The following is a 72,089-nucleotide window of genomic DNA, read 5'->3' as shown; positions in this document are numbered from 1 at the left end:
TTTCACATTGCAAAATGTATGACCATAAATACACTGAGAGAGGGGGGGTGAATAATGTTAATAGAAAATCATGATTTAAAACAAGTCATACAGAGGAAGAGAGAGAACAAAAGCACACACTAACACAAGTAGTTTTACTTGGTTCAGAGTTTTTGTTGACTTCTACTCCAAAGTCTGCATGTGAGAGTGCTTTCGATGAGCAATCACTATCAATTCAAAATAGATTTACAAAGTTAAATACAATAGATGAAATGTAAACGTTACCGACAAACGGAAAAGAAATATGAAAAAGTCTTCATTCTTCGAACTTCGGAGCAACCTTTCGGTGTTGTCAGAGCCTTTTCGAAGCAGTCTTTCAGTATTGTCAGAGCCTTTTCGGAGCAACACGCGTATATGAAAGTCGTAGCAAATATTGTTCTGAAGCTGCTGATCGAAGGTTGCTTTTATAGGCTCATCCGGGCGCCTGGATCCCCCCCCCCCAAGGTGCCTAGACTGTGCTGACATGACGAGCTCTTGTCAAAACTTTATCTGCTAAGTTTATCCTCCTCCAGGCACCCAGACCCCCTCTGGGCGCCTGAACCATTGACGTGAGCTCGGCCAGTCAACGTGCTCCAACTCAGCTTCTGGATAAATTTTTTAGACCAGGCAACTGAACCAAATCCAGGCACCCAGATTACCCAGGTGCCTGGCCAGACACCCTGGCAAGCAAAGCTGGTTCGAGCGCCTAGACCAACTCTAGGTGCTTGAAGTCTAGGCGCCTAGATCCCTTTCGAGCGCTAGGACAACCCTTTTTCAACCTTCTCTTTCCTGCAAACAAAAAGTTAATCTAGGCATAAAAATTACTCTACAAAACAGAGTTAGCATAATAAGATAGTAGAATTAATTAGATCATGTCTCCCCAAAACCAGGATTTAGTCAAGGTCTCAACTTAAGTTTCCAAAATGAACCTAAGCTAGACCGACGCCTACTGTTCGCTCAATCGGGGACACGTCTTTACTGAGTCACTCTCCTCCAATGACTTACCTCCACTTACCTACCAAACATCTGATCCTTCAGACCTATTTGGACTTTCTCTAGCCTTGCTTAGTATCTAACCAAGCTGATCTACTAAAACTTGTCTGCAATACTGATTTAGCACAATAGATATAAAATGGTAAAGAAAAATAGTGTTAGCATTATTAATAATTTACTGATCCGATAGACCGTGCGCGGTCGATCGGAAACCAATCGATCACATATTACCTAGGGTTATCTCCTCCTAAGGTTACCCAACTTCACTCATTAGAACTTTCATTACCTAGCTTCACTCACAAGGACTTCCACTACCTATCTTCACTCACTAGGGTCCGACTTCACTCACAAGAACTTCCACTACCTAGGTTCACTCACTAGAACCTGACTTCACTCACCAAGACTTTCATTACCTATTTTCACTCACTAGGGTCTGACTTCACTCACTAGTCTTCCCCTTGCCTAACCTCCAATTATGATTAGTCACTCAGTAGACTTCTCACCTACCTATCCTTCGGTTAGGACTTACTCTTGCTAGTCATCTAGTCCTGACTAGACTTCAAATATCAAGTCCTGTTTAGATCAATCCTTGGTCAAATTGACCAAACTTAGGTACATTATCAAATATTGAAACCCTAAAGGTTGATTGCACCAATAATCTCTCCCTTTTTGATATTTGACAATTTTCTTAAATTATACTTGGATCTTTAAGGGTTAATTCTCAAAGTTTGAGAGATTCAAAAAGTTTCAGAGACTAAAAACATTTTTAGGAGATTAGAAATATTCTTAACTTTTCTAACTTAAAATCACTCTCCCCCTTTAACACACATCAAAAATATATAAACTTAAGGTTATTCTCCATTAGGTTTTGCACCAACAATAATATTTGAAAGACATAATTAAGTGTTTCAAAAAATATAATTTTTAAAACATAATTTTCAGAGTAATTGTTAAAGGAGACTTCCAAAATAATTTTTTCAAAGTAGTGTTGCAGACTAATTTTTAAAGTTGATTTTCAAGGCAACTTTTTAAGTAACTTTTGACAATTAATTTCTATTTTTTTAAAAAAAAAAACTTTTCTAGTATTTTTCAACGACATGTTGCACATAATTTTTAAACATAAAATTTTCTAAGAATTTTATAAAATATTTTTCAAGATGTTTTCAAAGTAATATTCCAAATAATTTTAAGAACTAGAGTTTTACAAAAGAGCATTTCCTAAAAGATTTTCAATGCAATTTTTAAATTTTTTTAAACGGAGTTTCAAAATTTTGAAAAACTAATTTTTGAAAGAATTATATTTAATCAGGACTTTCCCTCAAATTGACACCCTTAGGAATCCTTGTTAACTTAGGAATCATTGTAAACTGCAAGGAAAACTTCCTATGTGTCTAGGGGGTTAATCCAAATCAAAAGAATACTTAAACTATCTTCAGAATATTTTCAAAAAGATATTTCAAAATAATTTCAAGTTTTTATCTAAAGTATTTTTCAAATATTTTTGTTAAAGAAATTTTTACAAGGATTTTGAAAAAAACTATGTTGAAACTATTTTATCAAAAGTTTGAAATTATCAAAATATTTTTCAAAGTATATGATTAACTTTGCCTTTCAAATATATCTCCCCCTTAACTTAACACTTTCTTAGAAAATCCTTATTAACCACTTATGTGTCTAGGGGTCTTTAAGTTTATAATTGACCTTAAAGGATCTAGACACTAAGTGTTGGTCAATAATTATTTTAAAGAGTGTATACTTTTGAAACCTATGCAAGTAATTGTAGTCATAACTTAATTTTTTTTCCTAGTATCTCAATTATTCTAAATTTTTAAATATGATAATCTTATGTGTTTAGAGAGATATTTAACATGTATTATCTAAGGTGGACATAACTTTAGTTTTAATTTATTTTGGATTAAAAATTATAACTTAAATAATCTAAAATTAATCATGAATTAAGTTTGATTAATTAAAGTCTTGAATGATTAATCATGGATTACTTAGTTATTCTGAGTTTTGAAATAGAATTTTAGATTAATCTCGAGATGTATTTAAGTTTAAGATTGTTTTTATATCAAGTGATCTAGTTGAATTAATTCTAGAGTAAATGAACTGATCAGATGTTAATGTATTAAGTTAAGATTGAGTTAATAGTTGAATTCCTGATTAACTTATTAATTAGGATTAGCTATAATTTGTTGGTGCGGGAAGCATCCGACGATCGAACCTGAGTTTTGATAATGGCAAAAGATTCAAAGTTAAGGGTTGTTGTAATCTAACATGGTTGAATGAGTATTTCAGGAAAGTCCTAGCTGCGGTTAGGCAAAGGGAAAAACCCTAGGGGGTGGTAACCCTAGGTCATAGGGGGTGGTAACCCTATGCGGAAAGTCTTGGCAGGTCGATGGCTTCAGGCAAAAGTCCTAGGGGGTGGTAACCCTAGGTGGAAAGTCCTGGTGTCGCGAACCAGGTGAAAGTCTGGACTAGCCGGGAAGCGGATGTCCAGCAGAAAGTCCGGAAGCATCGAGTGCTGAGCAAAAGTCCAGTCGATCTGGAGGATCGACTGACAACAGGTAAATCTCCTGAGTGGAGTAGGTGAGGACGCGTTCCCCGTAGAGGGAACAGTAGGCGTCGGGTCGACCTAGGATTTCCGGTTGGAAATCCGAAGTCAGACTCGGACAGTCCGAAGACTGTCAATTCTTCTTTACGATGTTTTGTCTTATTCTAACACTGTCTTGCAGGGAATTTTGCTCGGACTAACCTTTGTTTGCAGGTGAGGAACCTGCTGGAAAAAGGCTGTCCGGGCGCCCAGGATGGATCCGGGCGCCCGGAGGTCCGGGCGCCCAGAACAGGTCCGGACGCCCGGAACAGGTCCGGGCGCCCGGGACCAAAGTTTATCCCCTGCGCGAAGTTGACACGTGGAGCATCCTGGTTGGTTGGCCACGTCACACTCCAGGCGCCCGGAAGGGATCCAGGCGCCCGAAACCTCATATAAAAGAAGGGTCGAGGTGCAGCACAAAGTACAACGACAATCTAAGTAATCTCCCTGCGACAAGCTGCTAACGACTCGATCCAGAAAGTGCTGCAACGACACCCCGACAACCCGGAGCTTCGATTTAGTCTTTTGTTGTCGGTATAATCTGTTTACTGCTTTAAATTATAGTTAATCTGTAATAGTTTTATCGTGCTTATAGTTGTTGCCCACGGAAAGCGATCAAGGATCACGGGCCTTCGAGTAGGAGTCGCTTTAGGCTCCGAACGAAGTAAATCTTCCTGTCTCTCTGTGTTGTTATTTCTTTATTTTTATTCCGCTGCTCTTTACTCGTTCGAATCGAAAGAAATAGCCACGAACGCTATTCACCCCCCTCTAGCGTGGTCTCGATCCAACAATTGGTATCAGAGCGGGGTCGTTTTGAATTGGTGCAATCACCTTTCAAAACAAATTTTTCTTTCGATTTTATATTTTTTGGAGTCAATTAGAATTTAGCCTTAAAGCTTTATTCTAATTCTTTTATCGAATCGGCTTTTGCCCAAAGTTGGTGCAACACCACTCGAGCTCGTTATTATTACTATTCTTTATTCTCGCACTACTAATCCAAGACGTAGTCTTGGAACATATATTTTTTTTATTTTGTTGCATATTACAAATGGCTCAACAAGAGGGGTTCAGTACTGTTCGTCCCCCACTATTCTCCGGAGATGATTTCGGTTATTGGAAGGGAAGAATGGAGACGTATCTGAAGATTCAGTTCGAAACATGGATGATCATTAAGACGGGACTTCAGCTACCTTCCGATGACGACGGCAAACCAACCCCCTGCGAGAAGTGGGACGCCTCTCTAATCAAAAAGGTGGAAGCCGACGCCAAAGCTACCTGCACCCTCCAGTGCGGCCTTACCAAAGAAGAACTCAACAGAGTCGGCCCGTTCTCTTCCGCAAAGGAGCTCTGGGAAAAGTTAGTCGAACTCCACGAAGGCACTAACGACACCAAGGTAAGTAAAAGAGATCTTTTACTTAATAAATTATATAATCTAAAGATGCAGGAAGGCGAGACGGTAAGTTCTCTACATGCGAGAATCCAAGACATCATCAATTCTCTTCACGGAATCGGACAGAAGATAGAGAATCGGGACGTCATAAGGTATGTTTTAAACTCATTTCCAAGGAACACATTGTGGGCATCAATGGTAGATGCCTACAAAGTTTCCAAGGACTTGTCTTCAATAAAATTAGACGAATTATTTTGTGAATTTGAACTTCATGAGCAGATTAATGCACAGCCAACCGAGAAAGGTATTGCGTTGGTTGCAGGTACAAGTCGAACACGGGAACCGAGATCACGACGAAGAACGGAATCGGAGTCGGAGGTTGAACCAGACTCAGACGATGAAGACATTGAAATTACAACCGAGCTGGTAAACCTCGTGAAGAAGCTCTACAAAACGAAGGGCTTCAACAAAAGAGATCTAAAAAAGGCAGTAAAAACGAAGGAAGGTTCACAGAACTCAAAGATGAAGTTTGAAGTTACATGCTACGGCTGCAACCAAAAAGGGCACATCAAATCCAACTGCCCTAACCTGAAGGAAGTCAAAAAGCAAAGAAGGAAAAAGGTCCTTAAGGCAACATGGGACGAATCTTCATCGGAGGACGACGACGACGAGCTCGAACAGACGAGTCTACTCGCATTAATGGCCCGGGACCAAATCGTCGAATCCGGAAGCGAGAGCGAGTCCGAGGCGGAGTCCGAGCAAAGCCACGGATCCGTATCAGTTTCCGAAGGACCAGACCCCGCTGTAAGTATCTCCCGGTTAAACATTTTAGTTAGTTATTTATTGCGCAAATTAGCTAAGTCAAACCTGAAAATGAAGTCACTTCTAAAGGAAGTATCTGTCCTTAAAGAAGTGACCTTACCTGACCAGAGTCAGACTGAATTTCCAACTCAAGTTCATAAACTTGAGGAAGAAAATTCAAGTCTAAAAAATCAGGTTAAAGATTTAAAAACTACTTTAGAACGGTTTTCTTTGGGCTCCAAGAACTTGGACTTAATTCTTGGGACACAAAGGGTCATTTACAATAGAACTGAGCTAGGATATAAAAGTAAATATAAATCTTACTTATCCTTAATAAACAAACAAAGTAGTAACACAGCCCAAGCATGGGTCCCCAAGTCCAAATTGATCAATCAAGTTGGACTTGGTCAATACTGGGTCCCGAAAGATCAAATACATTACCTCGATAGACCATATCGAGACCGTGATCCAGGGGGAGCAAAGAGAAAAACGATATTTCGAAATTAAATTATAAATTCAAAAATGAAATTCAAAATTCGAAATTAAACTATAAATTCAAAAATTCAATTCAAAATTCGAAATTAAATTATAAATTCAAAAATTAAATCAAAAATTCGAAATTAAATTATAAATTCAAAAATGAAATTCAAAATTCGAAATTAAACTATAAATTCAAAATTCGAAATTAAATTATAAATTCAAAAATTAAATCAAAAATTCGAAATTAAATTATAAATTCAAAAATTCAATTCAAAATTCGAAATTAAACTATAAATTCAAAAATGAAATTTAAAATTCGAAATTAAATTATAAATTCAAAAATTAAATCAAAAATTCGAAATTAAATTATAAATTCAAAAATGAAATTTAAAATTCAAAATTTAATTATAAATTCAAAAATTAAATTATAAATTCAAAAATTAAATTATAAATTCAAAAATTCGAAATTAAATTATAAATTCAAAAATTAAATTACTAATTCAAAAATGAAATTCAAAATTCGAAATTCAAATTCAAAATTCAAAATTTAAAATTATAAATTCAAAAATTAAATCAAATTAAAAGAAAGGCTCCAGATTATCTGGCACCTCCGAACTTAATATACCCGATAAGGGTAACCAAGAGTAGACCACCCGGTAGGGTAATTAAGGTTAGGTAAAATGGGCTAGGTTTAACTTGACCCACGGTACTGGTAAAATTTTTTGGATGATAGTACGTTAGGGAAGCTTGGGCATCGCATGTCTAGGAAGATATGGATTCGACCTGGTGCATTTGGCCAAGTGGAACTGACCGAAGCTACCCTTAAATGGATCCTAACTAGTTAGACCAAGGATTAGTATTAAGTTCAGTGGGTAGGACTATTTGGAAAACCTCGAAGGCATGGTTACTTTAATGAGCTCCTTGTGACTCACCATAGCCCAGAAGTTTATCCAAAGAATGCTTACTTGTTGAACCCAAAGCTAAACCTGAATCTAACACAAAGTTAAGCCAGACCTCTGAATTCAACAATAAATCATCTCACATCAATTATAGGATTCTCTGATTGACAATTTAGATCAGGTGAGATGACTAAGCAAACTAAATTTTAAATCTTACTTAAAGTTAAGTTAAACATCCTTCAAAATCAAATTAATTCAAATATCTCCAACCTAAACAGTGTTAATCAAGTTAAATTAATAATAATAATAATTAAAAAAAAAATTTAAAACACTTTTCTAAACAATTGCAACAATATGACCAATTATTGTTAACTTAGCCTGGGTAAGATAAAATTCTAAGGAGTCCACTTCAGTCAAACTATCTTTTTATCCATTAACAAGAAACTAATTCATTCACTTTATGTGTAGGAGTTGGATCAATGGATGTTGGATAGTGGATGCTCCAGACATATGACTGGAGATAAATTGAAGTTTTCAAAGCTCAAACTAAAAAATTTAGGATCAGTTGCATTCGGCAACAATGGTCAACTTAAAGTAATCGGAAGAGGTAATATCGAACTCAGCTCCGATTTTATTATTAGAAAAGTTCTGTTAGTTGAAATTTTCAATTTCAACTTACTAAGTATAAGCCAATTGTGTGATAGCGGATACTTAGTCACTTTTGACAAAGCTAGATGTTTAGTCAAAAATATTGAAAATCCTGAAATCACACTTAAGGGACTTAGGAAAAATAATATGTACTCAATCAATCTACCCACATCCTCAATAAAGTGTTTAATAACACAGGAAGAGGAAACTGACTTGTGGCACAGAAGACTGGGTCACACTCACACTAGACTCATTTCAAAAATGAGTCATAATGGTCTAGTTAGAGGTTTGCCCAAAATAAAATTCATTGAAAACTCAATCTGTAATGCTTGTCAACAAGGAAAACAAACTAAGTCAACACACAAATCAACAAATCTAGAAAGAACCAACTCGTTACTTGAGCTCCTTCACCTTGACCTATTTGATTCACATGGAGCCAAGTCACTAAGCAAGAACCAGTATTGCTTAGTAATAATTGATGACTACTCTAGGTTTACATGGGTAAGATTCCTAAAAACAAAAGATGAAACCTATGAAATATTTAGTAATTTTTGCAAACTAATAGAAAATGAAAAAGATACTAAAATTAAAAGAATAAGAAGTGATCACGGGGGAGAATTTGAAAATCATAGATTTACTCAATTTTGTAAAATAAATGGATACCTACATGAATTTTCATGTCCTAGAACCCCTCAGCAAAATGGTCTAGTGGAACGTAAAAATAGAACACTACAAGAAGCCGCTAGAACTATGTTAAATGAATATAATTTAAATCACCAATTTTGGGTTGAAGCAATAAATACTGCAAATCATATTCAAAACAGAATTTTAATCAACAAATTTCACAAGAAAACCCCTTATGAACTATATTATCATAAAATTCCTAACTTAAACTATTTAAAAATATTTGGGTGTAAAGTTCACATTTTAAATACTAAAGATTATTTAGGAAAATTCACACCCAAATCTAACCCAGGAATATTTTTAGGATACTCCTCAAATAGTAGAGCCTATAGAGTCTACAATCAAAACACCCTAAAAGTTGAAGAAACAACTAATATAATATTTGATGAAGAAAATAATCTACCAAATATAAATGTGAATGTTGAACCAAGAAATATAGAAGATGATGAAATTCAACCAAACCTTAATAAACCAGAGGAACCAGCCCCTGACCCAATTATAAGACCAACTAGGGCCAGTACTTCTCATCCACCTGACCAAATTTTGGGTGATCCAAACCTAGGAGTCAGAACTAGATCTTCCTATAGAATCCATAGTCAGATTGCCCTAATTTCTAAAATCGAACCTAAAACAATAGAAGAAGCACTACCCGACCCGGACTGGATCATAGCTATGCAGGAGGAATTAGCCCAATTTGAAAGAAACCAAGTCTGGGACCTTGTACCTAAACCCATAGATAAATCAATAATAGACACCAAATGGGTTTTTAGAAATAAGTTGGATGATCAGGGTGATATCATAAGAAACAAAGCCAGACTAGTAGCCAAAGGGTTTAGTCAAGTTGAAGGATTAGACTATGATGAAACCTATGCACCGGTAGCTAGACTCGAATCCATTCGAATGCTATTAGCCTATGCAGCAAATAAAGGGTTTAAATTATACCAAATGGATGTTAAGTCAGCCTTTTTAAATGGTCTCATCAAAGAAGAGGTCTATGTAAGCCAACCCCCAGGATTTGAAGACTTAAACAATCCTACTCACGTATTTAAGTTAAAAAAAAGCCTTGTATGGACTTAAACAAGCCCCTAGGGCATGGTATGAACGGTTGTCCGATCACTTAATTTCCAAAGGCTTCAACCAAGGTCAAATAGATCCAACTCTATTCGTAAAAACTGTAGAAAAAGACATCTTCATAGCCCAAATCTATGTTGATGATATAATTTTTGGATCTACTAACTCTAAATTTCTAAAAGAATTTGTTAAATTAATGGAAAGTGAATTTGAAATGAGTATGGTTGGTGAACTTAATTTTTTTCTTAGGCTTACAAATAAAACAAACTAAAGATGGAATTTACATTTATCAAACTAAATATGCTGAGTTAATTAAAAAATTCTGCATGGAAAATTCAAAGATAATAAACACTCCAATGGCAACCAACATCAATATTGACTCTGACCCAGTAGGAAAACCAGTAGACCCAAAATATTATAGAAGTGTAATAGGTAGTTTATTGTACCTAACTGCAAGCCGGCCTGATATATTGTTTGCTGTAGGTATGTGCGCAAGATACCAATCCTGTGCAAAAGAGTCACACTTAACCTATGTTAAAAGAATACTTAGGTACATTAAAGGTACTCTAAATATAGGACTCTGGTATCCTAGAACTTGCACTCTTGACCTTCATGGCTATTCTGACTCAGATTACGCTGGATGCAAGTTAGATAGAAAAAGCACAAGTGGCAGTTGTCAATTTCTAGGGCAATGCCTTGTAAGTTGGTCAAGTAGAAAGCAACATTGTGTTGCTTTATCTACCACTGAAGCTGAATATATAGCCTTAGGTGAATGCGCATCTCAATTGTTATGGATGATGCATACTCTTAAAGACTATCAGCTAGATTATCATAAAACAAAATTTTCAATTGATAATATAAGCTCAATAAATCTAACAAAAAACTCAATTCATCACTCAAGGACTAAACATATAGAGGTGAAGCATCATTTTGTAAGGGATCATGTAGCTAAGGGTGATATTATACTCAACTATGTTGAGTCAAAATCAAACCTAGCTGACATTTTCACAAAACCCTTACCCGAACTTGAGTTCAACTCACTTAGAAGACAAATAGGTATGTGTTGGGTAGAATAGATACTATAACTTTATATTCTTTACTTGTTTTTTTTAACTTCTAGGCAAAATTGATTTTCCAAAATCCCCACTTTGCTAGACTTTCAAAAGTTGGATTTAGCCTAGGATTTACCCTTAGAAAACATGTTCCCCCAGGACTCAGCCAGAGCATCTCACAAACACCTAGGTTTACCTTGATTGTGTTTGTAAAACATAGAACGGTGTGAGATGCATAGGGTACAGCCTGGACTCAAGAATGCTTATTTCTGTGCATCAATATGAGTCTGGGCATTAAATACATAATTAACAGTAATCAAATCAAGTCTTCCAGCCTTAGTCAAATCTAACTGGATCAATTGACTTGACTTGACTAACCAGGTGAACACTGTTGCCCTCTAGGCAATCAACAAGTAGCTAAATGGTTAGACAGTTGGTGGAGGCAATATTAAAGTTTAAGCATGTTTGTACTTAAGGGCTCTGATACCTGATCAAAACCAAATCTTGACTCATGCTTGGACTTTAGAACACTGAAACCTTACTAAAACTAAATTAAGGTTATCTCTTCTCCTTTGCCTTAAGTATTCCTGAAATTTATCTCAAAAACATTCCTTAAGCAGTTTTATCAAAATTTTCTCCAAACTTAACTTTCAAATATCTTCTTCTTTGAAAATTTTTTTTAAACCCTTTTGAAAATTCATTAAGTTGTTAAAGCTTTAAAAATTATTTTTCCTTGCAAATTTATTTGAAAATCTCTGAAGTTGAAACTTGTATTTTGAAAATTTTTCTATGAAAATTTTGGAAACCAATGTTTTTCTATAGACTCTATAGACTCAAAAAGAGCTCATGTTTTTCTATGTCTATTCAAACAAAATAAATTCTAAGGTGTTGTCCTTCACTTTCCTTGCCTAAGTTAAAATGTTTTTAATTCTGTCTTGAAAAATTAAGTTTTTCAAAACTAGCTCATTTTTGATATATGGCAAAGGGGGAGAGTAGAGAAATTCAAAGTAGAGAAACTCAAAAGAAAAAGGAAACCCTGTATTAAGGGGGAGCTTCACAAAAAGTTTACAAAAATTTTAAGTGTTAGCTTAAGTTAGGCGTTCATTTGAATTTATATACTTAAGCTTGCTTAATATACTTATGCATTTGTTTTTTTACTTAACTTTGAATTTGGGTTGTCATAATCAAAAAGGGGGAGATTGTTGGTGCGGGAAGCATCCGACGATCGAACCTAAGTTTTGATAATGGCAAAAGATTCAAAGTTAAGGGTTGTTGTAATCTAACATGGTTGAATGAGTATTTCAGGAAAGTCCTAGCTGCGGTTAGGCAAAGGGAAAAACCCTAGGGGGTGGTAACCCTAGGTCATAGGGGGTGGTAACCCTATGCGGAAAGTCTTGGCAGGTCGATGGCTTCAGCCAAAAGTCCTAGGGGGTGGTAACCCTAGGTGGAAAGTCCTGGTGTCGCGAACCAAGTGAAAGTCTGGACTAGCCGGGAAGCGGATGTCCAGCAGAAAGTCCGGAAGCATCGAGTGCTGAGCAAAAGTCCAGTCGATCTGGAGAATCGACTGGCAACAGGTAAATCTCCTGAGTGGAGTAGGTGAGGACGCGTTCCCCGTAGAGGGAACAGTAGGAGTCGGGTCGACCTAGGATTTCCGGTTGGAAATCCGAAGTCAGACTCGGACAGTCCGAAGACTGTCAATTCTTCTTTACGATGTTTTGTCTTATTCTAACACTGTGTGAGGATTTTGCTGGACTAACCTGTTCGGGAGCCCGGGATGGATCCGGGCGCCCGGGACCAAAGTTTATCCCCTGCGCGAAGTTGACACGTGGAGCATCCTGGTTGGTTGGCCACGTCACACTCCAGGCGCCCGGAAGGGATCCAGGCGCCCGGAACCTCATATAAAAGAAGGGTCGAGGTGCAGCACAAAGTACAACGACAATCTAAGTAATCTCCCTGCGACAAGCTGCTAACGACTCGATCTAGAAAGTGCTGCAACGACACCCCGACAACCCGGAGCTTCGATTTAGTCTTTTGTTGTCGGTATAATCTGTTTACTGCTTTAAATTATAGTTAGTCTGTAATAGTTTTATCGTGCTTATAGTTGTTGCCCACGGAAAGCGATCAAGGATCGCGGGCCTTCGAGTAGGAGTCGCTTTAGGCTCCGAACGAAGTAAATCTTCCTGTCTCTCTGTGTTTGTTATTTCTTTATTCCGCTGCGCTTTTACTCGTTTGTTTTACGAATCGAAAGAAATAGTCACGAACGCTATTCACCCCCCCCCCCCTCTAGCGTGGTCTCGATCCAACATAATTTAATTTATTTTTAATTTAATATATTTAATTTACCTTTAATCACCTCACCCAGTCTAAGTTTTCAGACAAAGTGATCCTAGAGTTTTGTGTGATGAGTTAAGTTGAATTTCAGAGTTTAGTTTAGCTTGTGTTAAGTTAAGTTTAGCTTTGGATTCAACAAGCAGATATTCTTTCAATAAACTTTTAAGCTATAGTGAGTCATCTAGACATCATTTGAGTAATCACGCATTCAAAATTTTTCTAAATAGTTTTGCCCACTAAACTTAATACAAAACTTTAATCTAACCAACTAGGATTAGTAAGTGGTAGCTTCAGTTAGTTCCATTAAGTCAAATGCATTAGGTCGAAGTCATATCTTCCTAGACATGCATAGACATAGCTTCCCTAACCTACTATCATCCAAAACTTCTTCAGTATTATTTATCAAGTTAAACTTTTATCCCTATTTAACCTAGTCCTAATTACCCAGCTAGGTAAATTATTATATTCGAGGTGCCAACTAATTTTGAGTCTCCTCCTAAATTATTGAACTTTAGGTTTAGGTTTTAGGTTTATGTAGTTCGAATTTTAAATTTGATTTAGACTTGTAACCCAAGTCTAAATTTTATATGTCAATAAAACTTTCAATAATTTTTTCTAGTTGACCGAGTTTCTCTTGCAAAAGTTTATTTTATTTTTCTAATTTTCTAAAACTTGAGGATAAAATTTTAAACTTTGAAAGATTATTAAATGATTTTGAATTAACTTGATTAGTCAAATTAATTAATTTATTTTAATGAGCATGCATATTTAATTTCTGGGGAGAATCTAAATTTGAATAGTAGTGATTATTCAAGTTACTAACATAAGTAGAAAAAAATAAAATTTTATGTATTACAAACTTACTAACCTTTACTCTCCTTGGATCCTTGGGTCTTTTTTTTTTACATTGATATTTGTAATGACCCCATCTTTTGACACTCTAAGCATTGGATATACTCCTTCCCTTTTTGAAATTTTGATGTCAACTTCTCCTTTACCTCCAGTTATATGGTTTGAGTCATATAGGTAAGGCACTTACTTTTGTAATACCCTCTTTCACTGCATTTAAAACATATTATATGATCTTTAAATTTTGAATTTACAAATTTACCTTTTGAATTCTCATTAGGATTCTCCTACTTGTCCAATGTCATCTTAGATTCAGATTCTAACTTTTGTTCTGATTATGATTCAGATCCTTCTACCTCCTCCTTTTCCATTAATGCCATGAAGATGGTTTGTGTAAAATATCGAAAAAAGGACGAATAACCTTAAGAAAATTTTTAGAAATTTTCTAGGTATTTTCGGAGGCTCGTATGACAAATTTAAGAGAATGCATATATAGGCTTGGGAAAAGTATGTTTGGAATACCCAAAAGTGAGAGTTGATTGAGGAATTGAACCTAGGGTTTAATTAAAATACTTAAATTTATAACTTTTTATTTCTTTTTTTTTCCTCTCCGCCCGATTCTTCCCCTCTCGCCCGATACCGCCTCTCCCTCACGCGGCGTGGAGCATCGACCGCCTTCTCCTCTTCCCCAACTTGGCGCCACCTCACGATGCTTCTTCTCCTTGCGTACAAAAGCCAGTGGCCAAGGAGGAGTCGGGCAATGTTGTTCTCGATTCCCTTCTCTCCTGATTCCTCTCCATCTTCCTTGCGTCTTCCTCACCATCAACAGTCACAGCCTGAGCGAGAGTGCCCTAGGTGTCGCCCTCTCTCATTCCTCATGTTGTGCACCCCTATTGGATCGTTGCCGCCTGATCGCGCCAGTAGCCACCGCCGATCCGTGCCCTAATGGTGAGTGGATGCTCTTGATTGGATCATCTTTCTCACCGTCGCATTTTTGGTCGCTATCCGTGCCCTAGGTCCATCACCGATGCATTTCCCTCTTCGGGTTGCTGCCTCATGTGAGCAAATCTCCGGCCAAGAAAGGGGATCTTAGCCCTAGACTCGATCTCCTGTACCTCTATGCACCGCAGCTCCGTCTTTGGACGCAGCACTTCAGTTGATTCATCTTCTCCTCTTGATTTCATCATCGCTGTGCATTAGCTCTGTCGCAGATCTCCCCTGTCGTGGATTGACATCAATTTGGTCGGAAAGGAAGCTGCGGATCTAGATTTTTTTTTTGTTGCTCCATCTCAAGCGAGTAGGTAGGTGTTCTACCCTAGCTGTTGATCTGGATATTAAGTCTGGTTATGGTGTTGACGTGAGGTCATTGTCTGAAGGCAGTGGCATTTCTTGTTTCTAGCAGCAGCTCTAGCTTTGTTTCCAACAACAACCTCATGATAGCATTCTGTTTTCTTCACTGAGCAGCTGTAGTTCTGAATTGAGGTAAGAATCGTATAGAAGAGGATTAATACCAAATTTAAATCCATTGTTTTGGTTGTTGTATGAGATCGATTCCAATCTTGAAAATTTGAAGTGTTAATTGTGAGCAAAGGATTGGTTCATTTCTGGATGTTGAGTTTAGGTTGATTTATGTATAGACTTAAATCTAATTGAATAGTGGAATGGTTAGAGTTAATGGAGCTAACCCTAATTGATCGATGGATTTGATTTAGTTGGGAATTTGATTTAACTAATTAATTTATATGTAATTAGCTAAATCTGTATATCATGTATTACAGGACTTTGATTCGAGATGACGTCTCAGCGTGGGATCTATTTCGGATACGATCTCCATTTTTGAGGTGGGTACCTTTGACTTATCTTTTTGATATTGTCATTCTGATATTCTTAGTGAGTTATAACTAGTAGTAATAATTATGCTTATATCTGCTTAGTATGTCACTACTTGATACCGTAGTTTACCATATTGTTATTGTTGGATCGTGATGTTTCGATAGAGGGGGGGTGAATATCGATTACGAAAATTCTTTGAAAAGAGTTAAGCGCAGCGGAAAAAGTAAGCAATGCTAACACAGATCAATTTTACTTGGTTCGGAGCCTGTGTCGACTCCTACTCCAAGGCTCACACTCGTTGAGTGCTTTCGGTGGGCAATCACTAGTAATTCGAAAATTATTACAAACTAAGTACAGAAAATGTTAATGAAAATAAAAGCAATACCGACAAAGGAATAAATCAAAAAGGAAAAAGTGCATTGTCAGAGCTTCGTTAGCGTCGCAGGAGCGCAGAGCAGTAGAGCAAGCAGTAGAAGATCTTCTTGTCAGTTGTTGTTTTGAGCTCTACCCCTGACCCTCCTTTTATATGAGGCTCGGGGCACCCCGGATCCCTTCCGGGCGCCCTCGTGAGATGTGGCAGGTCCAACCAGCGAGCTCCACGTGGCGACGACGCGATAGGATAAAAATTGCCTCCTGGGCGCTCGGATCCCTTCTGGGCGCCCGGACCACCTTTCTCCAGAACAGGTCCTTCTCCTGCAAGACAAGGTTAGTCCGAGGAAAATATAATGAATTTCCTGCAAAACAAAGTGTTAGCACAGTTTAACATAAAAAGTGTGACTTAGATTCCGTCTTTCCGAGACCGGAATCTAGTCACGATCTCGACTTAGATATCCGAAATGGATCTAAGCCGGATTGACGTCTATTGTTTCCTTTCCGGGAACACGCCCTCACAGTCACTCCCTTCCAGTGACTTACCTTTACTTACCTGTCAGACGTCCGATCAGCCCTTCGACCTGTCTGGACTTCTCGCCAGCTATCCGGTCAACCCGTCGACCTAGCTGGACTTCTCGCCAAGCGTCCGGTCAGCCCGTCGACCCGCTTGGACTTCTCGCCAGCTATCTGGTCAGCCCGTCGACCTAGCTGGACTTCTCGCCAAGCATCCGGTCAGCCCGTCGACCCGCTTGGACTTCGTGCTAGACATCCGGTCAACCCGTCGACCTGTCTAGACTTAGCCTGCACACTCGATCAGAGTGTTAGATAACGACAAACCTAACTTAACCTAATTTGTCATTCATCAAAACCTGAGTTGGACCGTTAGTGCTAACCGCACCAACAGTTATCTGTTATGCATTTATGCTTATGTCCTCTTGATTATTGCATTTTGTACTTATGTAGTGACATACAATGCATTATCGGATACAGGTCTAGATACTAGATTTACTTGTGACATGTGTACCTAGTTTACTACCTGGCATGTGTATCTAGGTTTATTACTTGGCATGTGTGCCTAGATCATTGATATGGACTTGATTTTCCTTTTGGTACACATTATGAGGAGGTTGGTATTTTCAGGATTATATGCTTAGTGTCATGCACCATTTTGCATGATTGCATGTTGAGCGATTGTCAGCTTCATTGTTGTTGAACACATTGCTAGTTACATGATCTGCACACACAACCACTCATGGTTTAGTGGTTTATCAGACAGGGTGTGTGGCAGTTTTGCTTTATCAGGCTCCGCTCGTCCGCTCATGGGTAGTGTTGACTGTAGCGTGGTAGCAGGCAGGGATCCCTCTTCTTGACTATGACACAAGGAGATGAGAGCTTTGGCTCTCCCACTCTGTTTGGGGTAGGAGAATAGGTGTACTCCGACAGCATCCTGTCTACTTGGTCACTTAAGAGTAGTGATGGCAGAATGCACAGTTATCACAACACTACCTACTCAACCTCACCATCGTGTGTGAGGTGGCTGACTGGCGTCAGGGGTGACCAGGATATTTGCATCATATGCATGGATTGCATTTATTGTTGCATTATGGATACTGCATTTTTGTGGTTGCATATGATTGATATGAATACATGAGACGTGATGTGTTTGGTCTGACAACCCTTATATCCAGATAGGAGATCCTGGTGAGTACATCTTCTTTGCTTGTTCAATTTTTCGCATTTCCTGTTTTTGATCAGGAGACTGCACTCCATGATTATTACTGTTAGATATATCTTATTATGCATGTCAGCTTGATACCCGCTGAGTTCATTGAACTCACCCCGTTGCTTTATATTTCTATTTCAGGATGAAGCTGTCAGGGGATTCCAGTCGCTAGTCCCTCACCTCGTGTAAATGTGGTTTTCTACTTTCAGACTTGGTTTTCCTTGTTTTGTAATCTACATACTTGTGATGTGTAGATATTGTACTCGTGGATTTTATATCGAGTTTTGGGTCTACTACCCTTGTTTTCCACTGTGATGGTTTTCCGTTGTGGGTTGGGTTTTCCTCGAGTAGTGGAGTAGATTGTATAATAAACTGTGTGTTGTGATGTGTTGTGTAGTCAACCGGAGACTGATTTATTATAAACTGCATGGATTGTTTGTTTTATATTATTGTATATGTTCCAGCCGTGTTGGCCGAGGATTGTGAGGGGCCCTGAGGGCTATGTAGTCAAGTTTCAGATTGTCACCCGTACAAGGGAGATGCTGCCGAAATTTCCTCTAGCAACGACTCCCCTAAGGTGTGACAGTTTGGTCTGATTCTTGTAAGTCTGATTTTGAGGATGATTTCAAGGATTCAGACGTAGATCCAAGCTTGGTTTGACTTGATCTTCTAGTTGTGACAGATCCTCATGAAGTTCGTTCAGCCAGGTCCAAAAGTCGTAAGCTCCGATTCTGCACACAATTTTATTAGGCAATAATTCTAAAATAAAGTTTATTACCTTTTAGTTTGTTTCTGAATTTTGAGTGGATCTTTTCACCGTTATTCCATAGTCGAAGTCGCCCATCATGATAAAACACTCTATCTGATGCTTCCATATTTTGAAGTAATTAGTTTCGTATGATGGAGGTTTGTTCCATATTTTGAAGTAATTAGTTTCGTATGATGGAGGTTTGTGAACACTTTGTTCTTCACCTTGAGCCATTGATGTGAGAAGATCTTGCAAGAAAGATATAGATAAGAAACAATTTTCAAAACTTTGTCTAGAGATTAGTAGTGCAGGAGAACAAAGGAAAAAAAAATACCTTGAGTGGTGTTGTACCAACTTCGAGCAAGAATCACGGCAAAGGAAAATTTATTTGAAAGGGTAATCGTACCAATTCAAATATAATAAAAAAAATCTCAAAACAAAAAAGAAAAGGAAAAAAGCCCTCTTACTTGATTGGTGGTTACACCAATTCAGAGCAAACCTTGCTCTGATACCATTTATAGGACCGTAAATACGATAGGGGGTGAATAGCATCAATAGAAAATCGCGATTTAAAACAAGTCACATAACGGAAAAAAGAGAGAACAAAAGCATATGCTAACACAAGTAGTTTTTATTTTGTTCGGAATCTTTGTCGACTCCTACTCTAAGGTCGGCAAGTGAGAGTGCTTTTGATGGACAATCACTATCAATTCGAAATGGATTTACAAAGTTAAGTACAATAGCTGAAATATAAACGTTACCGACAAACAGAAAAGAAAAATAAAGAAGTCTTCGTTCTTCGAACTTCAGAGCAGCCTTTCAGTATCGTCGAAGCCTTTTCGGAGTAGCGCGTGAATATGAAAGACATAGTGTCACACCCTAAAGGTAAGGTTGTCCGACGAAAATCAGACAACACCGCCCCTGTAAAAGTGATAATTAAAACCTGTATACAATGTCACAAGGCTACTCACAAGATATCAACAACCCACATGGCTGAAAACAATATAATACAACCCACACGGCTAGAAACAAACATAGAGGAATATAAGAATAATACACAGCCTACACGGTTGGTACAAATACAAATCATGCAAGATATTACACTGACTACATGCTAGCATGACTTTCACAACCACAATACATAACCAAAATAAGGTAGCCATAAGACTAAAATCCAAAAGCAAGACGAATCACTACACGCAAATCTCAAAAATAAAGTAAGAATAGAACAATACAAAATAACTAGGAAAATGGATCTCAGATGTGACGTGAGACTGACAGCCATGATTCTCTAAGCAACTTTTCAAATATGTACTTGTTACCTAGCGAAAGAAAAATCAGTAAAAGGGATCATGAGTTCAAATAACTCAACGGGTTATAGGCAAATAGTGCATGGATAAATATGTAAGGCGACCAAAGATATACAGCATCAATAAGGAAATAAGAACATGATCATATATGACATACTAAACACACATACTAGTACCGGTCTAACACACATAATATAACGATCAGTAAATCACTAAAGATCAACAATAGACCTGCTCATAACCCCTGGACAACATATATAACAGTATATCTATGTATGATAAATGCACATGTATGAATCATGACAAGATTTCAAATATATGCAACAAGGGGATGTGGAAGTAAGTGCATACTTTGGTGAAGAAAGGATGTAAGGAAAAATACAGGCCGACTAAAAAATGGTCCTTGAATAGAATGATGTAACCGGCTGGAAGGGTGTGTGGACAGTCATGGTACGAAGAGATGATGATGTGATGGTCAGAGGGAATATGGTAGTTGAGATGCATCTGATCCACCTTTGCGCTTTTGAAATCAGAGGCCGTGGAGGTGTACCAGATGTCGTGAACAACGTTCGAAGGAGCAAAGGCCATAGGAAAAAGGCAAAGAATGAACGAAGGAAAGAAAGAAAAGTTAAAGTAACTTGCGAGCAAAGGGTTTGAGCAAGTGCCAACAACAGTGAATTGGAAATAGAGGGGAAGAAGATAAATAGAAGAACACAAGAACAACAAAATTGCATCAAACCGTGAACCTTAAAAACCCTACTAAGGGTTCTTGAGAGTCGTCCGATCAAGGTACGAAAGAAAGAGATTTGATTTAGACCATTGAATTTGAATAGTCAGGTGTCACATCACAATCGTCGCCTGTCATGTTAAACATTCTTTTAACGGGCGTTCAACATGTGGCAGCTAACTATAGGCAGCATTTATGAGGGATGGGAGGCAATAAGTAGACTTATGATAAAAAGGTGTGCTCATCATGTTCAACATTAATGATAAGCGGTGTGCCCTGTTTCCAAGGTGCTACAGTGATGTCAGCTCAAGCCGAACGATGATTCAGAGAACGAATGTTCGGTCAAGAAACAAAGGGCTCTAAAAGCATCTGAGTGAACGTCCGTTCGAAGGACGAGGGACACAAATAACACAAGTGTCTAGTCAGTCAGACCTACAACCTCCTTCGAATAGCTTGTAGGTCAAGTCAAGGGGGCTAGCTGACATGACAATCAGAGTCAAGGAGGGGTCAACACTCGAACCCAGGGCATACGATCATCGCGACCGAGTGGTCATCCAACTGGACCCTTGGGATGGTCGGACCCCGAGCCCCTCAGTATTGATGAAACTCTAAGCTGAGTTAGTGACATCCAGAGCAAGGTCCTCTTCATCACTCGGGACTAGCAAGGTTTACTATTTTGGCCAAGTAATCTAACCGATCGGATCAGAGTCTAGGAGGGATCAACACTCGAGCCCAAGGCATACGATCGCCGTGATAGATTGGTCATCCAACCGAACCTTTGGGTCGGTCAGATCCTAAGCCCCTCAGTATTGATGAAACTCTAAGCTGAATCATTAACATCCATAGCAAAGTCTTTTTCATCACTCGGGGCTAGCAAGGTTTACTATTTTGGCCGAGTAATCTAGTCAATTGGACCTATAGTCCGATCGGACAAACTGGACACCTAGTCCAACCAAACTTTGGGGCTAGACGAAGAGGTCAAGCGAAAGATGAGTCCTTGACCATTTTTCTCAAATCTGACCTGGTTGATCTTGCAAGTGACAACCGATCAGACTACAGGAAGGATCCGGTCGGTTTGCTAACTAAGCATATTCAGGGCCTCTCAACCCAACGACTTCATATTCCTTTTTGACATTTTATGTCACTATGATAGAGAATATTTAATATGCAGGTTGTATATTAAAAGCTTCCAGCCTGCCAAACACAAGAATTGTAGGTCTATTTTGGTAAGGTCTCAATGCATCTTTATGGTCTGATATTTTTTTGAAATACTTTGAGATTCATGCACAAACAAGAGGTATCCATCTACAAGCACAGGTACGCGAGGCTACACAATTTTACTCATCTATTACTATCGTTCGTCATGGTTTCTTATCCTTAGCTCGATCACTGACTTGAGCGTCAGAGTGTCTATGTACCCAATTGTTGACATTTCTTTTGACACACAGGATCGTTCGGAGTCATCTTTTTTAATGAAAAATTTTCACTCAATTAACATTAAAATCACTTGTCCAATGCATCATCTTTCTCATTTTTGGAAAAGATAAGTTATTATAGAGTTTCTCTATCTGATGAAAAGGAAATATAATAATAATGATTATGACTATTTTGCATTATTTTTTGATCGGATATGTTCATGTAGTCTTTGACTTAAAATATTGACTAGAAAACTAATAAATATGGTTGTGCAAACAAGGGCTTTTATGGTTGATAAAATGTCAAGTTTATAGATTATTTTACAATAAATAAAACAATATTAGAAATTGATTTATATATATATATATATATATATATATATATATATATATATATATATATATATATATATATATATATATATATATATATATATTAATAATAACGATTATGACTATTTTGCATTATTTTTTGATCGGATACGTTCCTGTAGTCTTTGACTTAAAATATTGACTAGAAAACTAATGGATATGGTTGTGCAAACAAGGTCTTTTATGGTTGATAAAATGTCAAGTTTATAGATTATTTTACAATAAATAAAACAATATTAGAAATTGGTTTATATATATATATATATATATATATATATATATATATATATATGGTTTAGAATACATCAAAATATTGTCTTGCTTGATGGTTGAAGATATTTTAGACATATTTGAGTATTTTTATTAAAAATCATTTAAACATATTGCTCTGTGTGGCAGGGACAAGCTAACGTCATTTTGATTCATCCAAAAAAAATACAGGAGGAAAACATTCTTATATTCATATTTTATAATAGGGCCAGCCCTTTTGAAAATAAATATATATTGAAATCAAGAAAGGATTTATGAAAGTAATCCGTTTTTCCTATCCAAAGCCAAAAGTGTGTCATAGACGTCCGGGCTACGGTGCATTGGTCAGATCCCTAAATATGCATCTCATGAATTTCAAAATCGAGACTTCACTATTTTGATTTGTAGGAAATTTGCTATCCATTGAATAGTAGGAAATGTACTTTCCAATGAATAGGGGGCATGAGAAAATGAGTCATCTTGGTAGAGTACCATATAAAAAATTTGCGTAGAATCAAATACTTCTAGATTAATCGAAGAACTTGATACCCAACTTAATAAAAAAGGGATCGTAGATACGAAAAGATCTGGCACTCGCGAAAGCTAACAAGTCAACTGCGGATTCATACCGGCAGTAGTGGTCCGTCGCAGACTCAACTGAGCAAGTTGAAAAAGAAAATAGGAAAATGAATTAAAATTATTTTCAAAAATAAAAATGATAACGTGGGAAGAATTTGCATATGAGATCATAAAATGTAAGATGAAGCCGTATGTACGCCAGTTTTGTGGAATACTTCCAGCTGATCATCTAATGCTTTCTACAGTACTTCATTTAATAAAATCTTAGACATTGTTTAAAAACGAAGAACAATATACAGCACTCGAATTAATGAACTAGAATACCCTTTATTTTAATCTTCATTATTACTATTATTATAACTTAGGTTGCAAGTCGCCATCCACTTAATAAATTTTTGAATTGCCAGATCCTGAAGGAACACATTAAATGCAGTTATCTGAAAATTAAGATACTAACATATTGTTTGATTTTAAAACCAACTCTTATCCGGTCGACCATATAAATCTTTTTACACCATGGAACTCTATCTCCTACTATATCATCATCTATACTTAAATAAATTTTATCTTATTTTATTATTACTAAATTTTTTTTATCTTCCTCTTCCTCGTTTGATATACGTATTTGTCATAATTTCACATTGTCTAACTGAAGTATTTATTGGTCGTCTAAGTACATACTTATATCACCTTAATCGTGTCTCTCGGAGTTTTTTCTCAATAAATACAACTCCGACTTCTCTCTAATATTCTTGTTTCTTATTTTGTCCATCCTCGTATATCTACACATCCACCTTAAAATTCTCATATCTGCAACTGTTATCTTCTGCTCATGTGCTCGAGTCACAACCCAACATTCAGCAGGTCTAACTGTGATTTTGTAAAATTTTCCTTTAAGTTTAGAGGTATTTTACGGTCACATAAAAAACTCGATGTTCTTCTCCATTTCAACTATCCTACTTATATTCTATGTAAGACATTTCTCTCAATCCCTTCATTTTACAAAAATGATCCTAAACATCTAAAGCTCTCGATTTTGAGCAACTCGTCATCTCCTATCTTAACAATTATCTCATTACATCTCATATTGCTAAACTTAAATTCTATATATTTTGTCATTATTCTACAAAACCTAAAATCTTTCCCTTCTAGTGTTTCCCGTCAAAATTCTAGTTTAGCATTTACTCCTTTACGTGTTTCATCTACCAAACAATATAATTTGCAAACAACATACATCACGATACTGTGTCTTAAATGTGCGCAGTAAATTGGTTCATAATTAGTGTACAAAGATAGAGACAAAGTTGATCCTTGATGTAATCCTATTTTTATTGGAAATACTTCACTTACTCCACTTGAAGTCTTTATTCTAGTTGTTACATTCTTGTACATATCCTTAATTAGTTCAATATATGTTACGCTAACATTTCTCTTTTCTAGAATTTTTCATATAATTTTTCTTAGGACTATAATAAGTTTTTTCTAAGTTAATGAACACTATGTGTAGATCTTATTTTTGTTTCATATATTTTTCAATTAATTATCTAAGAAGATATATAGTTTATATTGTCAACCTTCCATGCATAAACCGTATTACATTTATCTTTAATATATTTTATTGGATAATATCGTTTTCATTTATTTCACTTTAACTATTTTATAATATGTTTTTTTTTCTTTCTTTTGTATCTAATTTTTGATATAATCTTTTAAAAATTTCATTATTTACTTCATTCACTACTTTTTTATCTTCTTTCTTGACTATTGTATATTTTTTAAAATTTCTCTCATTCTTACAAATATATAATTACTTATAAAGCTATTTATTTTTCCTTCACTTTCTTTTGTACTTTCTCATTCCACCACCAAGATTCCTTGCTTAATGGTGCATGTCCTTTAATTCACCAAGTACACTTTTAGTTACTATTTTTAACTTTGATATCATCTTATCCCATGTCGTATTAAAACCACCATATATTTTACCTAATGTTTGTACTCATACCTTCTCCTTAAATATATTTTATTTCTCATCCTTTAACTTCCACCACTTAATTCTATGAGTCGTATATATTTCTTTTATATTGATATTATATTTGAAGCGTATATCCAACCTTACTAACCTATGTCGGATAGTTAAGCTTTCTCTAAGGATGAATTTACAATCTTTACAAATCTTTCTATCCTTTTTCCTAACTATAAGAAAGTCAATTTTCATTTATTATTCCTACTTTTAAACGTGACAAAGTGTTCTTTTTTTTTTCTTAAAAAATGTATTAGCTAATATAAGGTCATACACTATCGCAAAATCTAATATAGTTTTTCCTTCTTCATTTTTCGTTCCAAACTCATAACTCCCCTTACCCCTCATATTCCTCATTTTTTACTCTGACATGTTCATTTAGGTCACCTCCTATTAAAATAATTTTATTTAGCAGAATGTTTTATAATATTTTATATAAATCATCCCCAAAACTTGATTTAGTAACTTTATCTAATCTTACTTACAGTGCATATACACTAATTATGTTTATAGTTTCCTTCGTCACTATTATCTTAAAGGCTATAATTCTATTCCATTTTCTAACTACTTCTACAACTTCATCCTTTAACAAACTATCTATAACAATGTCCACTATATTTCTTGTTTTATTCTTTCCAATGTACCATAATTTAAAACCCGAATTTTCTATCATCTTTATCTTCTCACCTACCTATTTTGTCTTTTGTATACATAAAATACTAATTCTTCTCATAATCATTGTATCTACTATCTCTATTGATTTACTAGTGAGGATTTCTATATTCCATGTTCCAAATCTTAAATTATTAATTTTCCTATCATATTTGTTCTTATCCAACCTATAGTGTGAAAACTCTTACCTATTTAACACTACAATCAAGTTCTCATATAAATGTAGCGATCCTTGCTAATACATTACAGTTGAGCCCTGCAACGCGTTCCTTCCAGAGAATAATTTAACATTAACACAATAATTTAATGTATCCATTAATTGAATATTTATCATAATTTTAAGACAGTTTGACAACCTAACGCAACCCTCCTTTATCCAAGTTTGGAACCAACCATGAACAATCGTTATGGGCAGAGTTATATTTTTAACTTACAGTTTTTTAAAAATATATATATAACTATTCTTATCATATGTAAAAACAAATCAACACTAATTTTTTTATTATTTTAAGTTTTAAATTTTGTTCTATAAAGGACTTTTCCAAAGTAAATTTGGCCTAACATGTTATTTAGACTTTGGCCAAAGTATTAAAAGTGACGATGATAATACATTAAATTTGGCCTAAAAGAATCTCTCGGTGCTTGCTGCAAATCATTAGAAATCAAGCAAAAGTACAGCACAAGATACATAGTAGACCACTAACAAGTTGCAGGGAAGCAAAATTAAACATGACATGAATCTAAACGCAAAAACAATAAACATCTAAATAGAAAAGATAAAGAGTATGTTACCGACTTGATGTTGTAGACATGATGGAGCAAGCTAAAAACACATCAACGTAGACTGTTACTTTGAGTAGCGATGATCAACACTGCCATTATCGTCCATCGTCCCCTCAGTTGAATGCCTGCATAAACAATGACAACAATCATAAACGAGCTACTAAATTCTAAAGCAAAACTTTTCTATCTACTTTGTGCATTTTGAAATGGTAGCGATGATAACAGGATGTTACTTTGTAAAATGGTTAGTATGAATAAATAGCTTAGGGGATTAAGATGACAAAAGGGAAAGCTCAGATAAAGTCAGCGATACGAGAATTCAGGCTCCTCATAAGATTGACAAATCCAAGTTCTTATTAAAATAGAAAAGAGAATCCTAAACCAAGGAATATACCTCCAAGATGATGTCAAATGTCGAGCTTTTCTGTCCAGATGAATGTTTTCTAAAGCATTTGCCGTTCGAATGACATCCTCTGATATGTCATCGACATCATAGTTCCACATGTAATCATCCTTCCTAGACATGGGAATTGAGGAACTTGACTTTCGTTCTGGAAGCACAAGGAAGACATTAAATAAGCAGTTAAATGGCAGCACAAGATGTGAATTCTTTCTATTTACCTGATGACTGGTTACGTGGGACTGGCCTAACATCAACCATGAAAAAACAATATATTAGGAAAAGTGGCCAAACAGAAACTAACATTAAAAGTTAACCCCACATAATTACCTGCTCAATGCAGGTAATCCTCCAGGAGCGGCAGCTGATGAAGATGGCCTTCGGGCATTCCTGGCTTCAGCATTAGATACTGAATCATTCTGCGAATCAATTAATCGCCCACCAGCAAACCTATTTTGAATCAAATTCTGGGCAACAACAGGTCAAGAGCTAAGCAAACATGTTCGAAGAATGTAAGCAATGCAATTTTAATCTACACCCTCCATACCACCAACACACTTCGTGTAGGCATTAGACATTCATATTGATTAAGTGCAAGAAAATTTTAGAAATAACAGCGAATGACCATTGAATGCTTGAACCCAAGTCCAAATAACATAGTTTCCAATTCCACTATTGCAGGCAAGTAAATGTGATATTTCCAATAAACAACGCTTCAATTATAAGCATTCCATCAACTCATCCAATCTGTTGGTTTTTACATACAAGTGATGCATAGGAAACTATAACTTGTTGATTCTCTATAGTGTTGGAACTGCCATATAGTGATAAAACCAGTGTGTAATCACAGTGTTAACAATTATATGAATTTTAAAACCATTTATGTTTTATGGCTTAAATTACTGATTATTCAAGAATAAGAATATAAAATGAAATAATACCAAATTTTCAGAAATTTGTGCTCTGAGTCTTCCTTTTTTGCTCTAAAATCTCATATTTTGTAGTAGTTTATGCTGTTAGAAAAGGGAGACCAGTCTAGCAGCAGCCACTGGACAATGTCATGGCTAGACTAGAGTATTCGGGTTATTAAAGAGTACAGACTCATCTTGTTCAGGATTCAGTGATCACCATTTCATTATCTAATGTCTTATGCTTCAACTGACTACCGTAGTCTATTTCTCCATAGCAGTAATTTAACAAAGTAAAATTAATCAATCACATATAACTAACAGGAAATCTCACTTGAGATTACCGTTCTGTCAATTACCACCTTTCTAAATTTGATTTGCTAGATTCATTGTGTAACATGGTTCAAAGAAGAAAAATGTGGGAAGAAAATGTGAATTAAATATTCTTATTACCTTCCTTTTCATATTGCCTTTTAAAAAAAATACAATAACTGGTTCATTGGTAAACATTTTTTAAATTGAAATTACCCAAGTTGGTTATTGATCATATTTTATTCACGTTGAAATTTTCAATGTTATATACGAGACAATAATTCTCTTAATAATCAATTCAATAAATAACACCAAGGAAGATGGTTCTGCAATTACAATCTTTCCAGACCTATAGGACATTGTATATTCTTCCAAAACAAAGCAACAAATCGAAAGAAAATTGACTGCATAAGGGAATCAAGCCACCGAACCTCATATTTTAGATATCCTTCAAGAACATCTAATAGTAATGGACCGCTTTCACCATCTCTGTTTGTTCTGGTGCTAAAGTCCTTCAACTCATCTTTCCAGAAGTCCTTTGGCTGGAAGAAAAGGAAAGACAAAAGATGAAAACTATAAATCTGCTGTTTCATAATATGAATCACCATAATGCAGCAGCATACAGACAGGATATTCCGTGCATTTACCAAATTACACTCAGGTAGATAAACTTTGAGAGTGTGACCCAACTGGGCCCATTCCAAGTATTCAGAAACTAATGCTGTTAATAACCTTCCTGCAACCAACATAAGCTCAGTTTAATAAAGAAATTTATATAATTCAATACAAGAAAAGGCTACAAAATGGTTATGGTGATTTTGAATTTAAGTTCCAAATGTTGTCACATTGCAATAAAGACGTACAAAGACTTCATAACGAAAAAATGTCGCATATAATAGCAACTGAGAATGCTAAAATGTATGTGGGGTAATACTAGAAAGAAATATAATTACAGACATTACTACTAGGGAGCTATCAGGTGTGGTTGAAATAGAATAACCGATAAAAAATGAGAGAAAGTATATAAAGATGTTATGGACATGTTCAAATACAGAAGTAAAATTTTTAGGGCCACGAATTGAATGAATTAAAACTGAAAGTGTCAAGTACAGAGAAAGATCAAAGAAAGTTTTAATTAATATATTTTTTTAAAAAATAAGTTTTGAATACAACTAGGCATACAATTTTAAATAGAATTCATGGAGGAATAAGATCTATGAATACTCCAAATAGTTGGAAATAACAATGCTTGTTTGATGTTGATATGATTGGAGATTAAATACAGAATGGAAGGGAAAAAACAAGGTTAGTATTCTCCAGCATGAATTTCATGTCATGGTTTTCATCAAGAGATAATGGATAAGCAATGGAGTTTCCAATGTTTGGTCTATCTTTAATAAGAGCAGAGAGGTTCAGAGCTTAGTCCCTAGCATGAGTCCGAATATATGTAGAAGATACCTCTGAAAAGTAACAAAAATAGGGTTTTTTTTTGTTTAATTTCCTGTTTCAAATAGCAATAGAACTGGTAATTATTAACCCAATCTGTATGAAAGGTTTGATGAAGGTTGCTCCTAAAATAATACAAAGTTCAGGTTCAACAATGTGCTTGATCTAGACTGGTTCAGTTATGTACCTCTAGTCTAACGAGATATGAAACAATAAAAGAAAATCACTAAAGTTATACTGACTCATGTGCAACCTGCAAAATTAAATCATTCTCCATATAATAATTTTTGTCAGCCTATTAGATTACTGATTTAGCAAGCAAAATCATCATATAGGCATCTTACTTTAAATGAGTGCTTAATAACAAACATACCGTAATTATCAACAAAAGCAAAATATACCAATTTTCCAGTGAAAGTTATCACTAAGAAGCAGTATAATCTAATATTCATCATTAAAAAGGAGTGTAAAGCCCATCTAAAAATCCCACAATAATCCTACTAGAGTCATTTTCTTTATATTCAGGAAGCAATGCAGTATGGATGGTATCCATGAGAGGATGCTGTATTTAGGAGGGTATGCACACATGTATCATTCCCCTTAAATATCTACTCAGATCTAATACTTCATCAAAAATGAGCAACTATCTTTGTGCACATGTATGATGTACATTTTGATGATATATATTTACCTTTTACAAAAAAAAGGTACCATGCTTTTGACTTACTACAAAAGAACCAAAATTAAAGAACTACAACTCTAAAGTCATGTATATTTTAAGATTGGAATTTAAGACAAATACGGTACCATGTTTTCACCAAACAAGCTCCAACTAGAAAAGCAATCCCTGTACTCTTCTACAAAACGATTCAAGAACCAAACCAATCAGTTTATCACACTAACAGAAAACTATTGAATCCTCAAGATATTCCATTATATAATCTTAAAGCACAACCAACAAACTTAGGTACTTTGCATAGAGAGATTCACATATAGAAAATGAAATCTGAGGGAGAGGCATGCAGCTGCTTTGCTCAATCAAGAACCAAACAAATCAGTTTATCACACTAACGGAAAACTATTGAATCCTCAAGATATTCCATTACATAATCTTAAAGCACAACCAGCAAACTTTAGGTAATTTGCATAGAGAGATTCACATATAGAAAATGAAACCTGAAGGAGAGACATGCAGCTGCTTTGCTCGATCATTGCAGCTTCCTAGTAGTGCAGGAGGGACATTGTCCTCATTTACAAGAACTTTATCTTCTTCTTCTATGGCTTCAAATACACTTGCCCTGAGCTCAGCCTAACATGAACCAGAAGAAGTCAAACAAGCAACAACCAAAGTGTTGAACATAGTGGAACATCAGAAAGTCCACAAAGAAAATGATTAATATTTTGAACACGTCAAAAATTTCAATTTGCAACGAGTCTTTTTCTCAGTTGTGACAGAAAACTGAAAATGGCATATTCCTTGACCAATTTAAACTTATCACAAGAAATATATATTTCACAAGAGGCACTTCAAAGGCTTAAATGCAATTGAGCCTTTACGAAAAAATGTGTCTCCCCTCACAATGACGGAGTAAAGGCCCATGAAACTATGAAATCCACATTTTAAAATACCCATAATTAAGTACAATGCCTCTTGCTTTAAGCTAGTTTGTTCACCAGAAAGAATGTCAGAGGATTTATGACAAGAAAATTGCATTCTAGATCACACTTAGACAACCAACCCTCGACACTCAAAAATCCAATGCAAATCCGCAATCAGATGGAGGAAAAAGTTAACTTTAACGCAATATCTCACGCCAAAATAAATTCCCCGAAATGCATTATTTTTTAAAGAAAAAAAAGTTACTGTTCTAGAAGAGTGACAACTTCAGGAGAAATCAGGAGCTGAATTTCCCCCATTCAGCATGAATGAAAAACATAATCTTGATTTGATGAGAGGATCTGACACGATCGGGAGAAAAACAAAAGAGAAAGAGAGGAGACTAAGGAACTACCCTAATTCTGGCGAGGACGCCTTTCTTCTCGAGGGTGCGGGTGACGAGAGTCTTGAGGTCCATCATCTCCCTCGCGTAGTCGTCCATCTCGTCGCTCTTGGAGACGAAGACTCACCCACCTCTTCCGTCGCACCCAGTCACCACCACGGCCAGCAGAGGTCGACACTTGAGAGGATCAAGTATGCCTGTGCCACTCGAAGATTCTAAAATTGTTAGCATTGGCAAGGTTTGGTTAGATTAACCATCGGAACTAACCGGGCCGTCCGCAACCCGGCAAGGTCCGAACCGCATTTGTATAACTTTGGTACTAATACAAGCTATCAATAACTTTTAGCATAATAATTAAATAATATAAATATAACTTTAATAATAAGATAAATATAACCGCAATCTATATTTTATACAAATAATTATAAATAGTTTTTTTCTATTTACAAATGGCCATAAATACTTGATATAGTGAAAGCAAATTTGACTCATCAAGATAAACATCAACCACATACGCATGACTCCTAAAATATAATGAATCTAATAGTATTCTTATTTTATCATCTTGATTATTTTTTAAAAAACAGATATTCAAATCTAAGGAGCTGATTCATCTGATTTGATCCATCAAATATTGGAGCTTCAGATTCACGATTTGAGTATAACTTATTATTCAAGTATTCATGATTCAGAATTTACTAATAGTCATATATAATTTATCTTCTCCCCCTATTAATCTAGGAATAGATTAATAGAAATAAGTAAATCATCTTTTTACATTTAGATTCACAAAATTATAATAAAATGTCTCATTTTTTTATTATTTTGATTAAAAAATCAAAATACATGGATGACTTATTGATGATTTTATAAAACATAGAATAGTTTGGAGTTGTCCATATAAATCATTGATAGCATACGAAGTGATTACGATCAGACGCAGTAAGCTAAGTTCGTGAACATTTTAAGATTTCTGACGGTTGAATTAAAAACGATGACCCATCCGTCATGAGCACCTTTCAATAAATTTTTTTTTATAAAATTAAACCAGTTAACCCAAAGGATAAATATTTTAAAATCAACTTTTTATCTAATAAATAAGTTTTAAAAATATCTAAATCACGCATCATAATTTTAAAATTATCAAATCATGCATCCACTTTTTATTTTACCCTCGTTCTTAAATCAATTTGACTGAAAAAAAACTAATCGACTGATTTTTTTCCTTTTTATATGTTTGAAAATAAATTGATTTTGACTAAAACCGACCGATGGACCTAGAAATCTCGAAATGACATGAAATCAGTTATTATATGTTCGTCTAGATCTCCTTATTTTAAAATGTTATTAAACATCAATTTAATTCAATATATTGATAGCAATGATTTTTTAAACACGAATGTGTCCGAAAAACTAATTTGTGTTCAAAAAATCACTACTCTCAATATATTCGGTCAAATTGATATTTGAGTGCATGAATATAATCATAAGAACTAGAAAAACTCATAGAATCTTATTTCACTTCATTCCGAACTCTTTAGATCCATCAACCGATTTTGGTCGAATGCACCTATATTAATTTTATTTAGGTTCATTCAACCATAATTTCACAAAAAAAAAAAATCATTGTTCGTAATATATTACGTCAAATTGATATTTAATATTATTTTTACAATCATGAAAAGTAGACAAACATATAAAATTAATTTTTTAATATAAAATCAATTCATATATTTTCATCTCGTTCTTTTAATTATTAAAATACTATCAAATATCAATTTAATTCAATATATTCAATATATTAAGAATCCTGAGTTTTTTAATACGAATCTCTAAAAATTAATTTATGTTGAAAAACCATTATTTTAATCATATTAATATTTAATAATATTTTTACAATAAAAAAATTAGACCAACATATAAAAATTTATTTTATATTATTTTAAAATTTCATCCATTAGTAGGGATAGCAATGGGACGGGACGGGGGCAGGTTTGTCATTCCCATCCCCGCCCCGTTCTCATTTTTTCGGGTTCGGAGATTCCCCGAACCCAAACCCACGGATTCGGAGATTCCCCATCCCCGTCCCATTTCTAAATTTAATTTATATTATTATTATTATTATTTCATAATAATTATTAATTATAATATTAATATTAAGATCAATATCAATAATATTATTATTAATAATATTTTCAAAAAATTTAATATTAATATTAACACTACTATTAATATTTTTTAAAAAAATCATATTATTATTTATTAATATTAATAATAATAATATTCGGGACGGATTCGGTGATAGAGATAGTATTCTCATACCTGCCCCAAACTCGCCCATCCCCGAAAAATCAAGGATCCCCATCCCCATTTCAGATTTTTCCCGCGAGACCCCAAACCCGCGGAGAAAATTACCATCCCTATCCATTAGTTCGACTGATTTATTTTTTCAATTAAATTGATTTAAAAATAAAAATAAAATAACAAATAGGCATGCAACTAAACCGTGATTTGAAAATATTTTAAAAATTTATTTATTGATGCACTAAACCGAATTCGTGGAAAGTAGGACCACACTGCTTACCTAAACATTAGTCGGCGGAGGCCAACTGAACATTTTAAGATTGATGCACTAAACGGAGTTCGTAAATATTTTAACATTGAGGGACAAATTACTACATGGAACCAGTAAACTGACGATTGACCCACTCTGATTTCTACGGAGATTTTATTCACATTAATACATGGAAAGAGGTAATAGAGATAAACTAAGCGGTAAGGACGACAACCAAAAGATTCAAGAACGAGACGGGACTAGAACGATCGAGACCTAGATATGACAGAAGGGCAATATTCCTCGTAAACCTCATGCTGCATCTCCTTCATGGAGAAGTTTCTGGTCGAAATGCCAAACTCCTGCAAGACAATTTAAAGATACATAAGAAACATTGAAATAAATGTCGACTAAAAAGAATGGGGCATGGGGATGTTGATTCTGGTCTTACCATGTCCCTTTCCAACTCTCCTCAACTGCGCAACATATTCAGAGACCTTTTTAATTGTTTCCACCTGAAAACAAAGTAGAAGATATAATGGAAGTATTATTGATGAGTGTTCCAGAATTGCACAAAAGGTGGAGCATATAATTGATGAGCGTGTACTAAATGGGGACTGCAATACACTTGTCCTATGCTTTCCATGAGCATCAAAAGTTGAAAATTGCACTGGTTTTAATGGTTGGGCAAGTAATTTAGAGGATTAACAGTTCAAAATCCAAGTGCAAAATGTTTTTCGAATTCAGGCACTAGTTCCTGATGATTGAAAATGCAAGGACCAGGACAAGCATGCAAGCTTACCTGCTCTTCAAGAAACTCACTCTCGATGAAGTCAGTCAGTTGAGGATCATTGGCATTTTGAGCTACCTGTTTGTCCAAATTTTATGCAAGATTATCTTCAATGCAAATCCAGTGCTGAAAACCATTAAGCGCAATTACCATTAAGCGCAATTACGGAGAAATTTACTCACACTGTGTAACTGGAGTAGTTTCTCATTTGTCAGCTTCTCAAGGGCCAAAGCCAATTCCATTGCTGAATAAATACCATTAGCTATAAGTTAATATCCATTTAATCTCAGTAAAAAAGCATCACAACAAAACTCACATCAAATGCACAATTAGGGATGAAATGGCCTATGTCAAAGAAGCATACATGAACATTATTTCTTACAAAAATATGTATATTACTAGTGTAATGTGTAATTATGCGCTCCCAATAAGATAAAGACATGAATTAAGTTAAAATATCAATAGCAAAATAAACTGCATAAGAAACAAAGTACTTTTTCTCTTGAAAGGACATATTTGATGTATTTTTTTCCTAGTTAAAGGGTTCATGTGATTGTTTGCAGGAATGGCATGCTGAAGTGCATCAACAATTACAACATAAGTGAAAGCCGTGACATCAACAATCATCTCAAACTTAAGAATGGCAGATGCCTAATTCAGTTGAAATAATCAGATTGGGTATTTACAGAAGCATTCTTGGGTATTTACAGAAACATTCTTGAACTTGATAATGATTCAGATATATCAAAATAGAAGTCCATAAACCAGGCAACAAAATTGATATACCCACAGTAACTCCATTGTTCTTACCATACAAAGCATCACCCTTCTCAGGGTGATCAAATTCAGTCAGGGGTGTAACTATTGGCAAAAGTTTAACCCTTCCTCCTCTTTTGTTCTGGTCAACAAAAAAAGCCGTCAGTTACTATGTATCATAAAAAACAATCCTCCAAAAATATTATAACGGACATCAAAGGGGAAAATAAAGACAAAAAATCTTGAGGAGTAGAAGATTGCTAGATACCTGGTACTTAATCAGTTTCTCAGCATGATCCCTTTCCTCATCACTGGATTCCTCGAAGAATCTTAAATATATCAAGGATATGAACCTCAGTCCCATGCATATCAAGGATATGAATACAAATGTGATTTGTCAAAGACTTACTTTGCCAGGCCTTTTAGCGCAACATTATCTCGATCAAAGTAAGCAAACAGAGCATGATACGCATAGGAGACATTGTATTCCACGCTGAATAAAAGCACCCATGAGAAGAATATTAGCAAGAAAAATCTTAGAATCTAGTCAGTTAAAACACTTAACACAGACAACAAATAAAATACTGAAGCAAGAATAAGAGGTAAAAATAACACAATCACATCCTTTTCATATAGAATTCCAGCATCCAAATAATTAAAAGTAATAGTTGCAAAATATAAATTGTTTATACAAATCGACAGACAACAGAAACCCTACAATCCGTCCTCTTAAAACAGTCATAAAGGTTAGAAAACCAGCAAGCAAAATTCTTTCAAAAGATTCAATATTTTTTTTTCCGTGATGGACCCCGTGGAAGGATAAGCCATTTGCTCCAGAGATTCATGACCTTTTGGCAGTCGCAAGATTCAATTCAATAAATCGTAACAACACTCAACAATAAGACTATGGCCACTAAAAGCAAAACTATAAGACTAACTGATTCTCTCCCCAATCTAATTACGATCTGGAATACAAAGAGGATAAAGCAAATTATCGAGCGGTATATAGAAGAAGGTTAAATAAAATGAGAAACAATAGAAGAATGGGGAAAAATGATTGGCTAAAGAAACTACTTGATCTGAACATTAATGGCCGCTTCGCAGTCGTCGGTGTATTTCTGGCGGGCGAGGGACTGATCGAGGGCGATGGGGACGAGAGACGCCTCGATTCTCTTGAGCTCCTCGAACGGCTGGAACACGACACCAGTGATGGCTTGCCCGCCCTCGGCGGCGAGTATTGGCCCTAGCCGACGCCCCTCCTTCGAGATCTTCAAGTGGGAGAAGGGAAACGGAAACCTTCCACCACTGACGTCCGCCGTACGAGGAGAGGCGTCGGAGGCGGAGACGGAGGCGGCGAGGAGACCGAACTGAGGAGCCTGGAGAAGCATGGTGGCGAACCGAGGAGGAAATGGAAATGGATGAGAGCCGAGAATGGATGGCGGGATGTCTTTAAAGAGGGAACGGACGGTAGAGATGAAGGATTAGGTGGGGAGGAGCGCGTGGCGGGCTCGTGTTCCTCACAAGACGCTACTCGCCACATGATTGGTGGGTGTAACTGGGTGACCGCTAAACGACAAGGAAAAATTGCCCGTGAAGAATTAAATTAAAATAATTTTATTTTTTTTCTTTGGAGGCGTGGACCATTTCATTAATTTCTCTTTAAATTTTCCAGTCGATGGCAATGTGATTAATCGATCACTTAACCAATCAAATTCAATTTTAATTGGTAGTCAATTTTAGTTTGTATTCTTTTCATGGGAGGTTGGATAAATTCGACGGAAAATAAAGTGAATGTTTAAAAAATAAACAAGAGAAATTTCTTCATTTGAATGATTCAAAATGGAGGCATGTGGTTAAGTCTTTAAACTGATAATAAATGAATTTGAGGTTCAAAAATTTTCAATTTCAGAATTAATTTATTTAAAAAATTAGATATCCTTTTTTTTAAAATAAAAATAGACGTGTGTGAACAGAATCAAGAGTTGAATGAAAACGATCGGATTTGATTTTCAAGCATGCAAGCTAGAAAAGGGTAAGGATGACAAGGAGGGAGAAGAAGATAAGGCTTTTGAGAGGGAGGGGCGCGTGGTTGCCTCGCGAATTTCTTTGCCGTTTGCGTCCTCCGTGGCCAAAATATCACCGTCAGAGAGAGACAATGGAGCACGCATTACCGCTTAGCATTGAATTGAAATTTGAAAGTCTTGTGCGTTTGGTTTTTTCTTTCCGTGTCCATTTCCATCTCTCTGTCCATCTATGGCGCTATTCTCCCGTGAGATTCTCGAGGCTCGTGGCCTACACGAGTCCAGCCACACGCAAAATGAATAGTGTTTTTTTTTTCATTCGTTTCATAAAAGGTTTTTAAAATCTATTAAAACTGTATCTCATTCATAATTTTGACTAAATTTACAACGTTTTATAGTGATTTTGATTGTTACTTTAAAATAAATATAATTTTAATATAACTTATATTATTAAATATATTTTAAATTGATCGTAACTTCAGTCTATTGGTACTCTTAAAGCAACATGCATGCCTCGATCAAAATTGCAAGTATGTGCGAATTTAATGCTTTGAACCGCTGTTGATATTGACAGGGCATATATCTTAACGGTGACGGTTTGACCCGGTTACTCGGAGCCCAACAACGTTCAATAGGCCCATTGATGACGTATATATCAAGTCTATATATGTTGTATTAAGGCTAGCCCAATCTAAGTCCGCTAGCTCATTTTTAAAAAATATATCAAAAATAAAACTTTTAACTCTCCAAAAAAATTATTAAGTAAATAATAAACATAATGAATATCATTTAAACTATTAATTTATTAACATATCCAAATGATTAACTAAAATGGAAGGGGATGGAAGGGGTCTAACTGCATTTGGATGCATCCAAGAAGGGAAATGAAACGGCTTAGAGATATTATTAGATTGTATGGTTATCAATGAGAGTCATCTAAAGCCGTCGAATTGATTATGATTAAGTAGGTTTGAATGATCTAGTCAAGTTTTTTTTTTAAAGTTAAAAAGCATTTGATATAGACAATTTAAAATCAATAAAACAAGATATAAATAGAGACTGATAGGTGTAGGCTCGATGCATATAAAAAGAGAAGGAGGAGGAGAAGGACAATCATATGTATTTGAAAATATCTCAATTTTGATTTTAAAACTCAAGTAAACAGTAGAAGACAAAAAGAATAATAAAACACAAGAACATAGTATGCAATCAGTTACTTAGTTCGTAGACCATTGAGTTGAACTAGCGCCTATAGTTCTACTGGGACTCATCCTCACTAGATCTCTCTTCTTTAATTGCTTATCTCTACTTACTGTTGGTGTAGTTAGCACTAATAATTAAACTTAGGTTTCAATGCATGGTAAATGGTTAAAGTTAGATTATGTGTGATTTAATTTATTTACCAAGTGTGCAGGACTAGAAGATTTAATAGATCTAGAGGATCATAGACCAAGCTGAAGTCTAGTCGAGCCAGGGACGACTAGATGACTGGTAGGAAGTCCAGCTGGGTTAGAGAGGATTAGACAGCTAGCAGGAAGTCTAGTTGGGTCTGTGAGACTTGACAACTAGTTGAAGTCTAGGTGGAGCATCTGGCAGGAATACCTGGTAGATAAAGAGATCAAGGTTAAGTAAGTCTGCAAATGGTAAATGAGGTAAGTAACTAAAGGAGATATCCAATGAGGACGCGTTCCCGGTTGAGGGAACAATAGGCGTTGGTCCGACCTAGGATTTCAGCAAATTCAAAGTCAGGAGTAAATAGTCCCGTGATTGTCAAAATATTTATTTTTATATATTATAGTTGTTGTGTTAACTCCATGGTGCAGGAAATTGAAAGTTGGAAAAAGGACTTCCAAGCATCCAAGAAGGGTCTAGGCGCCCGGAGGTCTGAGCGCCCTGAGCAGATGCCTGGATTGGCTTGAACCCAGTCACTCATACAGATGAGTTGGTGCACTCCGATTGGCCAGCACATGTCAGCGTCGAGGTGCCCGAGGGTGGTCCAAAAGCCCAGGAGTGGATAGAGGCTATTAGATAGAGCTTCGCTGAGATGCAGCCACGTCAGCGATCAGGCGCCCAGAGGTAGTCTAGGTGCCCGAAGCTGGATAATCTAGAGATGAAGAAGGATTGGATATGCCTCAGTCCAAGCGCCCGGGAGTAGTCTAGGCACTCAGAAATGCCTATAAAAGGAGCTTCAAACAACAACTTTAAAGAATCAATTTCTACAAGTTGTTTATGTGTTTCCTCGACCATTTGACTGCTCCAACCTTATACTACTGCTGTTCTGTAACGCTGCTACACCCGACTATGACAGGCAGACCAACTCCAACATCTGAGCTAGTCATTTCATTGTTTTCGGTTGGATAACTTTTAATTTATAGTTTACTTTTACATAAAGAAGTGTAGGTTTGTTACACTCCCTCTTTCTTTGTCTTTGTACTAAATTGTGATTATTTAGTGGATTATATATTGGAAAGGTCCAAAGGACCTGAGACTTAGAGTAGGAGTTGTTAAAGGCTTCGAACCAAGTAAAAATCACTTGTGTTCTCCTTTTCTCTTTTTTTTTCTTTTTTGTTTATATTTTATTTTTGCTGTGCACTTTTTTTTAAAAGGTCCAAAAAGACTCTCTCACATGCCTACTATATTACAAGTGATATTAGAGCAAGTTTGCTTTGAATTGATGCAACCACCAATCGAGCAGGGGGTTTCTCTTATTTTTTCGCCTTGTTTTTGTTCGATTTGGAGCTTTTTTCAATTTACTTCAAATTGCCGCAATCACCTCTTTGGACAAGTTTTTCGCTTCTTTTGCAAAGTGCTAGTGAAGGATCAAAAGATGCAATCGAGGGGGGGGCTGAATATCGCACGTAAAAAAATTTTCTTTTATCATAAAGACAAATCAGAATAAGCAGCGGAAAATAAAGATACATTTTGGTTACTTGGTTCAAAGCTTAGGTTGACTTCTACTCCAATATCCGCGATCCTTGATCGCACCGTTGGGCAATTCACTAAAACTCTTTTTTCTGAAACCTCCGGAAAAAAGCAATTCATACAATGAAATGTGTAAGATAGTAACAGTCTACTATCTTACTTGAAATTAAGTACAAAGAAAGCTAAATTAAAATATACCGACACTAGATAGAAGATAGAGCTCAGTCGGTACTTCTTGGATGGAGCAGCTGTTGGTTGATCCTAGGAATATCATACCGGTTTCACTGTACAAAAATTTTGTGCAAGTGTCGAACCTTTCCTAACAACCTATTGTGTTCTTTAGAAATTAAATTCGGAATCATAAACGAAACTTAACATTATTGATTCCAAATTTAACTTATCTGTTCTTAGTGGTTTAAACTTGGATTGCAAACGATGTTTAACATTACTGATCCAAATCTACCCATGTTACAAATTTAATTAAATGTTAATTTCAGAAATTGACTTCCAGGTTAAATATGGCGAGGCACTAGGTCTTCTTGGGTATGGGAGCATCCACCACTTCCTAGACAAAGCATTTCAATGAAATCTAATATTTAATTTCCTTATATAACCTTAGGTTTAACCAAAAGGAACAATCAAATCACAAATTCAAAAAATAAAAAAAATACAAACTCGAATCACAAATTCGAAACCTAGAATTATATGCCTCTTGTGTTTGGAATTCATACAAAGAAAAACTAGTATGATGCATAAAACAATTACTAGTTATACTTTTCTTTGTATGCAACAACCTCTTGATCTTCTATCGTATTCCTCTTCTTATCTCGGACGTTGTGTGGGCAACGATCTACCGAGATGAGAACCACCCAAGTCCTTCTTCTTCCTTCTTCCAAGATTCGGTCAAGCAACCTTCTCCAAGAGATTATAAGTCTCGGCCACCAACCAAGCTCCAAGGAAAACTAGGAAGCAAAACCTCCTTTCTCTTCTTCTTCTCCAAGCTAGATACGGCTACCAAAGCAAGCTCCTAGAGATTGATGAGGTTCGGCCACTAAGGAGAAAGAGGAGGAGATGATATGGCCGGCCACCACCAAGGAAGAAAAGAGAAAAAACTATAGAAGATAGGTTGTAAGGTAAGGCACCTCCACCCCCTCTTTTATATTCCTTGATCTTGGCAAATAAAGAAATTTAATTATAATTAAATTTCCCTTATTCTCCTTGCCATTGGTTAATGAGGAAAATTTAATTAAACTTTCCTTTTAACCCTTATCATGGTCGGCCACATCACAAGCTCCAAATAAGGCAAGTTTTAAACACAAAATTAAAACTTCCTTATTTGTTTCCGAAAATTTTAAAATAAAAATTTCTCTATTAATTTTCCCTTCATGGTTGGTTATAAAAGGAAATTTTATAAATTAAAATATCTCTATTAAAACATGTGGATGATTTCTAAAAAGGAAAGTTATCTTTAAAATTAAAATTTTCCTCTCAATCTACAAATAAGGAAAGATATCAAATCTTTTCTTAATCTTTTATAGAAACTATAATAGGAAAGATTTAATTTTAAAACTCTCTTTTAAATCATGAACATGGTTTCATAAAAGGAAAGTTTTATCAAAAATTAAAATCTTCCTTTTAACTACAAATAAGGAAAGATATCAAACCTTTCTCTTAATCTTTTGCAGAAAGATATAAAAGGAAAGATTTAAATTTAAACTCTCTTTTAAAACCATGGTTTCCACATAAGGAAAAATTTAAATAAAATCCCTTTTATTTTATATGTGGCCGACCACACCTAGCTTGGGCTCCAAGCTAGGGTCGGCCACTAATCTTGGCTCAATCCCTTGGCTTTGGCCGACCCAAGCTTGGGCTCCAAGCTTTCTTGGCCGACCACCTAAGGGTGGGTAAGAAAGAGGGTATAGGTGGGTATAATACTTTATAAATAAGAGGTTACGATAGGGATCAAGAGGAGGAATTGGTTTTGGTCTCCCGATGAAATTAAGCTTCCCGTGTTCGCCCCGAACACTCAACTTAATTTCATCAATAATAATTCATACCACTAAAGAATTATTATCGAACTACCGCACCAATCCCAAATTACATTTTGGGCTCCTTCTTATCATGAGTGTGTTAATCTCCCTATGTTTAAGATATCAGATGTCCACTAATTAATTGAGTTACTAACAACTCATTTTAATTAATATCTTAGTCCAAGAGTAGTACCACTCAACCTCATTGTTGTGTCGGACTAAGTCCACCTGCAGGGTTTAACATGACAATCCTTATGAGCTCCTCTTGGGGGCATTATCATCCTAGATTACTAGAACACAGTTTCCTTCTATAATTAACAATACACACTATAAATAATATCATTTCCCAACTTATCGGGCTTATTGATTTATCGAGCTAAATCTCACCTTTTGATAAGTCAAAGAAATAAATACTAAGTACACGTGCTTGTTATTATATCAGGATTAAGAGCACACACTTCCATAATAACAAATGTCTTGTTCTTTTATTAAGTCAGTATAAAAAGAACTTACCTTAAATGATCCTGCTCAATACACTCAGAGTGTACTAGTGTAATTTATCAGTCAAGATAAACTAATACCTAATTACACTACGATTATTCCAATAGTTTGTTCCTTTCCATCTCAGTCATGAGCAACTGTTTATAATTTATAAAGAACTGATAACATGATCTTCTGTGTGTGACACCACACACCATGTTATCTACAATATAAATTAATCAAACAACTACACTTAACTTATAAATGTAGATATTTGACCAATATTATTCTTATTTCTAAGTAAATATTTATACAAAAAGCTAGGCTTTTAGTATACATTTCAACAATCTCCCACTTATACTAAAAGACTATGCTGTCATATACCCTGCCATACATCTGATTCCCAACCCTTTAACATGCCCATCAAAAGCTCTTGCCTTAAGGGCTTTAGTGAAAGGATCTCCCAGGTTATCACTTGATGCAATCTAGGTGGCAACAACTTCTCCTCGTTATATGATGTCTCGTATTGGGTGGTACTTGCGCTCTATTGTGTTTACTTGCCTTATGGACTTATGGTTTCTTCGAGTTTGCTACTGCACCACTATCATTACAATAAATTGTAATAATTTTTGGGTAAATCATAAATCATGTCTAAGTCCATCATGAAGTTTCTGAACCATATAACTTCTATGACTGTCTCAGAAGCTGCCACATACTCAGCTTCTATGGTGGAGTCCGAAAAACACCTATGCTTAACACTCCTCCATTGTTATGGCTTCACCTCCTAAAGTAAACACAAAACTCCGAGGTCAACTTACTATTGTCCCTATTTAATTGGAAGTTCAAATCTGTGTAACTCACAGGGAGCAAATCATCTGCCTTGTAAGCTAGCATATAATCCCTAGTTCCTCTAAGGTACTTTAATATATGCTTTACAGCAGCCCAGTGTTCCTGTCCAGGGTTACTTTGATATCTGCTAACCATGCCCACGGTAAATCAAATATCCGGTCTCGTGCATAGCATACATTAGGCTTCCGATAACCGAAGCATAAGGAACTGCCTTCATGTCCTCTATCTCCTTTGATGTCTTCAGAGACATCTCTTTAGATAAAGCTACTCCATGTCTAAAAGGTAGAAAACCTTTCTTGGAGTCTTGCATGCTAAAATGAGCTAGGATCGTATCGATATATGAAGCTTGGGATAAGCACAATATTCTTTTCTTGTGATCCCTTATTACTTTGATCCCGAGAATATATGCACATTCTTCCAAGTCCTTCATATTGAATTGTTTAGACAACCATACCCTTACTTCTAACAACACTTTGATATTGTTTCCAACTATCAAAAATGTCATCTACGTATACTACAAGAAATACCACCACTTTTCCATCACACTTCTTGTATACACAAGACTCATCTGGACACTAAATAAATCCATAGATCTAGATTACTTCATTAAAACGGATGTTCCAAGACATTGAAGCTTTGCTTCAGTCCATATACCGATTGAGCTTACATACTAGATGCTCTTTGCCCTTTGCAATGAACCCCTCTGGTTGCTTCATATGGATATTTTCTTCAAGACTTCCGTTAAGGAAAACTGTCTTGACATCTACTTGCCAAATCTCATAATCCATATGATCAACAATAGATAAAAGAATCCGGATAGACTTTAAGCATGACTACCGGTGAAAAGATTTCCTTATAATCGATACCCTTTTTCAACAAACCTTACTTTAAAAGTTTCCACCTTCCCGTCTATCCTTCTTTTTCTATTGTGGACCTAATGGCTTTTATACCATTTGGTGATTCTACAAGCTCCCAGACTTTATTAGAATACATATATTCTAATTTAGTATTCATTGCTCTTTGCCAAGATGCTGCATCTTTATCTTGGAGCGCTTCATCATATGTCCGGGGATCAAGTTCATGTTCACCAGGGATCAAGTCCAAAGACTCTCCCAAAACATGAATCTTTCAGGTTGCCTAAAAACCCTCCCACTACGACGAGGCACTGTCTGCATTGTGCATTATTTGTGACACGTGTTGCAGTTTCTTATGGTATCACATCTTTGTACAGTTGGTACTAGTTTAAACGTGTCTTCTCTAATTTCCTTAAGAACAATTTTACTCATGGGCTTGTGGTTCATAACATAGTCCTCTTCTAAAAATCGGGCATTAATGACCTTCTGATTTTTAGGACTATAAACCTCCTTTCGTTTTCTCTAGAATAACCCACAAACAAGTGAACTCCTGTCCAACTTATCAGTGTCTCCCTTCAGCACATGTGTTGGACTACCCCAAATCTGAATATGCGTTAGACTAGGCTTACATCCATTCTATAATTCTATGGGAGTAGAGGGTTCTGATTTTAGAAGGTACTATGTTCACTTTCGTTTCCAGAGTATATCCTTAAAACTAATTTTTGGTAATTCTGAATAACTTAACATTGATCTAACTATTTCCATAAGAGTCATATTCCTTCGTTCTACTACACCACTCTATTGGGGTGTACTAGGTGCAGTCAGTTGGAATTGAATCCCGACTTCTGATAAGTGACTCCTAAACTCTCTTAAGAGGTACTCGCCACTACGATCTCACCGTAGTGTCTTGATACTTTTACCTTGACATTTCTCCACATCGGCCTTGTATTCTTTGAACTTATCAAAGCACTTAGACTTGTGGCTCATCAAGTGAATATACCCGTATCTCGAATAGTCGTCTATAAAAGAGATGAAATATTCGAAACCACCTCTTGCCTAGATAGTCATAGGTCCACACAAATCAGAATGAACCAATTCCAACACTTCTTTGACTTTATACCCCTTAGACTTAAAAGGCCTCTTGGTTATTTTTCCTTCCAAGTAAGACTCACAAGTTGGAAAGTTTTCCACCACCAATGAACCCAAAAGTTTATTGGCTATTATCCTTTGAATCCTACTCAAGTCAATATGACCTAGCCTTAGATGCCAAAGATATGATTGGTTCATTTCCGAAGGTTGCTTTCTCTTATTAGAGTTAGAAGATGTGTTATTAATTTCCATTTGTTGCATCGTGGGAGTTATTGGATTATAAATTGTCAACCAACGTACCAGAACAGATAACTTTCCTATTATTCTTGATAATAACTTTGTTATAAAAAAAGACAGAATATCAAGTTCTTTGATAGTTTAGAAATCGAAATCAAGTTCTTTATAAACTTGGTACATAAAAATAATTTCTCAAAATCCATATTTTATTCCTATCAGAGGATGAACATCTTCCCACTGCAACAGCTGCTACTTTTGCAGTAGTGCCTATGTAGATGGTAATTTTTCCTTCATATAGTTGTCGGGTTTCCTGAAACCCTTGCAATGAATTGCAGACATGATCAGTGGTTTCCGTATCTACACACCAGGTACCGGTAGATAACACCACTAAACATGTATCAACTAATGAATAAAATACACCTTTATTGTTCTCAGTTCTGAGAGGACAGTCCACCTTAATGTCTAAATCTTATTTCCAATCATTATAATTGGGACTACTAAGTCTATTCTATAGTATAACAGCTAGAGGATTAACAAATATTTGAAATTCTAAGAATCACAAAAATATTTGGTCAAGACCAACACCTCAAAATCCCCATGAATTTTGTATGTCACGTTAGTGTGGACGTATACAAATTCAAACTTTAAGAGAAGATTTTATCCATTAATTTTATCTTGTCAACCTAACTTTATGACAAATAAAATTAATAGTTGGTTTGTCTTTGATCAAATATTTGATCAAAACTTTGAATTTAAAATAATATTGATTCCTCAAACAATATCATTTAAATTCACCAACACCTCAAACACCATGAATATTGTATGCCACGATAGTGTGGATGTATACAAATTCAAACATTTGTAAGAAGAGAGTTTTACCCATTAATTATCTTGTCAACCTCTCTTTATGACAAATAAAATTATCTCAAACACCGTGAATTTTATATGCCACGATAGTGTGGACGTATACAAATCCAAACATTTGTAAGAGGGGTTTTTACCCATTAATTTTATTTTCTTGTCAACCTGACAAATAAAATTACCTCATACACCGTGAATTTTGTTTGCCACGATAGTGTGGACGTATACAAAATCACACATTTGTAAGAGTAGGTTTTAATTTTATTATCCTGTTAACCTATCTTTATGACAAATTAATAGTTGGTTTTCCTTCGATCACACAAATAATAGCAGTGACTCCGATGGGGAAGATACTATTAAATGTGCCTAAGTGTATGCCATTACTTGATACTTAGTCCATTAAATAAGATTGTGCCCCTTCCGATGGGGAAGATCGCACGCTCCTAATTAATTTCCTATAACCATCCATAAAGGAAGTTTGATCTAGTGATCTGCAAACAAACTCATCCGATGGGGAGGGAGGCACTCAGAGCCAACACACAAGTTTGTCGCATCACTTACAAACCAGTAATGGAGACCGTGAGATTTATCTACTAATCCCTCTCCCACTTGGTTATTTAAGGTGAGGAATTTTAACTATGCAAGCACACATCACATGCACACACACATCACAGTAAATAAAAATAATAATATGGAAATTAATTTGTCAACTATTATGGCTTCTTCCATCACTGTCCTCTGTGTGCTACCAGCCCTAGGGTTCATGCCATCGGGTCCATCGAGCTTCCTTTTCCGCTGTGCCTCTGGTCCTCCAATAGCACCACGCCTCACAAGGATACGATCCGCGACAGAAAAAATAAATTTTACATACATCGATCCTATATTTCACAAGGGAATGTACATCAAGTTTAGATCAAACATAAATGTAAAATCCTAGGGCTAATACAGCTCCTGCTGTATTAGTTAAATACAATCATGCACACACAATAAAATGCCCTTGACATGTCCAAGGGTCCAATCACACACAATAACCATAAGCCATAATAGTTGAAGTCTACAACCACAGAGTTAGCATATCCTACTATTATTCTACCTAAATTATGTATGACATGTGCATAATTAAACTGAAAATCAAACACACAGAGGCAAACCCTAGCTCTAATACCAATTGTTTGTTGATCCTAGGAATATCGTACCGGTTCCACTGTACAAAAATAAGTACCTAAAAGTCTAAATATGATTTAAAAAAAAATAATTAAGTTTTAAAATAATTTTTAAATTAATTAAGTTTAATAATTAATTAAGTTTAATTAAATTTTTAAATGATTTTTAAATTAATTAAGTTTAACTAAGTTTTTAAATTAAGTGTAATAATTAATTAAGTTTAATAATTAATTAAAAATTAATTAAGTTTGACTAAGTTTTTAAATTAATTAAGTTATTAATTAAGTTTAATTATTAGTTAAATTTAATTAGATTTAAATTTAATAATTAATTAAGTTTGATTAAGTTTTTAAATTAATTAAGTTTAATTATTAATTAAGTTTAATTAGAATTAATAATTAATTAAGTTATTAATTAAGTTTAATTATTAATTAATTTTAATTAGATTTAAGTTTAATAATTAATTAAAAATTATTTAAGTTTGTTTAAGTTTTTAAATTAATTAAGTTTAATAATTAATTATGTTTAATTAAGTTTTTAAATTAATTAAGTTATTAATTAAGTTTAATTAAATTTTTTAAAATGATTTTAAAATTAATTTTGATTAAGAATTTTGAAAAAGGTTGTTGAACCCATGTTAAATTCAAACTTAGCTTTGCGTTAATCAAACAAGCTTCCTAAGGATAAGTTTTTTGTCAATGGTGAGGCATATGACCTTCTTGTATATCAACGACGGACCACTTTGTGAATACTTTCCAAATTAGTCCCGTCCAAAAAAATTAATACTATATTTTGGTCTAACTAACCTATATTTGACTGGGGTAGCTTCGGTCATATTCACTAAGTCTAGTGCACCAGATAGAATATATAAGATTCAGCCTAGACATGCCTTCAACAAAGCTTCCTTGACGTGCTATCATCCCAATCCATTCCTATACTATGTTATTAGGGTTTGGTAAACCTTTTTAACTAACCGTTCTAAACTAAGCAGAAAAACAAACTTAATCCTAAGCATGCATAGTTGATTAATCAAGTTGGTTGAACAGTTTTCTTATTTGTTCCCCTTAGTCATAGCTTAGATCTATCTAAGTAATGAATTTGACCCTTAAGGATCAAATAATGATTTGGTTTGGTTAAACATTTTTTAGGAATCATGCTTGGACTTGATTTCTAACATTTTAACTTATTAAAGACAGGTATGATTTGTTGGTTTTATTTGATTTATAGCCAAGTTCCGATTTGTTGTATACTGACTCAAGTACCATATTTAAACACTTGGATCCCAGTTCAAACTTTTCCAACATTTTCTTGAGTCACTCGACTTGACCATTCAAGTTGGAATTTTCTTCCTCAAGTTTTACAACTTGAGTTGAAGTTCCGACTTGAACTTGGTTAGTCGAGTTACTCAAGTTAACTTGCTCCTTAAGGTGGTTTATTTCCTTAAGGAGTAAGTTATTTTGTTTTTTCAGATTTTGTCAATTTTTTAAATAAAAATTTAACTACTTTAAGTAAATTTAACTTTGAATAAAAGGTTACCATATTGGGACCTTCGGAAACGAATAAGGATTCGTGGCTTATCTCGGACTCGATGTCGGTCTTGGATGTTAGAGTGTATACTAAAAACCTAGCTTTTGTAAACATTTATTTGTTGAAATAAAAGAATCACATTGGTCAATATCTGTATTTATTTGTTAAATGTAATTGTTCAATTAATTTATATAGTAGACAACATGGTGTGTGGTGTCACACTCAGAAGATCATGTTATCGGTTCTCTATAAATTATAAACAAGTTGCTCACGACTAAAATGGAAAGGAACAAACCATCGGAATAGTCGTAGTGTAATTAAGTATTAGTTTATCTTGATTAATAAATTACACTGATACACTTTAAGTGTATTGAGTAGGATCATTTAGGTAAGTTCTTTTTGTACTGACTTAATAAAAGAACTAGACCTTAGTTATTATGGAAGTGTGTGCTTTTAATCCTAATATAATAACAAGCACATATATTTAATATTTATTTCTTTGACTTATCAAAGGGTGAGGTTTAGTATGATAAATCAATATGCCCGATAAGTTGGGAAATGATATTACTTATAGTGTGTGTTGTTGATTATAGAAGGAATCTGTGTCCTAGTTATCTAGGTTGAGAATGTCCCCAAGAGGAGCTCATAAGGATTGCCATGTTAAACCCTGCAGGTGGACCTAGTCCAACATGACAATAAAGTTGAGTGGTACTACTCTTGGAGCTAGATATTAATTAAGTGAGTTGTCAGTAACTTACTTAATTAGTGGACATTCGTAATCTTAAACACAGGGAGACTAACACACTCATGATAAGAAGGAGCCCATAATGTAATTTGGGATTGGTGCGGTAGTGCGGTAATAACTCTTTAGTGGAATGAGTTGTTATCGATGAACTTGAGTTGTGTGTTCGGGGCGAACACGGGATACTCAAGCTCATCGGAAGGCCAAAATCAATTTCTCCTCTAGGTCCTTGTCGTAGCCTCATTATAGCCTCAAGTCCATCCAAATGTAAGGCTCTTCTTGGTGTCCAAGAAGTGGGCCGGTCCAATGCTTGGTGACCAAGCAAGGGCCGACCACATCCTCTTCTATAGGGGCCGGCCCTTTGCTTGGTGACCAAGCATGAAGGGGCCGACCACTATAATTCAAAAAGGGAGGGTTGTTTTGAATTTTTAAAATCTTCTCTTTGTAGAAAACTATAAGTTTTAAAAGAGAAATTTTAATTTTTAAAACTTTCCTTATTTTGAATTAGGCCACATGTTTTAATAGAGAGTTTTAAAAGTTTTAAAACTTTCCTTTTTTAACCATCCTCATGGTTTAAGAAAAAAAGGGAGATAAGTTTTAAAATTAAAATTTTCTATCATCATGTTAAAAAGGAAATTTTATAAGAGAGTTTTTTAATTTTAAAACATGGTTTTAATTTTTAGAAACTTTCCTTTTTTTAACTCTAGGAAAGAGAGCTTGTAAAATTTTATAAGAATTTTCTTCTTGTAAAATTTTATAAAAAATTATTATTTTTCTTTCCTAAATATGGTGGTTGTCCAAGCAAGGGGCCGGCCAATCCCAATCCTAAACCAAATAGGATTGATCTCAACCATTGATTGGTGATTGATTCAATCAAGAGGAAAGAAAAAGGAAAAATAAAAGGGAAAAGGAAAAACTCTTGGATGATTTTATTTTTTGTAAAAGGTTTTTCCTTATTTGCTTTGGGCAAGTAATATAAAAGAAGGGATGAGGGGGCTTCATGAGATACAACTCTTATTCTTTTGCTTGGGTGATCTCTTGGTGTGGCCGGCCCTCTCCCTTCTTCCTCTCCCTTTGCTCTCTTCTCCTTGGTGGTGGTGGTGGCCGAATTTTAGAAGAAGAAGGAGGAAGCTTTTGGGTGGTGTTCATCTTGGAGGATCGTCGCCCACACGACGTCCAAGGCGAGGCGAGGAATACGGCAGAAGATCTCGAGGTCGTTAGCATATAAAGAGAAGGTATAATTAGCAATTGTTTTCCACATCATGCTAGTTTTTCTCTTTGTAAGAATTCTAAATACAAGAGGCAATTAGATCTAGTTTTTCGAGTTTGTGTTTTTTTCTTTTTCGAACTTGTGATTCGATTGTTCCTTTTGGTTAACCTAGAGTTATTTAAGGAAATAAATATTAGCTTTCCTTAAAAGGCTTTGCCTAGGCAGTGGTGGTTGCTCCCATATCCAAGAAGGTCATGTGCCTCGCCATGCAGTCCTGGAAGCCAATTTTGGAAATTAATATTTATGAAATTAATAATCTAGGTAGATTTGAATCAATAGTGTTAAGTTCCGCTTGCGATTCAAATCTAAACCATTAAGAACAGATAAGTTAAATTTGGAATCAATGATGTTAAGTTCCGTCTGCGATTCCTTATTTAACTTCTAAAGAACACAATAGGTTATTTAAGGAAAGGTTCAACACTTGTACAAAAATTTTTGTACAGTGGAACCGATACATTTTCCTAGGACTAACCAACTCATACTCTTCCTCAGACTCGGAATCTTTGTTTCTTGCCATAAGGGAAAGATGGCTCAAGTGCTTCGTTTCTTCCATATCGAACTCCTCAGAAGATGACCCGTTCTATGTCGCTTTGAGGGCCTTCTTCCTTTTTATTGATTTTGAATTTTCTTCCTTCCGATTAGGGCATTCCTTTTTGAAATGCCCCCTCTTGTTGTATCCATAACAAATCATCTCTCATTTATTTTGTGTCTGGTTGGTTGATGTCTTCTTGGTGCTTCTTTTGAACCTCCTTTTTGTTAGTAGTTTTCTGATTATATTGACTAGCTCCTCTTCATTGGTTGAATCTGAGTCAGATTCACTTTCTTATTCGTTTGGCTCTGGTCTTGGTTTCTTTGCTTGATCCTGTATACAAGGCAATACCTTTCTCGATTTGACTCAAGTTAGACTGTTCGTGTACTTCTAATTCACAAAAAGTCCGTCTAATTTAAAAATTGAAAGATCCTTTAAAACTTTGTATGCATCTACTATTGATGCCCACAAAGAGTTTCTCGGGAAGGCATTTAATGCGTACGTTATCGTGTCATGATTCTCCAGGTTGTGTCCGATCAGATGTAGGCCATTGAGAATATCCTTTAGTCTCGCGTGCAGTTACATGGACGTCTCTCCGGGAAGCATTTTAATATTAAATAAATTATTTAATAGTAAATCTCTTTATTTACCTTAGATTCGTTAGTTCCTTTGTGCAACTTTACCAGATGGTCCCAGAGTTCTTTTGCATTTTCGTAGGGTCCGACTCGGTTCAGTTCTTCCATGGTCAGGCTACACTGAATTGTGTTGATTGCTTTGTAGTTTAGTTGCGCCTTCTTAATCATTGGGGGAGTCCACTCTTCTGGTTCTATTGACTTTCTATCAATCATCAGAGGAGTGTATCCTTTGAGTATTGTGAACCAAAGCTCGATGTCAAACTTGAGGTAACACTCCATTCTATTCTTTCAATAGCTGAAGTTCTCCCCTTTGAATAATGGAGGGTGGACGGTGTTGTACCCTTCTTAGTAGGAGTTTGACATCTTTGCTATCAAAGAATAAAAAAGAAGAAGAAAATTTCCAAGACTCTCATCTTGGGATTAGTAGTGTGGGATAAAGAAAAAAATATTACTTAAGAATTAAAGAAAATACTTTTTAAAGAAAAAGATTTTTAAAAAAAAATTGCTAAAAAACGGTTAAGTAATTTCAGAGCAACCCGTTTCTGATACCAATTGAAGGATCGAAAGATGCAATAGAGGAGGGTAAATATTATACGTTAAAAAATTTTCTTTTATCGTAAAGAAAAATCAAAATAAGCAGTGGAAAATAAAGATACGTTTCGGTGACTTGGTTCAGAGCCTAGGTCGACTCCTACTCCAAGACTCGTAGTCCTTGATCGCACTATTGGGCAATTCACTAAAATCGCTCCTTCCAAAACCTCCAAAAAGAAGCAATTTGTACAATGAAATGTGTAAGATAGTAATAGCCTACTATCTTACTTGAAATTAAGTATAAAGCAAGCTAAATAAAAATATACTGACACTAGATAGAAGATGGAGCTTGGTCGGTACTTTTTAGATGGAGCAACAACTTGCTTGAAAATGAGTAGTAGCATGAATAATAGCTTTGCACAGAGATGAACTGAAAACATATGCTTTGCCCAGGACCTCGAGCTCCCCTTTTATAAGCATAGTTCAGTTGATTGATAAACCCATCTGTCGACTGATCAATTCGGTTGACCGAACCTCCTGTCGGTCGACTAATCACGCTCCCTTTCTTCTTTACTGAGATCCGATCTTCGCACATTTAATGAGATTTAATGGTTCAGTCGGTCGATCACCTTGTTCGATCGACTAAATAGTGAACCTTCCCTCTTCATCGAGATTCTTCATTAATACGCCTTTAATATGATGATCATTTAGTCAACCGATTAGGTTGCCTTCCATCTCCGCTTCTGATCGATTTGATATGTGCCATGTCTGCATGGTTCGGTTGACCGATCCATGGGTTCGATCAATCGATTAGTCACTTTACCAAACTTTGCTTCGACTGATCTTTGGTTTGAATCAACTTGGTTCAGTCGACTGATCCTGGTGTTCGATCGATAGATAAACTTTGGTTCATGCAAAATAGAGTTAGAATAAAAGCTCTTGTAAAATAAAGTTAGCACAGTAATATATGTTGGTGCGAAAAGCATCCGACGATCGAACTCATGTTTTGATAATGGCAAAGGATTCAAAGTTAAGGTTATGTTGTGATCTAACAGTTTGAATGAGCTTGCAGGAAAGTCCTAAGGTAACTTAGGCAAAAGCCCTATCTGCGGTTAGGTAGGTGGAAAACCCTAGGGGGTGGTAACCCTATGTGGAAAGTCTTGGCAGGTCGAGGGCTTCAGGCAAAAGTCCTAGGGGGTGGTAACCCTAGGTGGAAAGTCCTGGTGTCGCGAACCAGGTGGAAGACTGGACGAGCCGGGAAGCGGGCGTCCAACAGAAAGTCTGGAAGCGTCGAGTGCCGAGCAAAAGTCCAGTCGATCTGGAGGATCAAGCTGGCATCAGGTAACTCTCCTGAGAGGAGTAGGTGAGGATGCGTTCCCCGCAGAGGGAACAGTAGGCGCCTAGTCGACCTAGGGTTTTCCGGTTGGAAATCCGAAGTCAGACCCAGATGGTCTGGAGACTGTCAAATTTATTTCTATATATTATCTTTTGTATTCTAACTCTGTTTTGTAGGAAACTAATATTTTTATGCAGGGTTAGGACTGACCGGGATCGATCGACCGAATCTTTGGATCGATCGACCGAACCCCCAAGCCAGTAGATCCGTTTTCCAGAGATTGGACTAGCTCGACAAGGGGATCGGTCAACCAAACCTTGGGATCAGTCGACCGAACCAAGGTTGGGCGTCGACTGGATCAGGCCGGCTGGACTGAGTCCGAGCAGTTGATCGGTCAACCGAACCTAATTATCGGTCGACCGAACCTCGGATAAAAGTTGACCGGATCGAGGCGGAGTGAGCGGATCAGATGAGGTGGAGGTCATCTGATCGGTCGACCGATCCACCTCGAGTCAAACTTGATCCCGAGCCTTGGGGATCTAGATCAGTTTTTACAGAGCTAAAAAAGGGAGCCTCGGGGTGCAACTTCAAATCAACTTGAACAGAAGAACTTGTGATTTGGTGTGCTGCTCCGAAACCTTCGACTACACTCTGCTGCTCCGACAATCAGCAATCACTTTCATCTTTTGTAGTTTGTCGGTATAACTTTTTTTTAAGCTTATATTTGTACTCACCTATTTGTAAAGATTTACGAACTTATAGTTGTTGCCCACCGAAAGTGATCAACGATCGCGGGTCTTGGAGTAGGAGTCGTCACAGGCTCCGAACCAAGTAAATCTTGGAGTCTTTTGTGTGTCTGTCTTTTATTTATTTCCGCTGCGTTACTCGTAAGATTTTCAAAACGAAAAGTGAAAGTCACGAGCGCTATTCACCCCCCCTCTAGCGCTTTCGATCCAACAATATATAATAGTAAGATGCATGAGTAGTAATAGATAGTAAGATTGTCTCGATCTCAACTTGGAAACCTTCCCGGTTTCTTCAGTTGGATCAGCAACTTAGAGTTTATTCCTTCCCGGAACATGTCCTTTGTTAGGATGTATACTAAAAGTCTAGCTTTTTGTATGAACATTTATTTTGAAATAAGAATCACATTGGTCAAATGTCTGTATTTATGTTAAATATAGTTGTCCATTTAATTTATATTGTAGATAACATGGTGTGTAGTGTCACATAGAAGATCATGTCATCAGTTCCTTATAGATTATAAATAGTAGCTCACAATCAAGATGGAATGAGACAAACCATTGGAGTGGTTGTAGTGTAATTTGGCATTAATTTATCTTGACTATAAAATTATACTAGTATACGATGAGTACATTGAGTAGGACCATTTGAGGTTGTTCTTTTTATGCTGACTGCATAAAAGAACAGGACCTTTGTTATTATGGAAGTGTGTGATCTTAATCCCGATATAATAACAAGCACATATACTTAGTATCTATTTCTTTAATTTATCAATGGGTGAGATTTATTCAGTTGGATCAATAGACCCGATAAGTTGGAAAATAATATTATTTATATGGTGTGTTGTTGATTATAGAAGGAAACTGTGCCCTAGTAATCTAGGTTGATGATGTCCCCTTGAGGAGCTCATAAGGATTGTTATGTAAACCCTGCAAGTGGACTTAGTTCGACATGACAATAAAGTTGAGTGGTACTACTCTTAGGAGCTAGATGTTAATTAAGTGAGTGTCAATAATTCATTTAATTAATGGACATTCGATATCTTAAATACAGGGAGATTAATGCACTCATAATACGAAGGAGCACATAATGTAATTTGTGATTGGTGCGGTAGTTCAATAATAACTCTTTAGTAGTATGAGTTATTATTGATGAACTTGAGTTGGATGTTCGGGGTGAACACAGGAAGCTCAAGCTCATCAGGAGACCAAAATCAATTCCTCCTCTCAGTCCCTGTTATAGCCTCTATAAATCCTTGTATCTATAAAGAGCACTTCTTATCCAAGTAATGGGCCGGACACATCCTTGCTTGGAGCAAGGGGGCCGGCCAAGCATGGGCTTGGAAGCCAAGAGGTGGTCGGCCAAGCTTGGTGCCCAAGCTAGGGGGTCGACCACTAGAAAAGGAAATGGAAGTTTTGTTTTTAAAACAAAATTTTGTTAAAAATTTTCCTTATTTGTAGTTATCTACAATGGTTAAAAGAGATATTTTATTTTGTTAAAGTCTTTCCTTTTTATAGTTATCTACAATAGCTAAAAGAAAGATTTTAATTTTCCTTTTATAGCCATCCTCATGGTTTTAAAAGAGAGTTTTACAATTTTAAAATCTTTCCTTTTATAGCTATCTACAAAGGATTAAAGAGAGATTTTAATTTTGTTAAAATCTTTCCTTATTTGTAGTTATCTATAATGTTTAAAAGAGAGATTTTAATTTTTGATAAAATTTTCCTTTTTGTAACCATGGTTTAAAAAGAGAAGTTTTAATTAACCTTTCCTTTTTGTAGTTGTCTATATGTTTTAAAAGAGAGATATTAATTTTAAAACTTTCCTTTATTGCCATGTACAATAGCAAATTTAGAAAAGAGATATTTTAATTGTTGTTAAAATTTTCTTTTTAAGGGGAGACCATAAATAAGGAAGTTTTAATTATGTTTAAAACTTTCCTTTTTTGCCATGAGCAAGGATTATAAAAGAAGAGGTGATGCCTTATGGTGTAACACATAATTCTATTCCTCTCTTCTATTATCCTTGTGTGGCCGACTTCCCCTCTCCCTTCTCTCTTCCTAAGGCCGGCGGCACACAACCTTGCTTCCTCTTTTCCTTTCTTCCCTCTAGGGCCGGCACTCCATATCATCTTGGTGGCCGGAGGTTGGAGAAGAAGAAGAAGAGAAGAAAAGCATAGAGGTGGCCGATTGCTTGGAGAGGAAGAAGAAGAGAAGGAGGTTTCCTATTTTGGCATCCCTTGGTGGCTCAAGAGTCTTGGAGGAGAAGAAGTGGTTCGGGTGGAGTTATCTTGGTAGATTGTCACCCACACGACATCCAAGAGGAGGAGAGGAATACAACAGAAGATCAAGAGGTCTTTAGCTACAAAGAAAGGTATAACTAATTAATGGTTTCCACTTCGAATTAATTAGTTAGTTTTCTTTGCATGGATTCTGAAACACCAACACAAGAGGCTAGCGATTTTATGTTTCGATTTCATGCTATCGATTCTGTATTTCAGTTTTGTGTTTCAAGCTTGTGCTTCTATTGAGGTCTCTTTAATTAAACCGAGGGTTACTGTAAGAAGTTTAAACATAGAATTTCTTTGAAAGACTTTGTCTAGGAAGTGGTGGATGATCTCATACCCAAGAAGGCATAGTGTCTCGCTATGTTTAACCTGGAAGCCGATCTTTGAAATAAATGTTTAATCATCTTTTGTAATATAGTTAATTTAGGAAGATCACATCGGTTAAACTTGGAGTAAAAATGTTAAGTATTGTTTCCAATCCAAGTTTAACTTCTAAAGAACAACTTAGATTAATAATGTTAAGCATCGTTTGCAATCTAAGTTTAACTTCAGTAGAGCACATGGGTAGCTAGGTTAAGTTCTGTGCTTGTATAAATTTTTGTACAGAGAAACAGAACGGTATCCAGTTGTAGCAACCAACAATTGATATCAAAGCTAGGTTTTATGCCTCTGTGTGTTTGGTTTTCAGTTTAATTATGCACAAGTCATACATAATTTAGGTAAGATAATAGTAGGATGTGTAAATAGACTAACTCTGTGGTTGCAGACATCCTAGATCTAACTATTATGACCTTATTATGTTTTATGTGTGATTGGACCCTCGGACATGTCGAGGGCATTTTATGTGTGTGCATGATTGTAATTATTAAATACAGCAAAAGCTGTATTAGTTATTAGGATTTTACATTTTGTTTGATCTAGATTACATGTGCATTCCTTCGTGGAATATAGGATCAATAAATGTAAAATTTTATTTTTGTCGCGGATCGTATCCTTGCGAAGCGTGGTGCTATTTGAGGACCAGAGGCACAACGGAAAAAGGAAGAAAGATAGACGCGACGACATGACATGTTGGTGGCGGCTAGGGTTGGCGGCATACGGAGGACAACTATGGATGAGGCCATAATAGTTGGAAAATTAGTTTTCATATTTATTGCCTTTTATGCTGTGATGTGTGTGCTGTGCTTGTGTGCATGTTAAAATTCTTCGTTTCTAAATAACTAAGTGGGAGAGGAATTAATTAAATTCCACGGTCTCCATTACTGCTTTGTAAGTGATGCATTCAAACTTGCGCGTTGGCTCTGAGTGCCTTCCTCCACATCGGATGAGTTTGTTTACGGATCACTAGATCAAACTTCCTTAATGGATGATCATAGGAAATTATTTAGGAGCGTGTGATCTTCTCCATCTGAAGGGGCACAATCCTATTTAATAGACTTAGTATCAAGTAATGGTATACACTTAGGCGCATTTAATAGTATCCTCCCCATCGGAGTCACTGCTATTATTTGTGTGACTGAAGAAAAACCAACTATTAATTTATCATAAAGCTAGGTTGACAAGATAATAAAATTAATGGGTAAAACCCCCTCTTACAAATCTTCGAATTTGTATACGTCCACACTATCGTGGCATACAAAATTCACGGTGTTTGAGATAATTTTATTTGTCATAAAGTTAGGCTGACAAGATAATTAATGGGTAAAACCCTCCTCTTACAAATGTTCGAATTTGTATACGTCCACACTATCATGGCATACAAAATTCACGGTGTTTAAGGTGTTGGTGAATTTAAATGATATTGTTTGAGGAATCAATATTATTTTAAATTCTAAGGTTTTGACCAAATATTTGATCGAAGACAGACCTATTATTAATTTTATTTGTCATAAAGTTAGGATGACAAGATAATAAAATTAATGGGTAAAATCTCCTCTTACAAATGTTCGAATTTGTATATGTCCACACTATCATGACATACAAAATTCACAGTGATTTAAGGTGTTGGTAAATGATATTGAGGAATCAATATTATTTAAGGTCTTGACCAAATATTTTGTAATTCTTAGGATTTTAAATGTTTTTCAATCCCCTAGCTGTTATATTAGAGAATACACTTACAAAGTCCCAATTATATTGATTGGAAACAAAAAGTAGGCTGTCCTCGTAAAATTGAGAACAATAAATGTGTAGTTGTTGAAACATGTTTAGTGATGTTATCTACCAGTACCTGATGTATAGATATGAGAGTCACTGATCATGTCTACAATTCATTGTAGGGGTTCCAGGAAACCCGACAACTATATGAAGGGGAAATCACAGTCTACATGGGCATTGCTGTAAAAGTAGTAGCTGTTGCAATGAGAGATGTTTATCCTTTGATAGGAATAAAACATTGATTTTGAGAAATTGTCTTTACGCACAAAGTTTTAGAAAGAACTTGATTTCAGTTTCTAAACTATTTAAGGATGGATATTCTATCTCTTTTGATGACAAAGTTGTTATTAAGAAAAATAGGAAAGATATCAGTTCTGGTACGTTGATGACAATTTATATACTCTAAATCCAATAAACTCCCACGATGCAACAAAAGAAAATTAATAACACATCTTTTAATTCTAATAAGAGAAAGCAACCTTTGGAAATGAACCAAACATATCTTTGGCATCTAAGGCTAGATCATATTAACTTCAGTAGGATACAAAGGTTAATAGCCGATGGACTTTTGGGTTCATTGGTGGTGGAAAAAGTTTCCAACCTACGAGTCTTGCTTGGAAGGAAAAATGACCAAGAGACCTTTTAAGGCTAAGGGGTATAGAGCCAAAGATGTGTTGGAATTGGTTCATTCTGATTTGTGTGGACCTATGACTATCTAGGCAAGAGGTGATTTCGAAAATTTCGTCTCTTTTATAGACGAATATTCGAGATACGAGTACATTTACTTGATGTGTCGCAAGTCTGAGTGCTTTGATAAGTTCAAAGAGTACAAGACTGATGTGGAGAAACGTCATGGTAAAAGTATCAAAACACTATGGTCTGAACGTGGTGGAAAGTACCTCTTAGGAGAGTTTAGGAGTTACTTATCAGAGGGAGGGATTCAATCCTAACTGTCTGCACTTGGAACACCCCAACAGAATGGTGTGGCAGAATAAAGGAATAGTACTCTTATGGAAATTGTTAGATTAATGATGAGTTATTCAAAATTACCAAATTCATTTTAGGGATATGCTCTCAAAACGGCAGTGAACTTAGTACCTTCTAAGTCAGTATCCTCTACTCTCACAGAATTGTGGAATGAGCGTAAGCCTAGTCTAAAACATATTCGGATTTAGGGTAGTCTAGCACATGTGCTGAAGGGAGACATTGATAAGTTGTAATCACGAACAGAAGTTAGCTTATTTGTGGGTTATACTAAAGGAACGAAAGAATGATTATTTTATAGTCCAAAAAAAATCAGAAGGTCATTGTTACCACCAATGCTCAATTTTTAGAAGAGGACTATGCAATAAACCACAAGCCCATAAGTAAAATTGTTCTTGAAGAAATAAGAGAAGACACGTCTGTTTTAGTACCAACAGTACAAGATAAGATACCACGAGAAACTGCAACACGTGCCACAAATAAATCTCACCCATTGATAAATAATATTATTTCCCAACTTATCGGGCCTGTTGATCAAACTGAATAAATCTCACTCATTGATAAATTAAAGAAATAAATACTAAGTATATGTGCTTATTATTATATCGGGATTAAGAGCACACACTTCCATAATAATAGAGGTTCTTTTCTTTTATGCAGTCAGTATAAAAAGAATAACCTCAAATGGTCCTGCTCAATACACTCATAGTGTACTAGTATAATTTTATAGTCAAGATAAATTAATACCAAATTACACTACGAGCATTCCATTGGTTTGTCCCAATCCATCTTGGTTGTGAGCTACTATTTATAATTTATAAGGAACTGATAACATGATCTTTTGTGTGACACCACACACCATGTTATCTACAATATAAATTAAATGGACAACTACATTTAACATAAATACAGACATTTGACCAATGTGATTCTTATTTCAAAATAAATATTCATACAAAAAGTTAGGCTTTTTGTATACATCATAACAATTCTCATTAGTATGTGACAATTCAACTGCCAAAGGGTTGGAGGGAGGTGAAGAAGAGATGAAGTGCATGATGAAGTAGACTAGATAGAAGGCAGAGAACAAGGATTAAACTCAATATGAGATGTAGTTAGAGCAGTGGAAGGAGTAGAAGTGGATGACTATATAGATAAAGAAGATGTTGTAAGATGTGGTGAAGTATTACATGGTGGTGAGAGAGATGCAGAAGGTTGAAAAGAATTAAAGATTGGAAGAGTTATAATGATTGGCGGAGTACTTGAAGGCATAGCAGCTAAAGAAGATGATGAGGAACTAAAAGGAAAAATAATATTTCATTAAAAATCATATGACGATATATATACAGTTTGGAATTGAAAGGATTAAAATAGAGATAACCTTTATGTTTAGAACTGTGACCAAAAAAACACACATTGGCATGACCTAAATTCGTAGTTATTTGAATTGAAGGGACGCAAAAAGGGAAAACTAGCACAACTAAAAGTTTTTTAAAAAGTTATAATCTAGCGCTCTATCATACATAACACTATAAGGAGACTTGAGTTATATAATTTTTGTGGGCAATCAATTAATGAGAAACACGACGACAAAAAATGCATAGGGCTAAAATTTGAGAGGCATATTAGAGTGGGCCAAAAGAGAGAGAGATCCATTTCGACAACAGAATGACTTTTATGATCAACTCTACCATTTTGTTATGGAGTAGAAGCATATGATAATTGATGATGAATACCTTTGAAAGAAAATTTTGTGTGAGGGATCAAAACTCTCCATCCCAATCAGAACGAATATTTTTAATACATATATTAAATTGATTATGCACCATGTTGTAAAAGGTAACAAAAGTTGTATATGCCTCATCTTTAGAATGCTAAAAATACAGCCAAGAAAATCTTATAAAATCATCAATAATCAATATAAAATATTTATAACCAGTAACAGATGAAATAGATGAAGGATATTAAGACCTTGGTTTTACTTTGTATCCACCCCTTAGGGTAACTAATCCAAGGCCTAGTCTTAACGATCTACCATCACTAAATCTTCTCCTTATCGGATACCCTCTGAAGGTGGAGAAGTCTCTTACAAATCATTTTCATAATAATATAGTAAGAAATAATAATGTAAATACAAATAAAAGCGAAAATAACTTTACAGTGAAAACCTTACTTTGCTTGCTTTTTGTTGCTTTGAAGATTTCCTCGAAACCCTTCTTTATATCATTTAGGTTGATGTCAATTTTCGGCTAGTAATCGACTAATCTTACCCATCAGTCGACTATCCTGTTAAATTTAATCGTTTAAACTTGCACAATAACTCTTTCTTGACTTATTTGACCACCACCAATCAACTGCTAAATCCTACAGTCGACTAATCAAGAATAGTCGAATTCCGTAATGGAATCAACATACTTTTGTTCAATTCCTTATCGACAATAATCGACTGATACACATAATCAATCGATTGATATATGAGTTTTACAAACCCTAAAACCCAAACATAGGCCTTCTTTTTGTTTGTTATAGTACCCATCAATCGATTATTACTGTAGCAAAATACTGTTCACGATTATTGCACCAATACTGTAGCAACACTGTACTAGTATTGTAGCAAATATATTTTTTGATATTTTAGGATTTTACATCCATTAGTCGATCGATACATCCTATCAATCAACTAATACTTTTATTTTAACCTTATCAAAATTGAATTCTCATCTTGTCCGATATTTAGTTGACCTCTACTGACCATAGACCTGTCAGACGGATTAATCCGTGGCGGGGCGGGTCGGCCCGTGGCGGGGCGGGTCGGCCCGTGGCGGGCTAACCATTTGGCGGGGTGGGGCGGGCCAATCCACCAACTTAGCGGGTTGGGAAATTTCCAACCCAACCCATTCTAAGGCGGGTTGCGGATTTGGCGGGCCAACCCGCGGGCCCATCAAAATTTTTTTAAAAAAAATTAAAAAATATTTCATATCTTCAACATTTTACTTCGAAAAAATTTTCTACAATTAAATGTATACATAAACATGTATTTTAAATATAAATGAACACAAACGAGTACTTATGTTGGATGAAAAGTATTATTTTTATTTCAAAATTATAACAAAAAAAAGATAATAAATTGGCTTAAAACTTAGCTTACATATGTTTTTCAACCCGCAGGCCAACCCAAGCCCGAGCGGGCCGACCCGCGCGGGTCGGCCCACGGCGAACTTGGGTTAATAAAATTCCAACCCAACCCGCTTAAATTGTTTGGTGGGGCGGCCCAACCCAACGGGCCCAACCCAAATTGATGGCTCTAACTGACCAGAACTTTCAGAATGAGAGAAATCTTTGACATTATGTCAATCTTGACCTGTCAAAACTTATTGTTGCCTAGTATCTGATCAACCTTAACCATTGGGGCTTTCTCGTTGCCTAACATCCAATCAACCTTGACTTGTCAGGACTTCATCATTGTTTTAACATCAGATCAACCTTAACCTATCAGGACTTCGCTCCTCATGTTAACTCCATGTTGGACTTTCAACTTTCGACTGCCAAGTGTCTAATCAATCGTGACCCACTTGAATTTTTCTCTTAACAACTACTTGTTTGACTTTTGATCATGAAATTTTCGATCAACTATGACCCACTTGGACTTTTTATCTCATACCAACTCCATGTTGAACTTCTAACCACCAATTGTGTCCAGTTGATCCACTTGAACTTTATATATTTTGTCAAGTATCTGATCAACCTTGATTGACTTAACTTTTTGTTTACCAAATTAACATATTCACCACAAAAAACTACCATTTAGCGACGAAATTAGAGATGGAATTATAGTTTCATCTCTAATTAGAGATGGAATTATAGTTCCATCTTTAATTAGAGACGAAACTATATTTTCATCTCTATTTTAGCCGTTTCGAATTTTAAAATAAATGAATTAGTAAAGCTTAGCTACAAGAACAAATTATCTATCTCTAAATAGAGACAAACATTTTAATTTTGTCTCTATGTAGACACAAAATTAAGTTCTGTCGCTAATTAGACACGTGGACAGAGGGCTAGAAAATGTGGGTCTACCCTAAATCGTGATAAATAGTGACAGAACTATCAGTTCCGTCTGTGATTAGCGATGGAACTAATAGTTTCATCATTATTTATTGCAATTTAGGGTAGGCACACACCGTCATCTGCCTCTCCACTGCGTGTTCATGAAACCTCCGGCGACCGTCTCCTCCAGCGTACTCTCTTCCTGTGACCTTTCCATCTCCGATGTCCATCTCCTCCAGCATCCTCTCCTCCATTGATCTTCCCACTATCAGTATGATTTCTCTTTCCCTCTTCAATCTATATTTTACCAGTAGTTAAACCCTAACGGTGGCGATCTTGCTGCGATGTCATGGTGACGACTTGCCTGGCCTCGAGCTCACGGCGACGACCTCCGCTGGCCCCGACCTCAGCTGGCCCTGAGCTTTTTTGGTCCCAAGGTTGTGGCAGGGAGCTTGGGCGGCCCTGAGCTCATTCTAGAGACTCTGGCCGGACTTGAGATTGTGGCAGCGAGCTTGGGCTGACTCAGGACTCGCTACCGTTTCATCTTGGCTAGCACTGATGCTAGATTAGCCAACCCTCTTGGCCACCCTTAGCTCACGGCCAGGAAATTGTCACTTCTAGGGTGTAGAATTATATTTTGGTTGATTTTAACGTAGTTTAGCAAGTTGTAGAATTTTTATCTAGTATCATTGATTTGAAAGGACAACTTCTTAATTATATACTTAAGCTTTTATATTCATGATATGGTTTATGAATACATTGAATCATGTGTGTAGTACCTCTATTGTATAAATTGTATACTTACTAAGTAATCAATTTTATGTTTATTAGGATACAATGTACATGAACAAAGATTGGATGTACAATAGATTAGAAAATGGATTTATCTGAGATGAATATTTTGCTGGAGTTGAGGTGTTCGTGAACTTTGCAAAGAGTCATCCAGAATGTATAGATGGTGTCACGTTACATTGTCTGTGTAATCATTCCAAATGTAGAAATAAAGCTTTCTGTGATGAGGATACTGTGAAAGTGCATCTATATAAAAAAGGATTTGTTCCTAATTACTACAACTGATACTGTCATGGATAGCCTTATTTGTCTCACCATTTTGGAACTTCGGTTGTTTCTTCATCTGGCACAACTCCTTTAGGGGAATCATCATCTAATGAGAATGTAATGCAATCAATGATTTATGACGCTATGAATGTTATTAATCATTCAAATAGATGAAATACCAACACTTAAAGTTTAGCAAATGTATGATATGTTAAAGGCTAGTGAAAGAGAAGTGTGGAAAGAAATTCCATCTGGTCATTCCCAATTATTAGCTACTGCGAGGTTATTGAACATCAAGGTAAAACATTATTTTTTAGAAATATGTTATGATGACATATGTCAATTGATGTCTCAATTACTTCCTACTGATAATATAATACCTAATAGTTTCTACAATACAAAAAATTGGTGAGAGGTTTAGGTTTGCCTGTAGAGAAGATTGATTGTTGCATTAACAACTAAATGATATTTTAGAAAGAAGATAGTGAACTGATTGAATGTAGAATTTGTAGTCACTCTCATTATAAGCATAGTAGTCACATACTAGGGAAGAAAAAGAAAAAGAATGCATGGAAAATTATGTATTATTTCCCGTTAACTACTAGACTCCAACGCTTGTACGCATCTACTACAATAGCAAGCTATGTGAGGTGGCATCATGAGCATGTGCATGAAGAAGGTATAATGTGCCATCCTTGTAACTCCCCTGCATGGAAACATCCTAATACAATATTTTCCTCATTTGCAATAAAAGCACATAATGTGAGACTGAGACTTTCTGTAGATAAATTTTAACCATTTGGTCAGTCGAGACAGCTATATTCATCTTGTCCAGTTATAATAGAACCTTACAAGTTATCGTCATGGACATGTATGAAATATGAATTCATTTCTTTACTGTACTTATTCTAAGGCCAACAAATCTGAAAGAAAAGATAGATATTTTCTTACAACCTCTCATTGCTGAGTTGAATGAATTATGAAATATAGGATCAGTGACTTATGTTGTTGCAAGCAAAACTAATTTTAGATTACATGTTATATTATTATGGGTGATCAGTGATTTTCTAGCATACTCAATATTATTGGGATGGAGCACGACTGGTAAATTAGCATGGCCACACTACATGATAGAGTCTGACACATTTTCATTACCCTACAGTGGGAAGATATCTTGATTTAATAATCATCGTAAATTTTTACCAGTTGATCGCCCTTTCAGGTGAAATAAAAAAAATCATTAAGAATGTTGTAGTCAGAAAATTTCTTCCAACAATCAAGTCAAGTGAAGAAATCTTTGCCCAAATAGACAATTATCATTTTCTACCAGTATCTGAGACTAATTCTAATGAGATAAATAAATACATCGTTAGACAGTGCAAGTGTGGTTGGAAGAAAAGGAGTATTTTTTGGGAGCTGTCATATTGGAAGATCTACTCATTCATCATAATTTAGATGTGATGCATGTTGAGAAAAATTTCTTTGATAATATTTTTAATACTGTGATGAATGTGCATGGAAGAACTAAAGACACTGTAAAATCATGTGAGGAATTAAAAGAACTAGTCAGCAAACCAGAGTTACGTCGTGATGAAACAACCAATAAATTTTCAAAGACTTGTTATACATTAGATAGAGATGGTAAGCAAGCTTTATGTAATTGGTTGAAACAAATCAAATTCCCATATGAGTATGCCTCGAATATGGCTCGATGCGTGAATATGAGCAGATTAAAGATGTTTGGAATGAAAAGTCATGACTATCATGTATTCATGTAAAGACTTATTCCAATAGCTTTTCATGACTTACTTCCTCAAAATGTTTGGCAAGCACTCATAGAATTGAGTCTATATTTTAGAGATTTGACAGTGAGATGTATTATGATGGATAATATGCTTCGATTAGAAATAGACATTCCTCTCATACTATATAAGCTAGAGCACATTTTTTCCATCAAGTTTTTTTGATTCAATGGAACATCTACCAGTACATTTAGCATACGAGACACGAATAGTTGGTCCCGTGCATTACAGATGGATGTATCCATTCAAATGATTTTTAAGGGAATTAAAGAATAATGTTCATAACAAAGCAAGATTTGAGGGGTCAATTTGTAATGCTTATCTGATTGAAGAAGCATTCTTTTCTGCTCCTATTATTTTGCTGATAATGTGAAAATCAGACGTCGTAAGTGTCCTAGAAATTCTGATGATACTCAGTCGATAGACCAATCTATGCTTTTTATTTTCAAGTTTCCTTGCAAGCCAATGGGAGCATTTGTTTCTAGATGGTTAACTCAACAAAAATATCATGCTGCAATAACATACATACTCTTAACTTGACTTCTTTAATCATTTATCCAATTTAAGTTGTTTCCCAATATCCAAATTTTCTTAAAATTATCTTATTTTCCAACTTATATGAATAACAACTACAAGTATAAAATCCATCAATTCGTGCAAGTGAGATAACTGAAAAGCTAGAGACGAAATTTACATTATGATTTCAAATCTATATAAGTTAGAGAATAATTTTAATTTCTTACATCTATATTAAATTATCTTAGGCTTATTTTATGTTATAACTATTATTATAGGTGTTTGATCAAAAAATATTTAATGTGCAAGATTCCAAGATAATCAATCTTGCATCTGGAACTCTCTATAAGATAATAGTGTACTATGACAACTATATTAATGGCTTTAAATTTCATGTGACATAACGGGATTTACACAAACTAACTTTCAATTCGAGTGTTTGTGTGAAAGGAACAATCAACAACAATGATTTCTGAGTTTGATTATTATGGGAGACTTGAAGAAATCATAGAGGTTGAATATCCTGTCTTACCCATCAAAAGATGTGTGTTATTTAAATATTCTTGGTATGATTAGACTCCAAATACAGGCACCAGAATACATCCAAACTATAACTTAGTTGAGATAAATGCAAACAAAAGATTCAACAAGTATGAACCTTTCATTTTTGCGGTACAAGCGGGGCAGGTTTTCTATCTTGAATATCCCACGAAGAGGAGAAGACCTAGTGAATGGTTAGCAGTTTGTCGAACAAAGCCTCGCTCTACCATAGAAATGTCGAACTCTATCGTAACCCAAAACCATGATGCATTTCAAAATGATATAGTGGAGATACATTCGGTAGATTCTCAGATTCAATCAATATCTCAATTACTTGTAGATGTTAATGTATCTTATGAGGAGATAGATAATGGAGAGATGTCCAACAGTGAGGAACTTATTGAACTAACAGAGTCTAGTGAGGAGGGCCTACAAAATGTTAATGATTAAAATTCTAATATCTCACTACTTATACTCTATTATTCATTAATGTTAAGGTAAATTTCTATTTTAGATCTACATAATCTTTGTTATATAACTAGTCTTACTCTATTAGTCATTATTATTTTTATGATTAAACCTAGTGTGGAAGTATATGTGTTATATTGTAATTGTTCATATATAAACATGTCTGACCCTGGTGGTCAAATTGTTCCGTGGATCATTGGGGGTTGGTAAGTATTGGTGTTATTAGTATTATTAACTGCATCTATTTGTATTAAAATATTTCTAATATTTTTATTTAGTAATTACAATTTTACCTTAGATGGTCATAGAGTAGCTGTCTACATCACATCAAAATTTAAAGAGCGATTTAGCCCTGCTGGTACTACCTGGAAGCGAGTAGACCAAGAAATGAAGTAATTTTATTACGATGAGTTTTTGGTAAGTAATTTTAACTATCATTATTTTTTATGTTTTTTTTATAAAATTTGTGAACAAATTATTACAAAATAGATATACTTGGGAGACAAGGCACGAGGCAAAATTTTATGCCACTTGGAATGTAGCTTGTGTTAAACTCTACAAAGACATGCTATATAAAGCAAGACAAAAAGCAATAAAACATCGTATGTACCTGAGGACATTTGGGATGCATGGTGAGCCATCTGGGCTACAGACAGATGGCAGGAAAATGCAATGACAGCTCGAGCCAATAGAAAGAGTGAATTAGCTGGCCCTAGTATCGGCACGATAAAGCATACCATTGGATCCTGATCGATCGTCGAGCATGCCTTAGACTTGGTGAGTTTATAATTAAAAAATTCTATAAGAATTTTGTACTTGGATTATAAATGAAATATTTACATTCTTTAATATTCAGGAAGAAGAGCTATAGTGACCTCTACTTGTTAGGAGATATTTACCAAGACACACAAGTCAAAAGATGACAACTTTATATAAGGTCGATCATCGGCATTAAACGTAAGAATATACACTTGAATATATTTAACTATTAATAATGATGACCTATCATTTTAATAAATATTTGATAAAAATATTTTTTTAATGTAAATAGGAATAAATTACTTCTAGGGTTGCACAGGCATCTCAGCCTAATTTAGAGAGAGGTGAGGAGCGGACTTTATCTACTAACTAGATAAATGAAATTTATTATGATGTAGTGTTGACGTTCCGTAAGTGTACGGAAATGTCATAAGTAATAATAAAAGATATCGTATCCACACGGACTGAAATAACCACTAAGGTTGTCTCAACGTGAGTTAGCTAAACAACTAATCAATTGATTCACAAAGGCAAAGTGTAACTATGAAAAGTAACACATAGAAACAAAAGAATAAGAAACAAGAATAAGGGCAATGATAAAGGGATATTCTAGGAGCTTTGATTTCTTTGTAAGGATATTCAATGTAAATGATCTACCAAATCTTATTCCTCAGTTGTCCGTCATTTGTAGAAGGTTGCCGGTTCTCTCTTGCAATGGACAACCAGCCTAGAACTGAAATATATCTAAATGTGATCAATTAGGAATGAACCCTATGTTGTCCTTACACGGGTTTGCCTGTCACGTGCGTCCCTCGGATAATTAACATAAGAATTCATCACTTCTCAACCTAATTAAGATATAAAGATTAATACATGCAATCTATCCTATCCTCTTGAATAACCTAATTTCCCCTTCAAGATTACCCCTCAAACATCCTTACACGGGCTTGTTCCTGTCACGAACATCCCTCGGAAAATCGAATGAGAAACAATCTCTACAAGATCCATAAGATATTCAAACATTCAACCAAGCATGGTAATTAGCTCCAAACACAACAATCCACACAAGATCAAATGGATACAAATAGGGCAAAATCATAGAAATAGGAAATTGGTAAATCCACAAGAGTTTTACATCAAATCTCTATTACAAATACTCCCTCCATCCTAAAACAAGAGATCTACTCCATAAAATGAGATAAGAAATCCGAAGAGAAGAAGATTACAAACATTCTTGATCCTAAATCCAAGAAAAGAGAGAAAGAAAGCTTATCTACGATGAAGAACATCTTCGGATCCAATCCTCGATTCCGGAATCGATGCCTTGAAGATCTCCCCTTGAATCACTGCAAAATCCCTCCAAGATGGAGAAGAATCGCCCAAATCTTGCTCTCTCCCAAAGATGAGAAGATCCCCTTTCAAATCTTGAAGAGGGCTTTATATAGAGGAGGGGTTTAGGCGCCACACGACCCCGAGACACGGCCGTGTGAAGCTCACACGGCCTGCCTACTCTCCTCTCTACCAGGGTGACACGGCCGTGTGATGCTACACGGCCGTGGCATGCTCTTCCACTGCCCCCTTGCACGGACGTGTAGATCTACACTGCCTGCACTACCTCCTGCTCTGGTACTCCTGCACGGCCGTGTAGATCTACACGACCTGCACTGCCTCCAGCTCTGTCAAGGTTACACGACCGTGTGGATTCACACGGCCATGTCATTCTTCTCCTCTAGAAACATTGCATGGTTGTGTGTCTCACATGGCCGTGTGGAGCTCACACCCCCTTGCATGACCCTTGCACACCCCTTGCATGGCCCTTGCACACCCCTTTCATGGCTATGCATGGATATGTCTAATTTCAACGTCTT

The 72,089-nt window shown here is 35.6% G+C and overlaps 2 protein-coding genes across 4 annotated transcripts; both read right to left on the bottom strand.

Moving 5' to 3' along the window:
• Nucleotides 1-19,101: 19,101 nt before the first annotated feature.
• LOC122029698 (protein TONNEAU 1a-like) lies at nt 19,102-31,903 on the bottom strand. 3 transcript variants are annotated; one of them, XR_006125153.1, is made up of 9 exons: nt 31,694-31,903; nt 30,858-30,990; nt 28,883-28,971; nt 28,667-28,777; nt 27,346-27,482; nt 27,237-27,262; nt 27,010-27,166; nt 26,629-26,740; nt 19,102-19,409 (listed from the first exon to the last, which is right to left on the bottom strand). XR_006125153.1 is itself a non-coding variant. In XM_042588795.1 (8 exons), the coding sequence occupies exons 1-8, from the start codon at nt 31,778-31,780 to the stop codon at nt 26,680-26,682; spliced, it is 801 nt and encodes a 266-aa protein (XP_042444729.1). In that variant the 5' UTR covers nt 31,781-31,903; the 3' UTR covers nt 26,444-26,679. The 3 variants fall into 3 exon arrangements, 1 of the variants encoding a protein (XP_042444729.1); XR_006125152.1 differs by lacking the exon at nt 19,102-19,409 and adding an exon at nt 19,512-19,810; XM_042588795.1 differs by lacking the exon at nt 19,102-19,409 and having other exon boundaries at nt 26,444-26,740.
• Nucleotides 31,904-34,261: 2,358 nt separating this feature from the next.
• Nucleotides 34,262-37,206, bottom strand: LOC122029886 (ferritin-3, chloroplastic-like). Its single transcript, XM_042589025.1, has 8 exons — nt 36,856-37,206; nt 36,191-36,274; nt 36,050-36,110; nt 35,836-35,923; nt 35,208-35,269; nt 35,038-35,103; nt 34,687-34,750; nt 34,262-34,597 (listed from the first exon to the last, which is right to left on the bottom strand). The coding sequence occupies exons 1-8, from the start codon at nt 37,167-37,169 to the stop codon at nt 34,548-34,550; spliced, it is 789 nt and encodes a 262-aa protein (XP_042444959.1). The 5' UTR covers nt 37,170-37,206; the 3' UTR covers nt 34,262-34,547.
• Between the last annotated feature and the right edge of the window lie 34,883 nt (nt 37,207-72,089).

Source organism: Zingiber officinale, chromosome 10B, assembly GCF_018446385.1.
Source record: "Zingiber officinale cultivar Zhangliang chromosome 10B, Zo_v1.1, whole genome shotgun sequence".
Lineage (NCBI taxonomy): Eukaryota > Viridiplantae > Streptophyta > Magnoliopsida > Zingiberales > Zingiberaceae > Zingiber > Zingiber officinale.
The sequence above is the reverse complement of the archived record's forward strand: the minus strand, read 5'-3'. Positions and strand labels throughout refer to the sequence as shown.

What these genes read in the sequence shown, in the direction of transcription:
- LOC122029698 (XM_042588795.1), bottom strand. Translation starts at nt 31,780, where the DNA reads ATGGACGACTACGCGAGGGAGATGATGGACCTCAAGACTCTCGTCACC. An exon ending in GCTGCATGTCTCTCCTTCAG is followed by an intron (nt 28,972 to 30,857) that starts GTTTCATTTTCT and finishes TGTTGGTTGCAG; the next exon opens with GAAGGTTATTAACAGCATTA. An exon ending in GGATTACCTGCATTGAGCAG is followed by an intron (nt 27,263 to 27,345) that starts GTAATTATGTGG and finishes GGTTGATGTTAG; the next exon opens with GCCAGTCCCACGTAACCAGT.
- LOC122029886 (XM_042589025.1), bottom strand. Translation starts at nt 37,169, where the DNA reads ATGCTTCTCCAGGCTCCTCAGTTCGGTCTCCTCGCCGCCTCCGTCTCC. An exon ending in GCCATTAATGTTCAGATCAA is followed by an intron (nt 36,275 to 36,855) that starts GTAGTTTCTTTA and finishes GCTTTTATTCAG; the next exon opens with CGTGGAATACAATGTCTCCT. An exon ending in GAAGGGTGATGCTTTGTATG is followed by an intron (nt 35,270 to 35,835) that starts GTAAGAACAATG and finishes GTATTTATTCAG; the next exon opens with CAATGGAATTGGCTTTGGCC.